The sequence below is a fragment of the Nyctereutes procyonoides genome, unplaced genomic scaffold, assembly GCF_905146905.1.
Source record: "Nyctereutes procyonoides isolate TBG_1078 unplaced genomic scaffold, NYPRO_anot_genome, whole genome shotgun sequence".
NCBI classification, from domain to species: Eukaryota; Metazoa; Chordata; class Mammalia; order Carnivora; family Canidae; genus Nyctereutes; species Nyctereutes procyonoides.
The window spans coordinates 11164078-11224349 of record NW_026575140.1 but is presented as its reverse complement, the minus strand read 5'-3'; the positions used below and the strand labels follow the sequence as shown (position 1 = coordinate 11224349).

At 44.8% G+C, this 60272-nt stretch overlaps 3 protein-coding genes and 1 pseudogene across 3 annotated transcripts; 2 read left to right on the top strand and 2 right to left on the bottom strand.

Moving 5' to 3' along the window:
* Positions 1–22593: 22593 nt before the first annotated feature.
* On the bottom strand, positions 22594–23185 carry LOC129496842 (60S ribosomal protein L13a-like; annotated as a pseudogene).
* Positions 23186–25533: 2348 nt separating this feature from the next.
* Positions 25534–30405, top strand: LOC129497498 (haptoglobin). The gene is made up of 5 exons (XM_055306410.1): positions 25534–25553; positions 27013–27102; positions 27458–27552; positions 28467–28541; positions 29497–30405. The coding sequence occupies exons 1-5, from the start codon at positions 25549–25551 to the stop codon at positions 30273–30275; spliced, it is 1044 nt and encodes a 347-aa protein (XP_055162385.1). The 5' UTR covers positions 25534–25548; the 3' UTR covers positions 30276–30405.
* A 1890-nt stretch (positions 30406–32295) lies between these two features.
* Positions 32296–41450, bottom strand: TXNL4B (thioredoxin like 4B). Its single transcript, XM_055306409.1, has 4 exons — positions 41181–41450; positions 37783–37951; positions 36047–36198; positions 32296–33871 (listed from the first exon to the last, which is right to left on the bottom strand). Exons 2-4 carry the CDS (start codon positions 37912–37914, stop codon positions 33706–33708), a joined length of 450 nt encoding a protein of 149 aa, XP_055162384.1. The 5' UTR covers positions 37915–37951; positions 41181–41450; the 3' UTR covers positions 32296–33705.
* A 109-nt stretch (positions 41451–41559) lies between these two features.
* Positions 41560–59768, top strand: DHX38 (DEAH-box helicase 38). Its single transcript, XM_055306651.1, has 27 exons — positions 41560–41839; positions 43900–44239; positions 44587–44774; positions 45428–45529; positions 46092–46239; positions 46398–46516; positions 46678–46754; positions 47232–47387; positions 47925–48086; positions 48282–48389; positions 48790–48902; positions 50576–50713; positions 51155–51341; positions 51469–51654; positions 51851–51991; positions 52324–52434; positions 52524–52640; positions 52826–52933; positions 53345–53457; positions 54005–54213; positions 54331–54485; positions 54924–55079; positions 55180–55314; positions 55477–55602; positions 56109–56204; positions 57830–57951; positions 59309–59768. Exons 2-27 carry the CDS (start codon positions 43917–43919, stop codon positions 59391–59393), a joined length of 3681 nt encoding a protein of 1226 aa, XP_055162626.1. The 5' UTR covers positions 41560–41839; positions 43900–43916; the 3' UTR covers positions 59394–59768.
* The last annotated feature ends 504 nt before the right edge of the window (positions 59769–60272 follow it).

Here is a 60272-nt window from a genome sequence, read left to right as displayed (position 1 = left end):
AAGGGGCTGAGCTTCCTTCCGTCAGTAGTTTCCTTCACAGGGGTAGGTACATCAAGTCACACACATGTAGTGTCTTGAAAAATAGCCATTTCTCTGCTGACCTTCTGATAGGCTGCTCTGGCTTAGGTTCTGTAGCCAATAGTTTTTGTCCAGTTATCCATGAGGATGGGAGCAGGAAAACATCCCATCAGAATGGTGTTCTCAAGGTCAAGCAGGAGACTAAGACATAGAGCTGAGATGATTTACTCACTTCCATCTCAGGGCCAACGGTGTGCCATGGATAGCTCAGGAAGTTATTGGTGGTGTTCAATCAGTGCCTCTGGGCAGGAAAATCGAGTGCGCAGGACACTGGGGCCCTTCATCTCTGCTCTCAGTGGTAGATGGGAGGGCACAGGCTCCATCTCACAAAAGACTGTATTCTTCTGCTCCAGGTGGCTTGTCCCCCCAGCAGGGCCAGCTGGCATCTCATTGATCAGAGAAGGCAGAAATCTGCAGGTTTTATGTGACAGCCCCATTGTTTAAAATTGGAGCTGATGTTGTATCAGTCCATTAAAACTGGTTTGTGGACCAGATGAATTAAGGTATCCAGTTTAGGTGTCTGGCCCATTCCATCCTGTGGCAGCAATTAGAAACTCCCCTGAGCCAGGAGTACCAGCAGGGGGACGGTGGGAAAAATACCAGGAGAATGACCACCCCAGCCAGGGTGGGGGCTGTGAGGGCACCAAAGAGTGCTGTTCACTCCATGACTCACTGTGGTTGGCAGGAAGAGTGCAGACCTTGGAGTTCCACCTTGGGAGACCCACTAATCCTTCTGATGCCCCATTTTTTTTTTCACCTGGAAAAACAATGGTTTGGAGGGTTCAACGTGGTCCTGAGTATCTTCTTCTGATGCAGGTAAAGTGCCTCACAGGATCTTTTGGGGCTCCTGGCTCGCTCAGCTGGTGCAACTACGACTCTTGATCTCAGGTTCCATGTTGGATATGGAGCCTACTTAAAAAAAAAAGGTCTCCTTTTTTAACAGACAGACTTCCTACTATGTACCATTAATTAAAAAAAAAAAAAGAGCCATCAGAGGTACCTGTCGTGGGCACTTGATTGGTCTGAAATATGCTGGTAGAATGGGGTATGGTGATCAAAGCTCAGAGGCTGGGAAAGGTGGGGAACCTTCTGCAGACATCTCAGGGCCAGCCAGGGCTGAGCCCAAGGCTCCAAAATGTAGCAGCTCGAAACAATGATCATCTATTATCCCACACAGCGTCTCTGGCTCAGGAATTCAGGAGCAGTTGAATTCGGGGTGGTTCTGGCTCATCATGTCTCATGAGATTGTAACCAAGACGTTGACAGGCATGGCAGTTGCCTGAGGCTTGACCGGGCCTGGAGGATCCACTTCCAGATGGTTCACTCATGTGGCTCGGGAGTGGGTGCTGGCTGTTGGCAGGATGTGCCGGTAGGTCTCTCCATAGAGCTGCCCAAGGACCCTCAAACCATGGTATCTGGCTTCTCCCAGAGTGAGTAATGCAAGAGGGAGCAAGGCAGAGGCTGCAGTGCCTTTTACGACCCAGTTTTGGAGTCAAGTACTATTACTTATGCCACTTCATTCTGTTCATTAGAATAGGGCTGCCAGTTCTACCAAAACTATCAAACAAAAGCAAAAGGATGCCCAGTTTAATTTGAATTTCAGATAAACAATGAATAATCTTTTATTGTTTATCTGAAATTCAAATTTAATTGGGTATCATGTATTTTATCTGGCAACCCTGTTAGGAGCAAGTCACTTAGTCCAGCCTACACTCAAGGGGAGGGAAATTAGGTTATATTTTTGAAGGGAGGAAAACCAAAGAATTTGTGGAGTTATTTACAAACCACTACAAGCAGGATTTTGAAAAATTTCATTTGGTCCTGGTATCTGTGGATAATTGCATGGGAGCCTCATAAGGTGAAGAAGTTCTGGACAAGCAAGTTCACCTTCCTAATAATCTTGTACATTTATAAGTTTACAGAAAATTACACACAATATCTTCTTTGGTCCTCAGCCCTGTGAGATTGGGGAAGCAGTGCTCATGATCCTCATTTTACAGATGAGGAAGCTGAAATGCTTCACAGATATAATGGGCAGAAACAGTGGAGGAAGAACAGATTCTTCTAGTTTCAAGTCTAGCATTTGTTTTACTCTACCCAGTACCATCCTGATATGATACACTACTAATGCCTTCACATTATGAGATGATTTTGTATAGTAGATCCATTTTCTACCTACTGCCACGTTGTTATCTCAAATGGGTGATGCCATTCATGGATTTGCTGCTGTGTTGTATCCTGGGTAATGGGGAAAGACCCTAGGAGAAGCTGAGGGCCAAGATGTAGTCCTCTCTCTCCACACCTGCAAGCTCTGGAATCCAACCCACTAGCAGACCCTCTGAACAGGGGGACTCAAAAGTTTCCCTAGGAACATCATTTCCTTTCACCAGGAGGCAGCCAACCGCATGTGAAAGACTGTGGGACAGCCAAACCAAATGCGGGATTGCTCTCACCTAATTTTTAGACATACAGAAAAGTTAGAAGAATAGTATAATAAATATCCATACCCCCCTCCACTTAGGCTCAGTAATTCTTACTATCTTTTCCATGTTTTCTCTATTGATATTTTTACCTATCGATATATTGTGTTTTGTTGGAAGTGGTAAACATCAGGACAGTTCATTCCTAAGCACTTTGTAGCATGCATTTCATACAATAAGGACATGCTCCTGTGAAACCATAATTCCATGGTCACACCTAAGGAAATTAGCCATGATTCTCAAATATCACCTAACATGCAGTCCATATTCCAGTTTTTCTTATTGTCTTAAAATATCTCCCAGAGTCAATCAAGCTCACCTTTATGTCTCTTTAGTCTTTTAAAATCTAGAACAGTAACCTCTGAAGAGATCAGGTCAGTTGTCTTGTGAACAGTTCTACATTCTACATTTATTCCCAAAATAAAGGTTATATTTCCTTTAGCCTTTGAGTTGCGTTGCATCTGGGTGTGGATATATGACCACATCCTAAGAAATATGAATGAAAAACTATTGTGTGCAACTTCTGGGAAGACTTCTGCTATCTGGAACATGAATATGATGGCTGGAGCTCTTGCAGCTGATACCTGAGAATCAGGGTCACCCCAGAGGCAAAAGCTGGAACGAGCTTCTTTGAACTACCAACACCAGCTTTGTATACTGTCCCACTTCTTTTGAGAGAGTAAACCCTGTGTGTTTAAGTCTCGGTTAATTGCGGTTTTCTTTCATATGTAGCCAAATTTAATCCCAGCTAAGGAAGAAGCCAGATTAAGGCCTACTGTAATCTTGTATCTGCTTGTCAGATATGTTATCTGCTTTCTACTTGGCTAAGACATTTCAAGATTTCTCTTTCCTTCAGGTGTAGATCGCTGGTGCCAATGCCCCATGAGAATGTGCTCGGACTCTCATGTTACCTAACATCTAGTGTTGAATGAATCCTGGCAGCAAAATTTTCTGCGAGAACCTTGTGGTGATAAATGTGGGAAATGAAGTGTGTGGCTTGTCACGTGTAAGAGAACACCAGGGAACAAGTGTGTGTGTGCAGGGACAGAGTGGGAATGACCTGCAATTGGTACACAGTAGTTTTGTGAAATACAAAACTGAGCAGCAACTCAGGGGCAAGGCTCCAAAGGGCAGGACCTTTAGGAGAGGAAATGTGGTAAGTAGTCCAACTCCACATTCTTGCCAACCCAGGAGAGGTTTCCTGGGGGTTGAAGACTCCATCTGGGAAGTGTCCCATGGGAAACAAAAAAGAGATACAGCATGTGAAGGTAATCTGGTTGTACTACTTGAGCCCCATTAATCACTAGGGTTGACTTGGGTCCAGGAACAAAGCTGTGCCCAGAAGGGTCAGCATGTTTCCGGGGTCATCAAGACCCCACACCCCCTGACCACTCTCTTGGAGGTTGAATTTAAAAGTCCTGTAATGAATGCAGTGACATCTTCCTACCTTGACAGAGCAAAAAGTATGGATCCCAAGTCTGGGGACCCAAAATAAATCATTCTGGTGAGGGAAGAATTTCAATTTTATTTGAGATTTTGATATAACCAATGAAACACACACACATGTGTATGTGTGTGTGTGTGCATGAGACACAGATACACACAGAATAAGGCTGACCCACATTCATTTGCTCTTTCACTCATTCATTCTTCCAACAATCATTTATTGAGATTCTGTTTCCTGTCAGTGGCTGGGCTGCCTGCTGGGGATGAAGGTAACTGAGTTTTCTAACATCTCTTCGTGGCTCAGAAGAGTCCAATACAAACAGGACTGACCAGAACCCAGGGGGACACACTCTACAACAGTGGAAGGATCCCAGTGCGCCCCTAGCAGAGAGGAGAGTCACTTGGGGGCACAGCCTCAGGCAGCTGCAGTGATTTCTCTGTGTGGCTAGGACCAATTTTTTACAATTTCCCAGGGGCCACAATTATGCAAATCCCTAATTTCTTGCACCTCAAAGCAGAGTTTTAACACCATTCCTTCTAGAGAGTTCTGGATGGCTCAACTCTTCCCAGAACCTGGCTGGCACTCTGGGGACATTGTTTCCAGGCAGTTTCCTAGGTGTATTTCCTAATGAGTTTTGTAGCCATGGCCCAGGCGGTCTTTGCCTGCTTCTGGGAGGTGATGCCCCCAGGGCCTGGCCCAATGGGATTGGGGTGTGGGGATGTAGGAAGGCACAAAGCTGGGGACTGCTCATGCTCAAAACTAGCTTCCACTTTGCAGCATCAGACTTCTCCTGCTTTGAGTGTCAGTGCTTTAGGGTCTTCCCTAAAAAACAGATGTTTCCAAGGGCTGTGATTTCCTCTCTGCTTGAGCTCTATTCTCTGCCTCAAGCTTCTGATCTAACTGGCTTTCCAAGATGGGGCAATCTAAACTTATCAGAGGCTCTAACCAAGTATCAGTCCTTAGCTCTTGCCTCAGGCTTGCAATTCCATACTGAAATCCGGTCTCCAGTTCTAGTCCAAAGTCCTGTTTCCTGGGGCTTGCTGGTGTAGTCCTTTCCCCAGTTCTGGTCTGCTGTCTCCATTAATGGAGTTTGCTGACTTAGTCCACGCTGGGAATTTCTGGAGGTGCACACAAGGGGATTATATTCATAATAATGTTAAAAAAGAAGAAACAACAAGCAACAGTTGGAGTCATCCCTCCCACCCCCCACAATAGCAAACCAAGACTTAATTATAGTTTCAACTTATTCCAGGAATGTGACCTTTAACAGTCAAACTGAAATTTCCAGATCAGCACTGGTGAGGTCATGTGCATGATGAAAACCCTGCCTGTCCCTCCACCCCCACCTCCAAAAGATGTACGGGCCAGAAACGATCCCTCTCTTCCCTCCTCCCTCCCTCTCTTCCTTCCTTGTCTTTCTTTTTGCTAATAACTTCCTTGCCCACCCTTCTTCCTATTAAAACTTTTTTTTCCCGTTTTGTACAACTCCTCAGAACACGCTCTCTACTTGCTAGACAAGATGCTGCCTGATTCATGAACCCCCTCATAAAGCTAATTAGATCCTCAAATTTACTTTGTTGAATTTTGTTCTTTTTTTAAACTTTTTAAACATTTTGTTTATTCATGAGAGACACCCAGAGAGAGAGAGGCAGAGACACAGGCAGAGGGAGAAGCAGGCTCCATGCAGGGAGCTCGATGTGGGACTTGATCCAGGATCTCCAGGATCACGCCCTGGGCTGAAGGCAGATGCTAAACCGCTGAGCCACCTGGGCTGCCCCAAATTTTGTTCTTTAACAATATCTGCACACCTTTGACCTCTGACCAACTTCCTACTGGCAGATTGTATTTGAAGGTTTGATGTACTGTGGGTTTACCAGCTCTGGTTGGCTGTCTTACTGATAGGAAGCTGGTTTGAGGGTAAAACTGGATTTAAAATCTTGGAAGTTGGGATCCCTGGGTGGCGCGGCGGTGCGGCGGTTTGGCGCCTGCCTTTGGCCCAGGGTGTGATCCTGGAGACCCGGGATCGAATCCCACGTCGGGCTCCCGGTGCATGGAGCCTGCTTCTCCCTCTGCCTGTGTCTCTGCCCCTCTCTCTCTCTCTGTGACTATCATAAATAATAAATAAAAATTTTAAAAAAATTAAAATCTTGGAAGTTAGCAGTTTCTCATTTATAAAGTGTCAAGACTGAGGCTTTTTTGGGGGGGCTGATGCTACATTTTTTAAAAAAGATTTCATTTATTTATTCATGAGAGACACAGAGAGAGAAGCAGAGACATAGGCAGAGGCAGAGGCAGGCTTTCCCCCAGGAGCCTAATGTGGGACTCGATGCCAGGACCCCGGGATCATGACCTGAGTCAAAGGCTCAACCACTGAGCCACCCAGGTGTCCCCTGATGCTACTTTCAAGAAGCTCTTTAAAAAGCTCAAAACAAAACATCAGTATGTATGCCTGCCAGTGATGCAATTTTCAAGACAATAATTGGTGGCACTAAGGAAGTACAGCTGGGAACCAATGTCCATGTTCCAGGCACAGCGGGATCTCGTAATTCCTGGTCTCTGGTGGCTGAGGGAAAGTGAGATAACCAAGATAACCTAGAAAGAGGAGAAATAGTGGAACATCTTTGTTTAATTTTCTTATCGATACAAACTGAAATTTTGAACAACATGTGCTGTTCTGAATTCAACACTCAATTATTCATTCTGTTCTAAGGTCATGGACACTCCTAGGAAAACTCAGGTGGTTCTCATTCCATGGCTTCTTATGCAAGTCTTACACATTCAAGTCTTTAATCCATTTTGAATTAATTGATGTATATGGTGTAAGAGAATAATCCAGTTTCATTCTTTTGCATGTAGCTGTCCAGTTTTCCCAAAACCATTTATTGAAGAGATTGTCTTTTCCTGGTTGTATATTCTTGTCTCTTTTGTTGTACATTATCTGATGATATATGCATGAGTTTATTTCTGGGCTATCTAATCTGTTCCATTGATCTATGAGTCTGTTTTTATGATCTATGAGTCATGCTGTTTTGATTACTACAGCTTTGTAGTACAGTTTTAAATCAGGGACCATGATACTTCCAGCTTTGTTCTTCTTAAGATTTTGTTTTTATGGGGTCAAATTTTAGAATTTTGTTGTAATTCTGTGAAAAATGCCTTTGGAATTCTGATAGGAATTGCATTCAATCTGTAGATCACTTTGGGTATTATGGACATTTTAATAATAGTAATTCTTCCAGTCCATGAATATGGAATATCTTTCCATTTATTTATGTCTTCTTCAATGTCTTTTAAGAAAAAAAAGGTTTTCCCATCCGTCCTCCCTCCTTCCCTCCCTTTCTCCTTCCTTCCTTTTCTTTTTTGACTATGGCACACAATGTTATATTAGTTTCAGGTGTACAACATAGTGATTTGACAAGTTTATACATTATGCTATATTCATCACGAATGTAGCTACCACCTATCATCATACATCACTACATAATATCATTGACTATATTCCTTATGTTGTGCCTTTTATTTCTGTGACATATTCATTCTATAACTGGAAGCCTATATCTCCCACTCCCCATTCACTCATTTGCCCATTTCCTCACACTCTGCTCTCTAGTAACCATCAGTTTGTTCTTTATGTTTACAGATCTAATTCTGCTTTTTGTATGTTTATTCCTTTTTTTTAGATCTACATGAGTGAAATCATATGGTATTTTTCTTTCTCAGTCTGACTTATTTCATTAGCATAATACCCTTTAGATCCTTCCATGTTGTCTCAAATAGCACGATCTTATTCTTTTATGGCTGCATAATACACCACATCTTCCTTATTCATTCGTCTGTCAATGGACACTTAGGCTGCTCCCATATCTTGACTATTGTAAACAGTGATGCATAGGGGTGCATATATCTTTTCAATTTCATGTTTTCATAGTGGAATTATTGGATCATATGTTATTTCTATTTTTAACATTCTATATTCTTTTCTACAGAGTCTGTACCAGTTTACATTTCCATCAACAGTGTACAAGTGTTCCTTTTTTCACATCTTCACCAACACATGTTATTTCTTGTCTTTTGAATTTTAGCCATTCTTACAGGTGTAACATGTCCTCTTTCATTTATTTTATTTATTTGAGCCCTCTTTTTTCTTTTCTTCTTCTTCTTCTTCTTCTTCTTCTTCTTCTTCTTCTTCTTCTTCTTCTTCTTCTTTCTTTTGTCTTGGTGAGTCTAGCTAAAGGTTTATTGATTTTATCTTTTTGAAGAACCAGCTCTTAGTTTCTTCGATATTTTCTTTTTAGTCTTTTTTGGTCTCTATTTCATTTATTTCTCTCTGGTTTATTATTTCCTTCCTTCTACTAACTTTGGGCATCATTTAATCTTTTTTTTTTTTAGTCCCCTTAGGTGTAAAGTTAAATTGTTTATTTGAGATTTCTCTTTTCTTTTTTTTTTTAAGATTTTATTTATTTATTCATGAGAGACACAGAGAGAGAGGCAGAGACATAGGAAGAGGATGGAGAAGCAGGCTCCATGCAGAGAGCAGGGACTCAATCCTGGGACTCCAGGATTAACCTCAACGTATTTGTAATTTTGCCAGTTTTCTTCTTGTCATTGATGTCTAGGTTTTTATACCATTGTAACCAGAAAAGATACTTCATATGATTTCAATCTTCTTGAATTTATTGAAACTTGCTTTGTGGCCTAAAAGATGAAATACCGAGGAGATTGTTCTGTGCGTGCTTGAGAAGAATGTGTATTCTGCTGTTTTTTTCTTTTAAAGTAATCTCTATGCTCAAAGTGGGGCTTGAACTCACAACCCCAAGAGCGAGAGTTACATGCTTTACTGACTGAGTCAGCCAGGCACCTCTATTCTGCTGCTTTGGGATGGAATGTTCTCTATATACCTGTTAAGTCCATCTAGTCTAATGTGTCATTTAAGGCTGATGTTTTCTTATTGATTTTCTATCTGGATGATAAACCCATTGATATCAGTGGGGTGTTAAAATCTCCTACTGTCACTACACTGCTATCAAGTTCCCCCTTTAGGTCTGTTAATATTGGCTTCATATATTTTGATGCTCCTATGTTGGGTGCACATATGTTTGTAAGTGTTATATTTTCTTACAGGATTGACCTCTCCATAATTATGTAGTGCTCCTTTGTTTTTTATTACAGTCTTTGTTTTAAAGTCTATTTTGTCTGATATAAGCATAGCTGCATTAGCTTTCCTTTTGTTTCCATTTACATGGAATATTTTTCCATCCTTTCAGTTTGTGTGTGTCTTTACTTCTGAAATGAGTCTCTTCTAGGTAGTAAATAGATATGTCTTGGCTTTTATAATCCCTTCATACACTCCACATCTTTTGATTGGAGAATTTAGTTCATTTACATTTAAAGTAATTATGGATAGGTATGTATTTATTGCCATTTTGTTAATTGTTCTCCAACTATTTTTGTATTCCTCTCTTCTCTTGTAGTTTGATGACTTTCTTTAGTGTTGTTTAGATTTCTTTCTCATTTTCTTTTGTGTATTTACTTTGTAGATACTATGAGGCTCATGTATTTTATCCCATGTTCATAACAGTCTTTTAAGTTAATAGCAACTTAAATTTGAACACATCCAAAAACCCTACATTTTTACTACCTCTGATGTCTTATGGTTTTGTGTGTGTGTGTGTGTGTGTGTGTGTGTGTGTGTTTTAATTGAAGGTCCCTTACTGGTCCTGTTTCCATGAGTGCAAAGACCAGGGGAAAAGGGGAGGGGAACCAGGCGGCACAAGGAAGGGTCATCTCCACAACATTCCATTTATACACAGAACTAAACAGATAAGCACAGAGTCACTATTGTGGTTAGAAGTTGGCAGTATGGGAAAAGGGAGGAATGGGTGGGGTACTGGGGTGTCGTTAAAAAAATACAGGCCCCCCCAAACTGGGGTGCCTGGGGGGAACTTGATCTGCTTCAACCCAAGAGCAATCAGAAGATCAAAAGCGGTTTGGGAAAGAACCATCAGGGATAGAGGGAGGAGGAAGGCCCAGGGGGTGAGGGGGCTGTTTGGCAACTGGGGTGAAAGGATTGCCCTCCCTCAGCTGGGATCCCCCCAGCCCCTCCGGTCTGGCAGGAAGGGGGCAGCCTGTAATCCCCATGGGCAGATCTAGGGCTGCCAGATGCTCCAGGCAGGCTGGGGGGCTCACAAAGGCTTGCCTTGCCCTCCAGGGAAATTATGGCACTGCCTCCCAGTTTCTCTGCCAGGGTGCAGTGGTCCCTGACTTCGTAGCAGTTTGCTTGTAATTCATGCTTGATCCCGGTCAGCTTTTTCTTTTTTTTTTTTTTAATTTTATGATAGTCACAGAGAGAGAGAGAGAGAGGCAGAGACACAGGCAGAGGGAGAAGCAGGCTCCATGCGCTGGGAGCCCGACGTGGGATTCGATCCCGGGTCTCCGGGATCGCGCCCTGGGCCAAAGGCAGGCGCCAAACCGCTGCGCCACCCAGGGATCCCCCGGTCAGCTTTTTCTTGATGGCATCCTTGGAGTTGGCATAAATCATTTTGCTCTTAAGGGGTGCAGACTCAGGTGCCCAGAAGATAAACACTAGGTCCTCCGTCTTGCTCTCCTTGGTCTCATAGTTTGCATCATAGAGGGCATAGCGGCAGTCCTTGTCTGGTAGCATTTTGACAAAGATGGTGTAGGGGTCGTCTACAGTCTGGCCCATATCACCTACCAGGATCTCCTTGCCCTCCTTGAGGATGATGTTCTTCTTGTCCTCACTCAGGCAGAAAAGTACTGCCTTCTTGCACTTCTTCACCTCCTCTGGTGTTGAGGACTTACGCACCTTCATGTCATTGAACACTTTGATGACACCGTCAGAAACCACCATACCAGAGGCCATGTTTCTGGAAGCGAAAGGGAGATAGCAAAAAGGGTCAGAAGAGATGAGACTGCTGCAGCTGCTGCCGGGATCCAACTGCTGTTTTATGTTTTTGATGTCACTTTTTATACCTTTTAATTTTATGTATCACTCAACTAATTACTGTTTTAGTTAATTTTACTATTTTTGTCTTTTAATCTTCTTAAAAGCTTTATAAGTAATTGATCCATTACCTTTACTATATATTTATTTTTTTCTAGTGAGATTTCTACTTTCACATGTTTTCTTATTATTAGTGCCATTTCTTTTCAGCTTAAAGACGTCCCTTTAATATGTTGTGTAAGGCTGGGTTAGTGGTAGCAAACCCCTGCAGCTTTTGCTTATCTGGAAAACAATACTTCAAATCTGAATGATAATTTTACTGGATAGAGTATTCTTGGTTGAAAGCTTATTTCTTTTAGCACTTTGAATATATCATGCCACTTTCTTTTGGCTTGAAAAATTTCTGCTGATAAATCTGCTGATAAATAGCCTATGGCATTTCCCTTGTATGCAATTTGTTTTCCCTTGCTGCTTTTAAGAGTTTCTCCTTAATTTTAACCTTTAACATTTTATTTTTTTTTTAAGATTTTATTTATTTGAGAGAGAGAGAGGGAGAGAGACAGAGACAGAGACAGAGAGCCAGAGCCAGAGCCTGAGCAGCCAGAGGGAGGGAGAGAGAGAAGCAGGCTTCCCACAGAGCAGGGAGCCTGACATGGGGCTTGATCCCAGGACCCTGAGATTATGACCTGAGCCAACTCTGAGCCACCCAGATGCCCCAACTTTTGACATTTTAATTTTTTTTTATGATAGTCACAGAGAGAGAGAGAGAGAGAGAGAGAGAGAGAGAGAGAGGCAGAGACACAGGAAGAGGGAGAAGCAGGCTCCATGCACCGGGATCCCAATATGGGATTCCATCCCGGGTCTCCAGGATCGCGCCCTGGGCCAAAGGCAGGCGCCAAACCGCTGCGCCACCCAGGGATCCCTTGACATTTTAATCTTAATATGTCCTAGTGTACCTCTCTTTGGGTTCATCATTTTTGGAACTCTCAGGATTCTTGGAACTAGATATCTCTCTCCCTAAATTAGGGAAGTTTTCAGCTATTATATATTCAAATAAGTTTTCTGACACTGTCACTCCTCTCCTTCTGGATCCCTTATAATGCAAATGCTATTGTGCTTGATGTTGCCCCAGTGGTCACTTAAGTTATATCTTTATTTTTTAAAGTTTTTTTTTCTTTTTGATACTCTTTCTGGTGAGTTTCATTGCTTTATCTTCCAGGTTGCTGATTCTTTCTTCTGCTTTATCAAATCTGCTGTTGTAATGTATTTTTCAGTTCAGTTTTTGTATTCTTCAGCTCTGAGAATTCTCTTTGGTACTCTCTTACGTTTTCCTTTTCTTCTTTCTTTGTGCTCTCTTATGTTTTCTATCTCTTTGTTGAAGTTCTCACTGTGTTTATTCATTTTTCTTCTGAGTTTGGTGAGCTTCTTTATGATCATTACTTTGAATTCCTTATCAGGTAGATTACATATGTGCATATCATTAAGGTCTTTTTCTGAGGTTTTATCTTATTCTTTTGTTTGGAATACATTTCTCTTCCTCTTCATTTTGCTTGATTCTCTGTGTTTATTTCTATGTATTAGGCAAAACATCTACCTCTCTCTCTTGAAGAAGTGGCCTTGCTTAAATCATTATCTTTCTCATTCAACCCTGCCCTAGCTCTTGGTTGTCTCTTGAAACTTTGTCTAAACTGCCTAATTTATTCTTGATATGACCTCATTGTAGAGGGTGTGCCAAGACTTGTCAGTGATCCAAGGGAGGAATTTCACTTAGAACATAGTTTCAGGTTGATTGGAAGCCAGACTCTGAGGGGGCGCTTTTAAATTATGCATATGTACATATGTACATAGCCATATGAGGTTGCACTTGTAATCTCTGCTGCTCTCTAGACCAGAAGATCTCTAGGTCCCCTGGGCGACAACTGCAAAAATCAGGTCTCCAGATAAGTGTATAAACTCCTTTCTTGGAAGTCTTGTTAAAGTGCAGCAAGGCCAAGGGGTATAGCCAGCAGGGCGTTTCCCTGCTTACATTCCTTGTGAATGCCTCCTTAGCCTCTAGATTCTTGGGAAACCTGAAGCCTGTCCCTCAGGCTGAAGCTCTAGGCTTTTTGAAACGGGCTTTTTCACAGAAGACTGGGATTATGCTGTAGTTTGCTGTCTAAGCAGTATGCTGGGGTGTGTGGCCTGTCAAGAACTGTTTTTCTGATTGTTACAGTCCCATTGAGATCTGGAACACAAGTCCTCTTGGCCACCAGGGCCAGGCAATCAGGGGTGTCCCTGTGTGGGCTGTGTGTCTGTTGGCTTTGGCAAGGCTGCTGAAGAATATTGGGGGTGGGGCACATTAGTAGTTCCAGAGAGGAAGCAGAAAAATGTCTTGACTGCTCACCCATGGGCTTTAACAATGCAGCAGAATCGTGCCTTGTCTTTGTGCAGATCTTGGCTTTAGGCTGAAAGTAGGAGAATGCCATGACCTCTTGCACTTGCCAGCCTAACCCGGAGGTGGAGGGGAGAGGAGTGTTGCAATCACCTATGTTTGCAGACTTTAGCTAGGAGTAGAACTCTGACCAGCCAGGGAATTGGGGAGTGCTTTCTGACCTCAGCAAATGCCATGACCGCATGGCCCTGCCAATCTCAGCAAGGTGGCAGGAGGGTGCTACCTCGGAGCTCAGCTCCCTGTGCTAGCAGGCCATGTGGAGAGAGTGCAAAATGGTGTCCTCCAGCACCTCCATCTCCAGAGTGTCTCAACTGTCCCCTGCCCCTGCAGGCAATGTCCTTGGATCCGCAAATAAATTCCCTTCACATACAGTCTAGGTGCTTTTCAAACTCCTGTTTTTGTTTCGTTTTGTTTTGTTTTTTTTTGTTCAGTCTTGGGGTGAGAGAGACTTCCAAGATGGAATCTCAGTTTCCTATAGCACTTTGGGACCTCCAGATGTCAGCCCCATGGATTTTCCCCATCAGACATTCTGGGGCTTGTTTTTCTGGTGTAGATACCAGAGGTTGGGGTGTCTGATATGGAGCAACAACCCCTCACTCCTCTGAGAGAAGTATTGGCCTGGTGAGGTCCCTCCCTCTTGTGTTTCTGGGCTGGGGGTGGGCTTTTTTGATAAGATTGTCTCTGCCTCTCTTACTCATCTTGATGTGGTCCTTTAATCACTTGTTTTACAGCGCAGTTCAATTAGTCTTCAGAGGGAAATTATCTATATGTAGCTGTAGATTTCGTGTGTCTGTGGGAGGATATGGGAGGATCTTCTGTGCCATGACCAGAGATCATCCCCTATTTGCCCCCTTCTAGTTTAAAATCTTTCAAATATGAGAACCATATAGGCCTATATGTCTTCATTGGAAAATTCCTCCATACAATTAAGAAAAATAACATCAATCTTACACAAACTCTTTCATGTAACAGAAAAAATAGAGAACATTCTTCATCGTGCATTAACAGATCAACATAAACTTAATATTAAACCCTGGTAAGGATATTACAAGAAAAGAAACTTATAGACCAATATTCCTTATGAAGTCAAATGGAAAAATCCTAAAAAATAATCAACAAATCAAACCCAGCAATATATAAAAATTATACTACATCATGAGAAATTGAAGTTTATTTCAGAAGTGCAAAGTTGGTTTAACATTCAAAAATTGAGCAATGAACTCACCACATTAACAAGACAGATAATCTTAATGAATAAAGAAAAAACATTTGACACCTCTACGTGCTAAAAAAGCTTAATGAACTAGGAATAGAAGAGAACTTCCTTAGAGGCACCTGGGTGCTCAGTCATTCAAACATCTGCCTTTGGCTCTGGTCATGATATCAGGGTCCTGGAATTGAGTCTTGCCTCAGGCTCCCCACTTAGTGGAGCTTTGTGCTCTCTCTCTCTCTCAAATAAATAAATAAAACCTTTTTTAAAAAAGATTTTATGTATTTATTCATGACAGACAGACACACACACACACACAGAGGCAGAGACACAGACAGAGGGAGAAGCAGGCTCCACGCAGAGAGCCCAATGTGGGACTCCATCCCAGGACCCCAGGATCAAGCCCTGAGCCGAAGGCAGACACTAAACTACTGAGCCATCCAGGGATCCCTAAATATTTTTTTTTTTAAAGAGAACTTCTTTAATCTGATAAAGAATATCTATAAAAACAACAAACAAAACAAAAAACCTACAACTAACATAATACTTAAGAGTGAAATTTTGAATGGTTTTTCCTTTCCTGAGTTTTGGAGTAGACCAGGATGCCTGCTCCCCACTTCTATTTGATATTTTTTTTTAGAGATTTTATTTATTTATTCATTCATGAGAGACACACAGAGAGAGGCAGAGACACAGGCAGAGCGAGAAACAGGCTCCTCACAGGGAACATGATGCGGGACTCGATCCCTGGATTGGGATCACGCCATGAGCCAAAGGCAGAAGCTCAAAGGCAGTCCCTCTATGTGACATTGTAACAAAAATCCTAGTTAGTGCAATAAGGTAAGAAAAAAAAAAGGTATAAAAATTAGAAACGATGAGGTAAAAGAGCCATTATTTGCAGATGAAATGATTATGTACCTAAAAAATCTAGATCAATGAAACTATTAGATTTAATTAGTGAATCTACCAAGTTGATGGACATAATGTCAATATACAAAGATCAAATTTAATTCTCTATATTCATTATAAGCAATTAGAAAAGTAAATGAAAATATCATTTGTAATAGCCATCAAATAGAACACTTAGTAATAAATCTAATAAAAGAGGTGCAAAGATCTATTCTAAAATATACAAGGCACTGGAATTAAAGACACCTTAAATAAATGAGGGCATATACCATGTTTACAGATTGGAAGACTCAATATTGTCAGTTCTCCTCAAGTTGATCTAGAGATTTAAAGTACTCTCAATCAAAATCCCAGCAGGACATCTGTGAAAATTGAAAGCTGATTTTCCAATTTATATGAAATGCAAAGGATGTAGAATATATTATAGTCCATCAAGACAATCTTGAGGAAGAAGAATAAAGTTAAAACACTTATAATACTGAATAGCAAGATTTACAATAAAGTTCCTTATGAAGACAGTTGCATTGACTCAGGACAAGACAGACTAATGGAACAGAATAAAAAATATAGAAAGAGACCAACTCATATATGGTTATAGAAAGAGACCAACTCATATATGGTCACCTAATTTCTTTCTTTTTTCTTTTCTTTTCTTTTCTTTTCTTTTCTTTTCTTTTCTTTTCTTTTCTTTTCTTTTCTTTTCTTTTCTTTCTGATTTTATTTATTCATTCATGAGACACACACACACACACACACACACACACAGAGAGAGAGAGAGAGAGAGAGAGAGAGAGGCAGAGGGAGAAGCAGACTCCCTCAGGGAGCCTGATGTGGAACTCGATCCCAGGACCATGGGATCATGACCTGAACCAAAGGCAGATAGTCAACCATTGAACCACCCAGGTACTCCTGGTCACCTAATTTCTAAAAAAGGTACCACTGCAACTTAGAGCCAAAGGATGATGCATATTTATATGGAAAAAATGAACTTGAACTTTTATCTCACATCATATGCAAACATTATTTCCACATGGATTATAGATCTAAATAAGAAATGTAAAACAATAGGGCAGCCCCGGTGGCGCAGCAGTTTAGCGCCGCCTGCGGCCCGGGGTGTGATCCTGGAGGCCCCGTATCGAGTCCCACATCGGGCTCCCTGCATGGAGCCTGCTTCTCTCTCTGCCTGTGTCTCTGCCTCTCTTTCGCTCTCTCTGAACAAATAAATAAATAAATCTTTAAAAAAAAAAAAGAAATGTAAAACAATAAACTTCTAGAATAAAATTTGGGAGAAGTTTTAGGCAAAAAATTCTTAATCAGGACACAAAAATTACTGACCATAAAATTTTTAAAAACTATAGGGCATAGGGATCCCTGGGTGGCGCAGCAGTTTGGCGCCTGCCTTTGGCCCAGGGCACGATCCTGGAGACCCTGGATCGAATCCCACATCGGGCTCCCGGTGCATGGAGCCTGCTTCTCCCTCTGCCTGTGTCTCTGCCTCTCTCTCTCTGTGACTATCATAAATAAATAAAAATTAAAAAAAAAACTATAGGGCATATTAAAAATAAGAACTTCTACACTTTTGTTCATTTAAAATACATGATTAAAAGAAAGAAAAGATAAACCATAGAATATAATAAACAGAAGATGTTTATTATACATATATCTAACAATAGTGTTCAGAGAAAAAAATACCAATTCCTGCAAATCAATAAGTAAAAGACAGTTCATAAAGTGGTTCTCTAAATGAACTAATAATATAAAAAGTGCTCTATATGTCATTCAATATCTGGGAAATGCAAATTAAAGCCATCATTATATTTTGCTGCGTATACACCAGAATGGCTAAAATTGAAATATATTGACAAGTATATGGAGCAACTGGAACTTTGATATATTGCTGGTGGGAGTGTACACTGGAGAATTGTTTGGAAGCATCTATTAAACCTAAACATTGGGGCACCTGGGTGGCTCAGTTGGTTAAGTATCTGCCTTCAGCTCAGGGATCCTGGGATCAAGCCTCATGTTGGGCTCCCTGCTTTGCAGGGAGCCTGGTTCTCCCTCTCCTGCTCCCCTTGCTTGTGCTCTCTTTGTCTCTCTGTCAAATAAATAAATAAAATATTTTCTTAAAAAAGCTAAACACTGCCTACTCCATGGCACAGCAAGATATTTAAAGATTTATTTATTTTATTTATTTATTTGAGAGAGAGAGAGAGAGAGAGAGAGAGAACATGCATGTGCAAAAAAGAGTGTGGTAGGGGGCAGAGAGAGAGAATCTTAAGCAGACTCCCACTGAGAGGGGAGCCTAATGCAGGGCTCAGTCTCACAACCCTGAAATCATGACCTGAACCCAAATCAAGAGTTGGATGTCTGAATGAACCAGCCATGTGCCCTGGCATAGCAAGATATTTATTCAAGAGAAATGAATGCATGTATCCATCAAAAGACATGTGCAAGAAAGTTCATAGCAGCTTTATTTATAATAGCCCCAAACTGGAATCAGTTCAAACATCCATAAACAGGAGAATGGATTAATCAATTGTGGTTTATTCATACAAGGGAATACTTCTCAGAAACAAAAAAGAAAGCAAACTACTGTGACAATATGGTTGATTCTCACAGACATAATGATGAGCAAAAGAAGCCAAAAATGAGTGACTACTATTTGATTCTATTCACATGAAGTTTAAGAACAGGGGAAACTATTCTATCAAGACAGAAGTCAGAATAGTGGTTACTTTCTTAGGGTGGGGTATTAACTACAAGGAACCGAAAATAGTTGTCTAGAGTGCTAGAAATATTCTATATCTTTTTTTTTTTTTTTGTAAGACAGAGAGAATGCATGTGCCTGAGCAGGGCTGGGGGTGGGTGCAGAGGGAGGAGAGAGAATTTCAAGCAGGCTCCACACCCAGCATGGAACCTGATGCAGGGCTTGATCTCTCAATCCTGACTGAGATCATGACCTGATCCAAAATCCAGAGTCGGATGCTTAACTAAGCCATCCAAATATACCTTGATCTGTTTATTACACAGTTGTTTTACATATATATTTATTGAGATGAACTCCTGAGATTTGATATTTTTAGTAAATGATGCAGGGATCAGTCGTCTATCCATACAGTATAAAATCAGCCTGGCTTTCTACCTTACTTCCCTGAAACTATGGAAGATATTTATAACAAATCAGAATCATCTTAAAGTCCCAACAACAAGGGAATATTTAAAGTATACAGAGGGTTACCTGACTGGCTCAGTTGGTTAAACACAGACTCTTGATTTAAGCTCAGGTCATGATCTCAGGATTCTGAGATCAAGCCCTACATCAGGCTCTGCTGGGCATGGAACCTGCTTAAGATTCTCTCTCTCCCTCTTTCTTCCCTGCCTCTCTCTCTCACTCTCAAAAAAATAAAATACATATGACACATCCTTAAAAAGTTAGGAATATGATGTGGCATTAAAAGTGTTTTAAAGTGTTTACTACAATGTGGAAAACACCTATAACATGGGTAAAAAAAGGCAGACCATAAAAATCCTGTATAAAGAGTTATCAAAACTATGTAAAGATATATACAGAGAAAAGTCTGGAAGGAAGTCACACTGGTGTTTTTTTTAAATTATTTTTTTATTGGAGTTCAATTACACTTAAGTGTTAATAGTGGTTATTTGTTGTCTTTGGATGGCAATAATGGGAAGACTTTTTTCTTATTTTTTATTTTTCTGTAGCTTGCAAAATTTCAAGACTGACACTGACGATAATGACAGAACAATCTTTTTAAAAATATCCTTTTTCCTTCCAAAATCAAAACTTTGGGGACACCTGGATGGCTCAGTGGTTGGGTGGCTGCTTTCGGCTCAGGTTGTGATCCCCAGATCTGAGATCGAGTCCCACATCGGGCTTCTGTGAGAAGCCTGCTTCTCCTTCTGCCTGCATCTCTGCCTCTCTCTCTCTCCCTCTCCCTCTCCTCTCTCATGAATAAATAAATTAAAAAAAAAAAACCCAAATCAAAATTCTGCCTTCAAGTTTCTCTGTCAGCTGCTGTCCTGCTTTATCAGTCTTTCAAGGTTTTCTGCTTTCTGTTCTCATCACAAAATGTGTTCACTACTTCCTGTGGCTGGCTACACTAAGGCTTCTCAGCTGCCACCTGCTTATCTTGTCCCACTCTAATTCCCAGTTAAGACAGAAGGGCTTTGGGCTGGATACTCTATTGTCAAGTTAATAACGGATGCCCAGGGATCCCTGGGTGGCGCAGCGGTTTGGTGCTTGCCTTTGGCCCAGGGCGCGATCCTGGAGACCCGGGATCGAATCCCACGTCGGGCTCCCGGTGCGTGGAGCCTGCTTCTCCCTCTGCCTATGTCTCTGCCTCTCTCTCTCTCACTGTGTGACTATCATAAATAAATAAAAATTAAAAAAAAATTTAAAAAAAATAACGGATGCCCAAGGAAGAGAGGCTGTGAACTCTCCCTTGTTGCCCTACAAAATGTGTAGGTAGAGTTTAAAGTTTTAGTTCCCAGGCAAATACAAATTTTCATGCACCTTGTAGGTAAGCATTTGTTCTACAGTGGTAGTGAGAAATGTTTTATTTCTAGAAGGGGCACTTGCAGCCCAAAGGGAAAACCTCTCCCTCCACTTCATAGGACCACAGTGCTGCAGAGTCATCTTGCAGCATGTATTCAGGGATGGGAGAAGTTATGGCCACTTAAACTGTAGATTCTCAGACTCTGCTCAGACTTACTGGAGCAAATCTCTGGGAGGAGGGTCCTGGGCTTTGCCTCTTAATGTCTGTGAGGTGATTCCCCACACCCTCCTTCATTTTTAAAACATTATTTGATACTTACATATATATATATATGTATATATATAATATTTACACATATCTTTTAATAAATAAGGTACAATAATAAAATACATATATGAACCTATCACCCAGCCTAAAGCTGGATCATTAACAATAATTTATTTATATTAACCTATGTGATTCTCTTATGCCTTCCTCCTGCCTCCCTATGAGAAGTAACATTTTACCTTTTGTGTTTTCCATTCTGCTAAAATATAAAAAAAATTAGTTTTTGTTTCTTTGGCATCTATGCCTATAAAATACATTATTTAGTTTTGCTTGCTTTAAAAATTTTTTTTTGGCCTCAGGAGAAAGAAATCCATTTTTTATGAGCTTTTTTATTGTGATAGAGTATATATAACAATTTTTCTCTTTTTAACAATTCTAAAGTGTAAAATTCCAGGGCATTAATTACATTTGCAATGTTGTGTAACCATCACCATCATTTCCAAAACTTTTTCATCATTCCAAACAGAAACTCTGTACCTATTAAGCAATAATACCCCTCCCTCCCCTCCCCCAGTCCCTAGTAACCTGTAATTTACTTTGTGTCTATGAATTTGCCTCTCCTAGATATTTCGCAAAAATAGAATCATACAATATTTGTCTTCTAGTGTCTGGTTTCTTTCAGTTAGCATAATATTTTCCAAGTTTATTCATGTTGTAGCAGGTGGCACATTTATAGATGAATAATAGTCCATTGTATATATATGCCACATTTTGTTTATTCATCTGTTGAAGGATACTTGGGTTGTTTCTACCTTTTGGCTATTGTGAATAATGCTGCACTGGACATGGGTGTACAAGTATCTGTTAGAGTCCCTATTTTCAATTAGTTTGGGTATATACCTAGAAGTGGAATTGCTGGGTCATATAACAATTCTATATTTAGCTTTTTAAAAATAAAGATTATTTATTTATTATTCATGAAAGACAGAGAGAGAGAGACAAAGACAGAGGCAGAGGGAGAAGCAGGCTCCATGCAGGGAGCCTAATGTGGGACTCGATCCCAGGACTGAGGTATCATGCCCTGAGCCAAAGGCAGACACTCAACCACTGAGCCACCCAGGCGTCCTTATATTTAGCTTTTTGAGGAACCATCATACTGTCTTCAATAGAGACTATTCCATTTTACATGGTACTATGGGAGTTCCAACTTCTTCATACTCTTGCCAACATCTATTTTATATATGTTTTATTTTAATTTTTAAAAGCAATCTCTATACCCAACATGGGGCTTGAACCCAGAACTCTGAGATCAAGAGCCACATGGTCTACAGACTGAGCCAGCCAGTGCCCCTTATATATATATTTTAAATTATCTATCTATCTATCTATCTATCTATCTATCTATCTATCTATCTATCTATCTATTTTTTTTAGTTGTAGGCTCCTAGTAGGTGTGAGGTGGCATCCTGTGGTTTTTGACTTTGAGCACATCTTCATGTGCTTATTGGCCATTTATATTGTCTTTGGAAAAATGTCTATTCAGATCATTTGCTTGTGTTTTAATTGGATTGTTTGTTGTTTTAGGAGTTCTTTATATATTCTGGATGTTAAGTTGTTATCAGAGATGATTTATAGATATTTTATCCCCTTCATAGATTGTCTTTCACTTTCTTGATATTGTCTTTTGATGTACATTAGTTTTTAATTTTGATGGATCCCAATTTATCTATTTTTTTAAATTTTTATTTATTTATGATAGTCACAGAGAGAGAGAGAGAGAGAGAGAGAGAGGCAGAGACACAGGCAGAAGGAGAAGCAGACTCCATGCAGGGAGCCTGATGTGGGACTCGATCCCGGGTCTCCAGGATCACACCCTGGGCTGAAGGCAGCGCTAAACCGCTGAGCCACCTGGGCTGCCCGTCCTTTTTTTTTTTTTTTTAAAATAATTTATTAGTTTTGGATCACAAAGTACAGGGAAGGCACAAAGGCAGTTCCTGTGACTCCTTGGCGGTTACTTCCCGGACAGTGCATCTGGAACTACCTCTATACACCAGGCTTGGCGCCCATAATCTAACACCATAACAGCTGCAGAGTATAGCACCTGACTGTGGGTGGCAAAGTTTAAATACACCCCATTCACAATGCAGGGCTCCCCTCCATTTTCCAGATCTCTCTTGCAAACTGTGAAATGCCACTAGAACTCTCAGGAATGAACTCTTAGAGTTTTTTTTTTTTTTTTTTAACTTTTTAGAAGAGCTTTTTTAACAGTAGTGACTAAGGCCCTGTGTTCTCAGTGTTATAAGCCCCAGGCTGCCTGGGGCATGGGGACAGCAGTCCCTGGGAGTCCTCCATATCCTAGGCGGCGATGGAGGAAGGGCAGGCCAGGCCAAGCATGAGGAATAAACAATTTTATTGGCCTCAGATCAGGAATCTGTGGGTCTTTTTTTTTTTTTTTTTTTAGGAGTCCATGGGTCTTGAGGACTTCCATGTATTTGTTGATTTTCTTCTCCACCTTCTTTTTGACCCATTTCTGTAGCCTCATGAACTGCTTCTTCTCCGGTAATGGATCTTGGCCTTCTCTGTCCTCTTCTTCTCCAGGGTGGCTGTTACTGCCTGGTACTTCCAGGTACCTTGTGAGCCAGGCACCCCAGGTAAGCAAACTTTCACGTAGGCTTCAGGCGTACCACCTTGGGGGCAGCAGGAACCATCGTCCACTTTTTCTTGTCATAGGGTGGCGGGATCCCACCAAACACCTTGAGGCAGTCCAGGGCAGCCAGGCCTCGCTTGGTCTTGTGGGGCAGCACGCCTCGCACTGTTCCCCAAAAGATGCAGCTGGGTGCTTGGGAGTGGTAGGGGCCACAGGATGGGTTGGTGTTCATCTGTTTGCGGAGGAAGGGGCAGGTCCTGGTGCTCAATGGCCGAGGCATTTCCTGGCCACCTGGTGGCCCCTGTGGCCAAACAGGTGCTTCTGGGCAGGAGGGTTGTAGTTGTGTGCTGTGAGGGCATCAACATTTCTGGCAATTTCTACAGAAACAAGTTGAAGGACCTTCCTTCCTCATTTTCAGCTGTATAATACAGATGGTCCCGGACTGATGATACTTTGACTTAAAAGTCCCCCCCACCCCTTTTTAAAGTGTAGTTGACATACATTATATTAGTTTCAGGTATATAACATAATGATTCCACATTTATATGCAGTATGAAATGCTCATCATAATTGTAGTTACCATCTGTCACCATACAAAGTTATTCCAGTATTATTGAGCATATTCTCTATGCTGTCCATTACGTCCTCATGACTTATTAATTTTATAACTGGAAGTTTGTACCTCTCAATCCCATCACCTATTTCACTCATCTCCTCACTGCTGACTTATGACTTTTTTGACTTTATAATGGTGGGAAGCAATATGCATTCAGTAGAAACTATACTTTGAATTTTGTTTTTTTCCCACACTAGTGATTATGCAGGATTTTCTCTTGTGATGATGGCAGCTGCAGCAAGCCACAGCTCCCAGGCAGCTACGTGATCATGATGGTAAACAATCAACACACTTAATCATTCTTTACCCACATAAGCATTTTGTTTTTTTATTTTCAGTATAGTATTCAATAAATTACATGAGATATTCAGCACATTATAAAATAGACTTCGTGTGAGATAATTTTACCCAACTATAGGCTGATGTAATTGTTCTGAGCACATTTAAGGTAGGCCAGGGTAAACTATGATGTTTGGTAAGTTAGGTGTATTAAATGAATTTTTGACTTACAATATTTTCAACTTAAGCTCATTTATTAGGATGCAGCCCCGTTACAAGCTGAGGAAGATCTGTATTCCATCATACAAAGATATCACATTATTTAGCCATTCCCCTATTAAAAGTTTTTTTTTGAGTGTTGTTGACACATAATGTTAATTTCAGGTGGACAACATAGTGATTCAACATCTCTATACAATATGCAGTGCTCACCACAAGCAGCTACCATGTTACCATATAACATTAGTACATTATCATTGACTATATTCTTTATGCTGTACCTTATATTCCCATGACTTATTCTTTCCATACTGGAAGTTGTATCTCATTCTCCCCCTCACTCATTTTGCCCATCTTCTCCCTCCCCAGCCATAAGTTTGTTCTCAGTATTTATAGGTCTGATTCTGCTTTTGGCTTGTCTGTAGTCTATTGATGGACATCAGCTCCACCATGAATATCCCAAAGTGATTCTTTTGTACATTCTAACTTAAGAACCACTGACCTTTTGTTTAATGAACAAAGCAGGATTTTATTGAGTTGCTATTAAATATCATTTGAATAGTACTTGAGATACAGAAGTGGAGACATTCGACTTAAGTGTACTGATTTTTCCCACCTGCTATTTGGATTAATTACTGGAATATATTTGGGGCACCTGGGTGGTGCAGCTGGTTGAGTGTTCAACTCTTGGTCTTGGTTCAGGTCACGATCTCAGGGTTGTGAGATTGAGCTCCATGATGGGCTCTGCAAACAGTGAAGAGTTTGCTTGAGACTTTCTCTCCCTCTGCCCCACACCCCTTAAATAAATAAATCTTAAAAAAATAATTACTGGATTATAATACCATGAGAACCACTGCCATGGAGTATGGTTTGTGTCAGCCTACATGATAGTTTTAACCATTTTGTGTGATTTCTTGCAAAGAGCTATCACAGAAGATGCAATAAATACATTTTACTGATTTCACGTTGTAGAACTTTTAAGCAATAAGGAGATGTCAACATTGGGTGGGGAAAATGATTGTGAAAAGGAAATGATTTCTTTAGAGAGCCCTGTCTCAGCCAGGTTGTAGAAGCATCTATAATAACGCAAAGGGCAGCTTTGTTTTCAGCACTGAAAACTCTCCAGAACAAAGAGACAGATTGATGCTTCTCCCCCTCCTACACCCCCCCCCCCCGCTGCGTCCTGTACAGTGGCTGATTTCTGGAAACACTTTGGCAGCTACGTGGGGTTATAGCGTGGCCAGGCTTCTTTGGGGTTTGTAAAGAAATACTAGGGGAAACTCAAGTGTGAAGCAAGAGCTCAACACTTAACAGGGATGTTGTTTGTGGCTCTGTTACTGGAAAATGCTATGACCTTATTAACAAGGTCAAAGTTGTGTAGACACAGGAATTACAAAATCAAGAAGGGGGTGGAGTGAGATATTGGAGGCATAAAAGCATCTACAGGTGTCTCCCACAGCACTGCTCTTCCAGAGGCAGACAAACCAAAGATGCGGTGAGTTTTGCTGCTTGTTCATAGATTACTTCTTCCTTCTCTGTCTACATCGTTTACCTACAGGACAGTGCAGGTAGAGGGGAAACCAAAGAAGAGATGCAGAACAAAAACTGAGAAATAGGGCAAATGAGTTAAATCATAATGAATTAAGGGGTTTCATGTGTTAAATCTTCTGCTTTTCTGCATCCATAGAATGTGACTTACTCTAAGAGGTATCTTTTTCCTCAAGGTTACAAATTTTTCATCTTTGCAGGAGATGCCTGCCAGCAGCTCTTATAGTAGGCTTTTTGGCAATCTAAATATGTTTATTAGTAGATTAAAAAAATGTGTACCAGGGATCCCTGGGTGGCGCAGCGGTTTGGCGCCTGCCTTTGGCCCAGGGCACGATCCTGGAGACCCGGGATCGAATCCCACGTCGGGCTCCCGGTGTATGGAGCCTGCTTCTCCCTCTGCCTGTGTCTCTGCCTCTCTCTCTCTCTCTCACTGTGTGCCTATCATAAATAAATAAAACAAACAAACAAAAAAAAAATGTGTACCAATAGTAACACATTTGAGTGACCCAACTAAGGCACTGAGATTTTATCAAAAGAACAATTTTTTTTTTTGAAATGTTGAAGTCACAAGACTACCAACTTAACATAACCAAGTAATCTCTGTATAGCTGGTCTCTGGTGAGTGTGGCCTGAGCATTGATGCCTGTGTCCACAGTCATGCGTCCAGGAGGCTAGTTATATTCCTGGTAAACTTTTTGGCATTTTGGGGTCTCCTGAAGGCAAAATATCGTAGAATAGTAAGAAAACCATGGTAAGTGTTTTACATTCTGTATGTTTAGAACATCTTATCATGGAAAAATTTAAAAAGTACAGAGAATAGCATAAGAAATCCCTATTTTCCATCTTCAAGCTATCCGCATTTTATTAGCAAGGGTGCATGAGGGAGGCTTCTTTTTGCAGGAGAGCTCACATATTATTAGCAATCTTTTAAAAAATATTTTGACAGAGAGAAAAGAGAGAGAGCACATGTAGGCAGAGCGGCAATCAGAGAGGGAGAAGCAGGCCCTCCACTGAGCAGAGAGCCCAGTATGGTGCTCAATCCCAGGTCCCAGGGATCATGATCCGAGCCAAAGGCAGATGCTCGACCAACTGAGGCACCCAGGAGCCCCTATTATTAGCAATTTAATGTTTCCTAAACGCCACCAGAAATTGAGGGCCATGTATCTATTGTGTGCCTTCCTATATTGGTGGTTCCTCTCTGAAGCTAATGTAGCATTCCCAGCAGCACAGAGCATGCTGGAATTTGGGTGTACTGGGAAGCTATACAAGGGTGTATGTGGGTGGTGGTGGTGGGCAACTTTTTGTCCTAACACTTTCATATAGCTTCTTCTCTGGCTGCCTAATGGGAGGGTGTGTGTGTGTGAAGTAGGGAGACCAATTGTGCACTCCTTGTCTTCTCTCTGCAGAGCCCTGGGAGCTGTCATTGCCCTCCTGCTCTGGGGGCAGCTTTTCGCAGAGGACACTGGCAGTGAGGCCACTGGCAGTGAGGCCATGCAGTGAGGCCACTGGCAGTGAGGCCACAGATAATACAGGTCAGTCTTCGGGTTTGGGTGGGAGCCTCACATCCCAGCACTGCTGCGTCTCATTTGGACCCTATCAGATCTACATCCTCTCTTTGGGAAGAGCCAGTACCTCCTTCTTGTCATAATCTCTGGTATTTCAGGCCAGTGAAGAACACTGGGGAGCCAGGCAGGAAAAAGGGGAGATGGCCTTCCCTTTGGCTTCCATTTGAGGTGGAGGAGGGGTAGTGGTTCAGAGCAGCTTCTTCTCCACTGACTTTTCATGGGTCTCTGGGATCAGTTTTTGAATGTCAACCACCTCTTCCTGTGACTTTTTCTTTGCAGAGGTCAGCCTCCCAAAGCCCCCAGTGATTGAAAATGGCTATGTAGAGCACATGGTTCGCTACCAGTGTAAGACTTTCTACAAACTGCACACTGAAGGAGATGGTAAGCCCTGGCCAAGTGTCCCTGCACCCTCCCCCACCCCGGCCTTTCCATGATGAGTGTGGCCAGGGGTGATGGGCCATGAAGATTACATGTTCTTCTTGGAACCAGGAGTAGTAGATTCTAGTAAGGGTTTTGGCACCAGTAATTGTGGCCTTTTGGGTAAATTCACTTAGCCTAGACAAACAAAGGGTTGTGGAAGGGGAGGTGGGTTGGGGGATGGGGTAACTGGGTGATGGGCAATGAGGAGGACACTTGAGATGACACTGGGTGTTATACTATATGTTGGCAAACTGAATTTAAATAACAAAAAACTATAATGTTAGCACAGTCCTTGGAACACAGTAAATGTCTAATAAAATATATTAATCCAATGGAAAAAAACTTGCTTAGCCTCAGTTTTTGTCCTTTGTTAAGGGGGAGGTGATGCCAAGTGAGATCTACATTTCCAAAGGCAGATGTGGTAAAGGAACTGAGGGTGGTGCCAGTGATGATGACCGGTGGCTCCGATCTAGTACTATGTTCCCTGCACTGTTCTAAGTGCTTTACATTTATTTGCTCACTTTGTTCTCACAACGCCCCTCTGAGGAGATACTGTTGTTATTCTCATTTTGCCAATGAGGAAGGCGAGGCACGGAGAGGCTGAATGACATGTTCAAGTTCAGGGGGCTTGTAGAGGGAGAGCGAGAATCTGAACCCTGATTCTTACTCAGTACTGTGTCACCAAAGCCCCAGATCCATCCTGCTGGGCTTCACTGGCACCCCCAGCACTTGGCTTCTAGAGCAGAGCTCGTTCCTCCCTCCTCTTCTCTGCCCCTTCCTTCTGTCTCTCTTTAATTCTCTTTCAACACCTTCTTTCCTCATGCTAGGTCCAGATTCAATTTCTCTTTTGACTCATTTCTTTCCTTTTGTTTCAGGAGTGTACACCTTGAACAGTGAGAAGCATTGGACAAACAAGGCCGTTGGAGAGAAACTTCCTGAATGTGAAGCAGGTAGGAAGAAGCCAGGGGCCCTGGGGAGCCAACCAAAGGTGGGTGTTGAGAGTCTACTGCGTGTGCAGGCATCTTGATCGAAACATCCTGGAGGCACATCTTTACTGACTGAGCACCCAGATGGAGGGCCAGGGAGAACCATAAATGGTCAGCCAGGCTGTTGAGTGCACATCTAGGTGATGAGTCCCCAGTAAAGTTCACTAAGGGTCTTGCTCCTTTGGGCCTTCGGGGTATTGGCGGAATCCGCTGTCTATGAGCCCTCCAGGGCCAGGAGGCCCTATATGTACACATAAGCCGTCCAGGGAGCCCAGAGTCAAGTAAAGCACGCTCCAGGAAGAATGCGTTGTGGGAGGACAGCGCAAAACCCAATCCACAGAAGTGTGATGCAAGCTGGAGAGGGGCTAGAACTTCTGTTTCTTGTTATTAGGAAGAGACCTTCTTTCCCTTTCCCTCCTGGACAAGAGGATTTTGCCTGCCCTCTTGTGCCATTAGTGGTGCAGAACTATTCACCTGCTTTATATTAACTGCAACATCTGAAATCGGAGTTCCAGCCAATGCTGCAACAGATCACTCCTTATTCAGAGAGAATGAATTACTATAGTTTCTCATCCTTACAATGAATTTCCAGGAGCTGTGGACATGTCTATTTGTGATAACTTATTTAAACACACATACGGTTCTTTAGCCAGCATTTGAAAATATCAGCATTAGTTGTTTTTTTTTTTCATGAGTTAGAGAAGCAAGAAATAAAACTGTGTCTTAGTGATGTATGCAACTTTATAAAAAAGAACCATTTTAAACCGTGGAAATGACAGGAGCAGGTGATAAAGGCATGTCAATACTTCTAGCTGTTCAGAAATTACGACAGTTTAGACAGTAGCAACTGCTAACCCTGTCCCTCTCTTTCCCACACTGGAGACTCACATTTCTGCTCTTGACTTTCTTTTCTTGACAGTATGTGGAAAGCCCAAGAACCCAGTGGATCAGGTGCAGCGGATCATGGGTGGATCAGTGGATGCCAAAGGCAGCTTTCCCTGGCAGGCTAAGATGGTCTCCCACCATAATCTCACCTCAGGGGCCACACTGATCAATGAACAATGGCTGCTGACTACAGCTAAAAATCTCTTCCTGGGCCATAAGGATGATGCAAAAGCAAAGGACATTGCCCCTACTTTAAAACTCTATGTGGGGAAAAATCAGCTTGTGGAGGTTGAAAAGGTAGTCCTACACCCTAACCAGTCCAAGGTAGATATCGGGCTCATCAAACTCAAACAGAAGGTGCCCATTGATGAGAGAGTAATGCCCATCTGTCTACCTTCAAAAGATTATGCAGAAGTGGGGCGTATAGGCTACGTGTCTGGCTGGGGACGAAATTCCAACTTCAATTTTACTGAGCTACTGAAGTATGTCATGCTGCCTGTGGCTGATCAAGACAAGTGTGTACAGCACTACGAAGGCAGCACGGTGCCTGAAAAGAAGTCACCGAAGAGCCCTGTCGGGGTACAGCCCATTCTGAATGAGCACACCTTCTGTGCCGGCATGTCCAAGTTTCAGGAAGACACTTGTTACGGTGACGCTGGCAGTGCCTTTGCTGTTCACGACCAGGACGAAGACACCTGGTATGCGGCCGGGATCCTGAGCTTTGATAAGAGCTGTACTGTGGCCGAGTACGGGGTGTACGTGAAGGTGCCCTCCGTTCTGGCCTGGGTGCAGGAAACCATCGCTGGCAACTAATGCTGACAGGCTGGCAGCCTCTGCCTAAGAGCAAGAATTCACTCTGGGAGGAAAAACTGCATGGGAGTGGAGGGGGTAGAACACGGTGTGAAGCATGCTGAGTCGATCAATAAAGGGCTTTCTTGAGTCATTTCTGTGCTGTTTTTAGCCTCCGGCCGTGTTTACTGTCTCATGTGTGGTACAGCAACACCCTAGTGGGATAGCGGTGTATACTGGGAGTGTGGCAGAAAGCAGCCCACGCTAACTGGAAATCCCTGAGGGGACATGAAACCGTCCCATGCTGGGGTCGTACTCGGTGACCGAGTTCTACCAAATGGCAGGCCTCAGAAAGGTCACCGTTTCACTTGCTTCAGACAAGGAAACAGACTTGGAGAAGTTAAGTGATTTGCTTGAGGCCACAGCGCCATGAGGCAGCGTGACTGGGTTGACTGCGAGCCCGGGCCTGTCCGATCGTGACCCCCAGCTCTCTGTACGGCCTCCCCTTGCTCTCTGCAGTGAGTGAGGGGGCATGCGGACGGAGGGGGAAGATGCCAGCTCAGCACGGGACAAAAACAGGGGTTCTGACGTGGGCAGCACTCAGAAGACAGATGAGATAGGGTAAAGGCAGTATTCTGGACTTGCTGGGCCAGACTGTAGCATCTGCCAAGCGCCTTCAGTTCCCTGCCATTAGTGTCCAGTTTCCTTCCCGAGGGGCTTGAGCCGGATCATCTCCAACATCCCTACCAACATTCTGGATCCTGGTGAAGAGTTACAGGTCCCTTCCTCAATAGGGTGTGCTTTCCCCAGGTGGAAGAAACCTGTCCCTTACCGGGAGCCAAATGCAAACCATCTGAGTCTTCCCCTTCACAAAGACAGGGTCTTGCTCTTAAGGGTCTCCCAGAACAGTTTCAGAACCCTTGTCAACAGGAAGCTCTTCTTCTAACTTCTTCCACTCTTTCCGGCTATTCAAGCCTTTAGAACACTGACGTTTCATCAAGGTACCTTTTTGTCAGATGCAAAGATGGCCTCTCCAGCTCACTGGTACAAAATGCCCCGATGTCTGTGTTCTTGCACCCGGGTCTGCCCTGCACGGTGAGGCTGTCCTTGTACCCACTCTCCAGAGCCATCCATGCTTTTCAACAGGTCAGAGCTAGCGGGCCAATGGAGATCTTACACCTATGCTCTAACACCTGGGAAAGAGCGAATAGCCAGAAACTGACATATACTAGACACGTACATGGATGCCTCTCAGAATACAGTTAGGACCTTTTCTTCTGGTACAGTCTTTAGCACTCAATTTTCTTTTTTAAAAGATATTATTTACTTATTAATGAGAGACACAGAGAGAGTCAGAGACAGAGGCAGAGGGAGAAGCAGGCTCCATGCAAGAAACCCGATGCGGGACTTGATCCCGTGACTCCAGGATCATGCCCTGGGCCGAAGGCAAGCGCTAAACCACTGAGCCACCCAGGGATCTCCTCACTGTGCTTTTCTTGAAGAATTATCTGCTTGCATTAAGTGGCTTCTGGCCACTGTTCAGGAGGAAAGTACTAAGAGGAAGCCTTTGGCATTTCTTCCATTCACTCTTCTCTGGCTTCCTCCACAGCAGCACCTCCTGGCCTCCTGGTCTTCAGGGACATGGAACTGCACATAACTCTCAGGGCGGTTCTGCGGTCTCCCCTCTTGGTGCCCTCCCCTGACATGCACATAGAAACCTCCTACTGTCCTCCCAGGTGCAGGCACTGTGTCCTCTACGAAGCCCTTTCCCGCTTAGGAACCATCTGTGTTTATGGAGCACCTAGCCCAGGGCAGGGCATTCAGTACGCACTCAGTCGGCACTTGTGGAATGGAAAGCAACCGAGAGAGGAACAAAAACACAAATCAGGACTTCAGAGAAACACTCCCCAGAGACCTCAGGGGGAGTGGAGATAGGAGAATTTTATGCACACCAGTCCTGAGTTTTTGCTAGGATCTGCACACTTAGCCCATATCTGATGCTGTGTGATTTAGGATCTGACAGAAAGTCCAACACACAGTGACATGACAGGCCATGAAAGTGTTTTATTCTTTCACAGGGGTCTGGGGGGAAAACAGGTCTGGAGTTCACTCAGTAGCTCAATTATGTCATCAGGGATCCAGGTTCTTACTGTTGTTCTCACACAGACTTTTCATCCCAGTGCTGGTCCTCCTGGTCCTAGGATGGCTGTTGTAGTCCCATCAATCAGGATAACCAGAGCAGCAACAGGTGGTGGAGGAAGGGTTTGATTCTGCCCTCTTCCTGGAGTGGCTCTCTCCTTTCATCGGTGAAGAACACAAAGGCCCCCAGCAGCCTTCCTTCTGGTCACCTTTTCCTGCAGACCAGGCTTGCAAAGGAAGCCACCTGGTCAAGGGGGAATGCACTTGCAGTGACAGTGCTGGCCTTCATGGAACTGGGCTTCTGTTGGCTCTGAGGCCAGCAGCTGCCAAGCAGGTGGATGCTGCCTGGGGCCCACTGCCCTCCGGCTCTAAATCTATTCTCTTGTTCTAGAAGACCAGGATTCATAGGCTCTGTGGGGTTTTGAGAGAAGCAATGACTTGCCCGAGTGGTGGCAGGTTATGCCAGGGATGCTGGAAGAACAATTCTTCATAAAGTTATTAAAAGAGGCAAATACCATAGAGATAATATTTCTTTCTAACAACTCTGACATCTCTTTCCAGTATTGAGTCCTTGGAGTAAAATTCTCTGCCTCAGAGAGAGGCAGAACTCTGACTTCTGGGAGAAACCTGCTTCTACTTACGACAGGTAGTTAATTTTTTGTTTAGCTCAAATTGGGTGCTGGATGATAAAGGTTCCAGGTCTTATTTCTTGGGTAATTTAATAACATAAAAACTAGTAAAATGAGCAAAGCAGGATACAGTTATAAAAGTCTAAGCCAGAAAGCTTCCAAAATAAAACAAATTTGCCCACTCTCAGTAGAGAATCATTTTTCCAAAAGAACCTGAGCTACCAGGGACTGGAGATGGGAGAGTATGAGATAAATCTGAGTGGGTGAGGGTAAGGGTGTGCGCGTACATCTAGGGTATAAAATAAGTATTTCTGTTCTTATGGGAACTGATTTTCTATTTTACTTATGTATCAAATAAACACAGTTAAACTGTACTAGCCAATGGTTAGAGGGATTATGTTATTATCTTAAGGAATAAAGAGAAGAACGATATAAATCATGCTGGGAAAATTGACCACAGCTGTCTTGACTGCTCTGTCTGCAAGGAGTAGACACTTAAGCATCCCTGCTCATCACGGCATCAGCAAGGTCTTCTACTTGGGGGTGGAGTTTTTTCTATCCAAGTCGGACCTCTTCTCTGCTGGGACGCTGAACACACTTCGGAAGGACTCCAGGAAAACAGCAGAGCTAGATTCAGGTACTGCTTCAAGATGTGCCTTTTTCTTCAATTTTGAGTAGTCAATGTGCTAAATGTCTTGATAGAGAAGGTCATATTTGGGAATATTCTTGGGATCAATAGGACTTTGGACAATAAGTTTTCCCCTCATTGCTCCTCGATAGATTACTTCAATCAAATCTATGAAGTCCTGCTTGGTTTTGAAACTTCCCACAAACTTAGTGTGATCTGGAGACCTAGAGAGCACAGAAGAAAACAAGGCTGCTCAGAACTTTTGGTGATTACTCACTGCAGACCTCCGGGATAAACAAAATGAATTGCAGCTCTGTTACTTTCTTCTTGTTGGGGAGACTTAAGACATAAAGCCTGATGCTGATTTCTCTGTTTGCAATTACTGGGCCCATCTGATACAGGACTAACACTAGTGCTGTCGGCCACTGGGGTGGCACGTAAGCCCCATCATGTGAAGAGCCTCCACTTCACAATCTATTTTAATCACTTCTTAGCTCCTTATCCAGTAGAATTCCCCGGATGCTTGCGTGGGCATAGTCTGTGGCTGCTGCTGTTGGTTATACCATGTAAAGCCCATTAACTGGTTGTCCTCTTGGTAGTTCCCCTCACTTAAATTTTTGAGTGGTGGGTATGAAATATTTATTTTTAACTTTTTTTATTATTTCAAACTTTAAGTATGTTAATTGTAGAAATTTTTCAGAAAAAAAAAATTACCAGTGAGGTCAGAGACTGCATTTTGGTACATGTCCTTCCAATCTGTGTGTGTCTCTGTATGCAGATGCATTTCTTTTTTCAAAATCAGGGGAATTATATCATGCAAACCATTTTGTAATATGCTTTTCCAACTAACATACAACCTATTTCTTTCAAAGTCATTAAACTTGCATCTACAACATTATATGAAATTGATATCTAGTATTCCTCTGTGGACATCTATGTTCTTTCTATGTATTTGTTAAATAATGGTGGGATGAATATTCATACAGCCAATTTTGCCCACTTTCATGATTATTTTCCTTCAGAGAAATTCCTGGAAATGCAATTACAGGGTTAAAAATTTTAATTTTTTAAAAATGATTTTACTTATTTATTCGTGAAAGACACAGAGAGAGAGAGGCAGAGACACAGAGACCAGGCAGATGGAGAAGCAAGCTCCACGCAGGGAGCCTGATGCAGGACTCGATCCCGGGTCTCCAAGATAATGCCCTGGGCCAAAGATGGCGCTAAACTGCTGAGCCACCTGGGCTGCCCTAATTTTTTTTTTAAGACAGTACAAGAGTGGGGGAGGGACTGAGGGAAAGGGTCAACCAGACTTGGTGCTGAGCATGGAGCCTGACACAGGGCTCAATCCCACAACCCTGAGACCATGACCTGAGCCAAAATCAAAGGTCGGATGCCTCAATCAAAAGAGCCACCCTCCCCCCAAAAAAAGAGCCACCCAGGTGCCCCCCAAATTTTACTTATTTTTCAGGTGGTATAGTGTCATAAATCACCTTTTAAAAAGACTGCACCAAAATAATACCTATATCAACTATATCCTAGGAAAATAAATATCTTTAAAATACTTAAAACAGGTAATATTTAATTTTCAAAAAGATAGTAACAAAACATGTACACAGATCTAGACAATTGAACCTCACCCACAGTAAGAAACGGTAAGGGGATCCCTGGGTGGCTCAGCGGTTTAGCGTCTGCCTTTGGCCCAGGGCGCAGTCCTGGAGTCCCGGGATCGAGTCCCACGCTGGGCTCCCGGCATGGGCCTGCTTCTCCCTCCTCCTGTGTCTCTGTCTCTCTCTCTCTCTATGTCTATCATAAATAAATAAATCTTTTAAAAAAAAAAAAAAGAAACGGTAAGAACTATGGACACACTGAAAATACATGTTAAGTATTAGGATGCTGACTGGATGCAGTGGAGAGTGTTACAGATTTCACAGTGCTTATTCTTGACAGAATTGTCTGAAGAATGACTTTAAAACTTTCTGAGTGGCAGAAGACGGGATAGTTGGCCAGAAAGAAGCATGTCTTCGTTTCCTGGAACACTTCTTTTACAAATGCAGTCAAACAGTCCCAAAAGTACAATGACATATCCGATTTTAAATGAAATTCCTGGGAAACTTTTTAAAAAGCTGTTCTGTATTTTCTACACTGAAGGATGGTTAGTGCTCTGCAAACTGCACAGTTCTTTCATCCTTTAGTAGGAAGTTAACACTGGCCATTCCTACTAGAAATACTCTTTTTTGCACCAAAGTTTCACATAACAAATGAGTAGGTCAGTGGAGGAAACAGAACCAATATAAAGCTCACGAAGCCACCATCCCAGGCAGGGAGGAGAGTTACTGGAACTACTTGGGTAAAAGAAACTCCCACTGTTATAATAACTTCAAGTCAATCTAACTTACCCATAATCCACTTTCATATGCTGCCCATTGAAGAAAAACACAGTAGATGGAATATAACTGATGTCAAAATAGTGTGTGTAAACAGGAGTTTGGTCCACATCTACCAGATATATAGCAGCCATTTTACTCAGGTCAGGAGAAGTTTTAGAAAGCTGCAAATAGAGAGAGATACGTAGGTCACAATACAAGAGGCAGCTAAGGTTTCTTCTGTGAAACGTTTTGCTGGAATATTGTTTGAAAACAATTTCTGGGGTAAGAATCTCTCCTGACTTTCATGTTAGACACAGTATAACCTTACCATTCAGAGTCTGAGTCTCTGTTGGTAAATTTGTGAGAGGGCCCTGGGTAAACTGTGTAAATACATTTCTTCCTTTTCAAGAAAATTCTGGTTTGGGTTGTAAAAAGTTTTTATAAGTATTTTGTGGATTTATAAAATCCATTTTTTTTTTTTTAAAGATTTTATTTATTTATTCATGAGAGACACACATAGAGAGAGAGGCAGAGACACAGGTAGAGGTAGAAGCAGGCTCCATGCAGGGATCCTGATGTGGGACTCGATCCCAGGTCTCCAGGATCACACCCTGGGCTGAAGGCGGCGCTAAACCGCTGAGCCACCCAGGCTGCCCATAAAATCAAAGTTCACTTAAACAAAAACAACTCAGAAGTATGTACCGTACACTGAAATTCCCTCAAATCTCTTTCTTTCCAATCCCCCATAAATAATAATTATAATAAAAATAGTGAAGACTTGCATGGCAGTTATTATGTGCTAAGCGTCCTAAGTGCTTTGCACGTGTTAACTCATTTAATCGTTACAACATTCCTATGCGGTTATTATAGTCCCCATTTCTTAGATGAAGAAACTGAGGTAATCTGCCTCCAGTCACAGACCTAGTAAGCAGTACAGCTAGGACTTGAACTTGGTAGCCTGCCTTCAGTCTATACTCTCGGCTCTGTGATATTCCCTCCCCTCTACAGCTGAGGGCATAAACCTCTGGCCCTTTCCCCCTCAGGTTAACACAATGCATACTCATTTTTAATCACAGTAATTAAGATTATTATTTTCAAAATTGAAAAAAATTAAATAGTAATAAAGATTCTTATACTGGATACACATTGCGGGTGGTGGCAATAGAAATGGTGGGAAGAGGTCTTAGTTCTGGAGTAAGTCCCTAATAAACAGATGAGAATATACCCATTCTGTCTGAGGCCCCCCTCTCTACGCATTAGAGTAGGAAAATGTGTTAGAAGTCAGAGATTATCATCAGGCACACACTGGATGCAATACACTAGGAAAGCTTATCTGCAGGCAGAGAAAACGAAGTTCACACCCCAGCTCTGCAGGTTAGTTGTTCTGTCCTGTGGGTAGGCACCTGACCTCCCTGGCATTCATCCACCTACTGTGGGAACAGTAATTATCCCACTATTGTGAGCAGCGAGCAAGATAAGGTTCACAGATGCTTATTAATAGCGTTTCTGGTCCTCCACTGCCTTGTTGGTGAAACTGAACTTGGATGGCTGCTGGTGGGGAAGGACATCTCGGACAGACTTAGCACAGTTGCAGATTTGGGGGCTCAGCTCAGGGCAGGCACACGATTCACTCCTGGTGAAAGTGTGCCAACTAATGAAAAGCTGTATCCTTGGGCCCGGCCACTCCCTTCCATGCACTCTGTTGATGGTGAAGTAAGAATATATGGATTTTTAATAAAAAACATTCACTGAAAAAATTCACTTACTATATCATCTAGGTGCAGACAGACAGGATCCTCATCTCTCCCAAACCTGAGGACCAACACCTTCTCTGCCGTACTTTTTATTGCTTGGTCTACTTCTTTTTTGCTATTTAGCTTGGGCAACAGGAAGCTCATCTTGAAATAATCCAAATATTAATCCTCGCTGTCAGTCCTGAAATAGTCGCAATATTTAAAGACAGATTAAGCGCATGAGTTCTAATTTTAAGAAAATTTAATTTTTGCAATGGGTAATATACGTACATTCTATCCCCAGAGGAACAAGTGGTTTCATACACAGTATCAAAAAAGGAAAAGGAAAACACTAAATGTGCAAACTGGTGGCAAGTCCACCTGCTTAAAAAGAAACAAGATAGGTAGACGGTGAAAAATCGCCCTTCCCTGTCTGCCCTCAACTAGCCCCATTTGCACTGTATCTTCCAGTTTTGTTATGCATCTACAGGAAAGTACAAATATGCATTCCTACGTTTTTTCCCTCTTTTACTCCAAAAATAGCCTATTCTGCCAGTGTTCCAGCAGGAAAAAGGTGACATTCTCAAATTTGGTAATTTGAAGAGACCTTCATTAGGCAGGGTGCAGTGGTGTACTCCGCTAGCAAGAGCAGGGTACTGTTCCGACCCCTAAGCCTGAAAGAGCCATGGGAGAGAGTAGTCTGCAGGAGTGTGTGGTAGGGGCTGCTGGGTGCAGAAGGCTATTGTACGGTAGGTCAGCCTGCAGTGAAGGGGTGCAGCCCCTCCTCTCTCCCGCTCATCTCCTGCGAATGCCTCCACTGGCTGACTCAAACTGGAACCAGAGGGCAGGGGACATGCAGAGGCAGCCCAGTCTCCTGGTCCCAGAGTAGTCTAGAGGAGGAGGAAGAGGGGATCTGGAAAGGCAAATGATGGATGTCCAGCACACATACTTTACCCAGTCTTCTGCACTTTGTAGTTTTTTTACCTAACATGTAAAGATCTTCCCATATCCCTACTTACACTGTCACAGCAACACACTATTTCATGCATGTGTCAAAGTATTTATTTATTTATTTATTTATTTATTTATTTATTTATTTATTTTTGAATTTTTTTATTTAGTTATGATAGTCACAGAGAGAGAGAGAGAGAGGTAGAGACACAGGCAGAGGGAGAAGCAGGCTCCATGCACCGAAAGCCCGACGTGGGATTCGATCCCGGGTCTCCAGGATCACGCCCTGGGCCAAAGGCAGGCGCCAAACCGCTGCACCACCGAGGGATCCCCTCAAAGTTTTATTTAAAAACAAATCTTTTTAAAAAAATTTCATTTATTTATTTGAGAGTAAGAGAGCATGAGCAAGGGGAGGGGCAGAGGGAGAGGGAGGAGATTTCCCCTCTGAGCAGGGAACACAACACGGGGTTTGATCCCAGGACCCTGGGGTCATGACCTGAGCGGCAGGCAGACGCTTAATTGACTGAGCCACCCAGGCTCCCCATTATGCATGTACCATACTTTTTATTTTTTTTAAAGATTTATTTATTCATGATAGACAGAGAGAGAGAGAGAAGCAGAGACACAGGCAGAGGGAGAAGCAGGCTCCAGGCCGGGAGCCCGACGCGGGACTCGATCCCGGGACTCCAGGATCGCGCCCTGGGCCAAAGGCAGGCGCCAAACCGCTGAGCCACCCAGGGATCCCTTGTACCATACTTTTTAAACAGTCTTTTAGTGATGGAGTATTATCATGAGTCCTGGCTTAAAGATTGTTGGTGTATACCTTACGAGATGCACCTCACCACATGGCAAACAGATCAATTAAGGGTGTGACAGCCACACACACAAAATAAGTCATAAGATACTGAGATAGGAAGGACCTAATCCAATGCCCTCATAACTTTCTTTTTAAAATTTAATTGAATATTTATTCTTTGACTTTTAATCCTTTTTAAAGTTTATATTCAATTTGCTAACATATAGAATAACACCCAGTGCTCATCACACCACATGCCCTCCTTAATGCCCATCATCCAGTTACCCCATCCCCCCATCCACCTCCCCAACCCCTTCATTTTAGACTTGTTTGCTTGTATTACAGTTTTGGTTCTAGCTACAACAAGGACTAGAATCCAAGTCACCAGATTTCTAGTACAGTGTTCCTTCTGCTATAATAGTTTCCTATTTTTATGGCTGAGAAACTCTTTGATCAAGGACCTTTATTTTTGAGTCCGTCCACAAGAAACTCCATTGAGATCCTTGATATTTTACATTGGGTCCCAAAGTTGCCTAATGCTATGAAAAGGGAGGATTTCTTTATTTGTGTGTGTGTGTGTGTGTGTGTGATAAGTCACATTTCAAGATGTTAATGAATAACAATTCATACAGGGAATGAAATTGTTCCCATAGTGTCATACTTTAACTACGCAAGCTGACCACCAGAAGGGCCTTTATCAGATGTCTGTAGCAGAACAAATTACTGATGAAAGGGAAAGTCAAAGAAAGGATGGATCTATCCTACAAGAATTCAAACAGCACCTTCAGTACATTACTTACAGGAGGAGGTAGGGCGGGGGGCAAAGCTGTCTACCAGGGTGAGAGGACTGGATAAATGTTGGAATGAAGACAGGAAAACTGATGCCACCCCTAAGAAAATGCTCATAGCAAAGGATACCAACAGAGACTTCACAAAAGATGTACAAACGGACAAAGGTATTTGGAAAGTTACACTTTACTGGTAAACAAAGAACAGCAGCTTGGAAGATTACTTGACAAAGCCATTAAGCTGGTAAAGACGAAAACAGTAATGCAAGAGTGCGAATGGACACGCATTTCATAGTCCCCGCTGGAATGCAGAGAAGCAGAACTTTTCTAGGAAGGAAACACCCTGAGCAACGATACTTCTTCTGAGAACTAATTCGACACGTCCACAAAAGATTTACGTAGAAAACATCACTATTCTTGATGGTAAAACAAAACAAAACAAAACAAAACTGAAAATAACCCGCATGGCCCAAAGTAGGGGGACTGGAAAAATATAAACAAACAAACTGGAAAAATAAAGGCTAGTACAGTCCTGCCAGCCACCGTCATTACACAGCCACAGAATATCGTGCTACGAATGAACTTCTCAGATCCCGAAACGTTCTCACCGTGAAGAAGTCATAAAACAGACTACAGAGCGTGACCCCGTTGTGGTGCAACACAATACTGCGCACGCATTCTACGTGTGCGTGGAAAACTAACTGGGGGTCCATATCCCCCAACACCATCAGCGGTCATCTCTGCGACCGAACAGACGGCAGGGGATTCTTAGTTACATCGGAGTGAGCATCTTTCTTCCTCCAAAATCTTCGAGAAACACAGACCTATACATACATCAGCAATGCCTCTGGGTGGGCTGCTCCTGGCCGCCAACCGCTAGGGCGGACGATACTCACCTCATTTGTCCAGGTCACCTCTCGCTCTTCCGCTTCAGCCGCGTCCGCCACCTTGGCCTCCAGTCCAAAAAAGTCAGGACGTGGGCGGCCCCTCCCACGTCAACGCAGCCGCCTTAACGTACCGCAACCCAGGCGCTCCGGCCCAGCGGCTCCCAGAGCCCCGCTTAAGAAGGCGGAAGCGGAAGAAGGAAACGCACAGGCGCAGTAGATGAACTCGCGGTCCTCAACAGTCCAACAGGGGGTTATCCGAGTCATTGCCCACTTTGCCGGGCTTTGACCGGAAGCTGTGGAGTCACTTCCGCCCTCATTAAACATGACCGACCTTCTGCCCTCACCTTCCGTCTTGTGTAGCCTTTCAGGCTGTGATTGGTCGTGACGAGACTCGGAAGTGTCTCCGAATCAGAGTCCCAGAGGAGGACACTCTAGCCTTGAGCGCTTGGTCGCTTTCTGTCCCACACTTGGAGCGGGGAACCGGCGTTTTCCGGTCTTCCGTCGATGGTATCTTCGGATGGATAGAGGGGACCGCGCAATGTATTATGGGACAGTGATGGCCGCGTTCGCGGTTTGGGTTTGGGTCTGTGAGGCTGTCTGAGTGAGGGGTGGTGGTGCCGGCGCCCCAGAATCTGGGACGGAAGGTTCTGAGAGGCGGGCTTGGTGAGGTGAGTGCCCCTTCTTCCTTCCTGGCCTGCCCTTCGCCAATCATGGCAGCTCCAAGCGGCGGATATGGGTCCTTCCTTCGGGTTCCAGCCCGGGTTTGCGAAGTCCCGTCCCTGTCACCCAGCTTGCCTTTCTCACCGTAGGGATGCTGCGCCGGTGCGGCTGGCCCCATCCTTCCCCCTCGATCCGGTCAGATCCCGCTTCCTGGCCGGAGGTGCAGGGATGCTGCCCGGGGGCTCCCCCGCACGCTGCTCAGGCCCCTGCATTAGCCCCCTCCCCGGCCGACGCCGCCACACGCCGGGCGGCTGTGTCTTCCCGCCTCTGTCACAGTGTCTTCACTAGGCGATCTCCTCTACCACAGTGTCGACCCCAAGACGCGAGGAGTTCGGTCTGTTTTGTTCTCTGTTCTTTTCCTCTTGCCCAGAAGAGCGACTGGCTCACAGAAGGCAGTCAGGGAAAAATTGTTGAATGAGTAAATCTAGTTTTTCTGAATTGTTTTTTTTTTTTTTTTGTATTCTCTGTGGCTTCTTTGTCATTAATCATTCCCCAGAACCCAGCCCCTTAACTCCTGCTTGTTCTCAGCAGCTAATCAGGTCTCCTCAGATGCCTTGTCCTGGGCTGTTGATACGTTCCTTTGCTGTCTCTAGAAACGTGGGGCTTCCTGTTCTCCACGAATCAGTTTAAATTCATTCACCCATTTATTCATCAAATGTTTAATTTTGCCAGGCACTGGGTACAGCAACAGCAAGACAGACAAGGTTCTCTTTTTCACAGTATAGGACTTATTTTCGAGTTCAGACTACTAGTGAGCAGAATATACACGTGTTTACCTTCCTACTTAGATTTCCTCAGCTGCACACAGACGTCATCAATAGGCAGCTCTCTCCCTCCTCTTCTACCTGATGGCATTTTCCAAGATGCAGCCCTCGTGTCTTTGTTCGTATCATGCGTCCAGTCTGTTTGGCGATATTTCCCTGTTAGAGCGGCGCCTGTTAATTAGAGCTGGGCAAAAACATTCTGGATTCTGGTGGTACCGTACACCTTAACAGTTCCTTTGCCTCACTGACTTGCTGAAAGGAGAATTATCCAGGCATGTGTGTTTATAAGTTGTTGGTGTGTAATGGGAGGTAAAGAGGAGTTTGTTACAAGTTGTGTGGGAAAATCTTACAATCGCCTTAATACTTTTCAGGAACACCATTTCATTATCTAGTGTTTCTCATCAATATTTTTGGTGAACGTGGATTGTCTTTAAACAGATTTCAACTGCTGTGAGGTAATTCTTTTCTCCAAAACACAACTGGTCCCCAAAAAGTCTTTCATGTATGGATCACATGGTTGGTAGCCTTATACCCCAATGTGACTACTCTGCTGTATCTGTAGTTTAAAGGGAGAGAGAGGCAAAAGAACTCTGGTAGAAAAATGTTGAGCCCCAGCAGTTTATAGGAGCACAGCAAATAAAATAATGTAACACTTACCTTTATGTAACACTTTATGGTTACAGAGAGCTTTCACACACTTTTGTATTTGATTCTTAGGATACTTCCATGGAATAGATAAAGGAAAAAGTATTTCTTTTTTTTCAAATATAGAAATTATGCCTAACCAAATACCAACTTATCTGCTTACAATCACAGAAGTAGAAAATGTCAAAAGCTTGCTCTCTGAGGATTCTGACTTAAAATCTAGTGGTGTTTCCCCCTAGAGTCCTATTCTATATGCTATCATGTTCTCATAAGTGCCCTTTAGTGAGGTCTGTTTTTGCCTGGATGATACCCTCTTGGATCCTGATATTTTGTGGATGAGAGAGAGAGAGTCTGTGTGTGTGTGTGTGTGTGTGTGTGTGTGTATTTCTGATGTGTGTAGGAGTGGGGATCAGGATCTTTTGAGATTGTCATTGACTTAATGGAAAGGTCTTGGCAAGAGGTAGCTAAACAAAGCCTGGTCTTGATGGAGAGGTCACCCCCCTGAATATACTTATAACTGTAGTTATCTTGGGATACAGTGGAGTCAAACCTTTTCTCCTTTTACATCCAGTACAAAATGGGTTGACTTCCTTCCACAGATATCCCAGAGCCTGTCATGGAGGACACCAGCGAGGATGCCTCGATCCATCGATTAGAAGGCACTGATCTGGACTCTCAGGTTGGCGGTCTTATTTGCAAGACCAAAAGTGCAGCCAGTGAGCAGCATGTCTTCAAGGCTCCTGCCCCCCGCCCTTCATTGCTGGGACTGGACTTGTTAGCTTCCCTGAAACGAAGGGAGCGAGAGGAGAAGGATGAAGGGGAGGACAAGAAGAAGTCCAGAATTTCTTCCTACAAGGACTGGGAAGAGAGCAAGGATGACCAGAGAGATGCTGAGGAGGAGGGTAGTGACCAAGCTGGCCGACATAGCCGAAAAGACAGGTGAAGGCTTTTAGATGGGTTGACCCAAAGGGAATGAGAGTGGAGGCCAGAAAATAACATCTCATATTTATTTCTTTTTTCTTGTTGGACATGTAGATCTTTATGATATTATTATGATTCCATCATATTGAAGGTAGATAGGAATTGGTGTTTTCTTCAGGTTTGTCGGGGAACATTCAAAGGTGACTAAATAATAGAGAATGGGGGTTAGAAATGCTTTGGGTTGTTGCCATAAGTAAGCCTGCAGGGAGATAAAGTGGAAAAGGACAGGTCAGCCCACTGGAGGCCTGGGGGCAAGGTATTTCTCCTAAGGAAGGGTCTTTTACCAGCTGCCCTCCCTGTTTCAGACATTATCGATCTGCTCGGGTAGAAACTCCATCCCATCCTGGTGGTGTGAGTGAAGAGTTTTGGGAACGCAGTCGGCAGAGAGAGCGGGAGCGGCGGGAACATGGTGTCTATGCCTCGTCCAAAGAAGAAAAGGATCGGAAGAAAGAGAGATCACGGGATCGAGACTCTGACCGCAAGAGAGAGAGAGGTAACTGAGCAGAATAGTTTCTATAGCCCGTTAAGCATTTGAATTAACATGTCAGCCTCTTTTCCTGTTGCAGGAGTTTTTCCAATGCCCAATTATTAGGGAGCCCTATTGGTTTTGATTGTGTCAGGATTGGGAAAGCAGGCAGTTTAAGAGCTATTACTTGCAAAATAGCTGCTTTGCTTGAGTGCGTGATCCTTGTTTTATTATGAAAATTGGTGGTAAAGAGGATATTGCGTAATATGTATAAAAAAACCAAAATTTACAGCAGTGTTGGTGATAGAGAAAGGACAGTGCTGTGGAGCAAAGCTAGACATAAAATCCAGTGCTGGCTTTGCTCAGTATTGTTTTAAGTTTTATAGTTTATAGGCTTGTAACTACTAAAAAGCTATTCACTGTAGACTTATAACTATTGTTTTTTGAATTCTTGCAGGAAAATAACTGTTACTGTGAGTTTGAAACTTTCTAGCCAGTAACTATTTTTTCCCATTGAAAGAATGGGGATATGTGAGTTTCAGGAGCCCATGGATCGCATTAGAGCAGTGCAGGTTGCACCTGTGAGTGAGTGGGAAGGCCTGTCCTTTCTCTAGGGTGAAGATGGGTGGAAGTTAGGTGGGGACACATATATCCTAAGCTCTGTGTGTGGCTCTTGACAGATGAGAGGGACAGAAGCAGACACAGCAGCAGATCAGAGCGGGATGGAGGGTCAGAGCGCAGCAGAAGAAATGAACCGGAGAGCCCGAGACACCGACCTAAAGGTAGACTGAGCCATTGCTTGTGATTTGTGAGGGGTCGAGTATGTAAAAGGCAGGGTGAGCGACTCCCGTCCATAGTTGATTTGCTGTGAATAGAGTCAGAATTGTTGATTCCACTATGAATTTCTGGAATACTTGGTTCTCAATCAGGTAGGAAGGCCCTGGACCCTTTGAGATGGATATGTTCCTCTAAACTGTTGGGCAGGTTGTTTGGCCAGTTTTCCAAATGGCAGGAAAGAATAAGGAGCTGGGGAAGAGGATTTGTTAAAATTAATTACTTATATTCAAGAGGACTATGTTTGCTGAGAGAAATTGCCTATTTCTTAAAATGGTATAAACACACATTAAAACAAAAAAGAAAAATGTTATGAACACATGGAAACTGGACCATTAAAATCCAGGTATCTTTAAAAATTGTCCAAACCATCTTACTTGTTACAAATAGATACAAAGTTTATAAGTGGTGAAAGAAAGAAATTTGGGGAATTGACTTTTGGCTGATAGCTCCACAGCCCTGTCCTGGTTAAGTTAGATGTTTCCTTGTGGATGTGTTTTCTGGCCCCAGATGCAGCTACCCCTTCAAGGTCTACGTGGGAGGAAGAGGACAGTGGCTATGGCTTCTCAAGACGCTCGCAGTGGGAATCGCCCTCACCAACTCCTTCTTATCGGGATTCTGACCGGAGCCATCGACAGTCCAGTCGAGATCGGGATAGGTGATGTTCTGGGCAGAGCACCTCAGTTTCTCTGGGTGATGACAAAGGGTGGATGTGTAGAGGGCAAAGGGATCTGGGCTGGGAGAGCAGATGGCAGCTGGGGAACATGTCTCCACTTTAGTGACTGCTTAAGTGATGCTGGTTAAACTGTTTCCCAGGTCTGTGAGGAGCAGGTACTCAGATGATACACCTCTGCCAACACCATCCTACAAATACAATGAGTGGGCCGATGACAGAAAACACCTGGGGTCCACGCCCCGTCTGTCTAGGGGCCGAGGTAAGGCAGGGTGGGAGGAGGAAGCAGGAAAGCAGGATGCCTTATCCTGGTGAGGCTGAGCAAAGCTGCACTTCTGGAGCTGTGCAACTTTGCAGGGCTGTTGATGGCCATAGGGGTAAGCTGGGGTCATTTGGACTGACCTGCTGTGTGTTCTCCTTCAGGAAGACGTGAGGATGGCGAAGAAGGAATTTCATTTGACACAGAAGAGGAACGGCAACAATGGGAGGATGACCAAAGGGTAAAAACTTTACATCTTTGAGGGATTGAATGAAGGGTGGTGGCGTGGCACTCCATAGGTGAGTGGGTCATGAGTGACACTCCAGTGGAATTGGATTTTGACAACAGAGGTTAACACTGGACAGTGTTGGGAGGTGAGCCCTATTCAGTCCTGAAGCTCTGGAATCTCTTTACAGAGGCACAGGCTCTATGGTGAAACTTCTCACAGGATGCAGGGCCCACCTAACTTTTTTAGTTAAGTGCTGGTGCCACCACGTGGTACATGTAAGAAGTGCTGTCAGGAGGGGCTGCCATATAGTCAGTCTCCATCGTTCTCCTTTAGATGGCTCATCTGGGAGCAGGGTGGCCTTTTGCCAGCCTGTCTCACATGGATGGCCTCACCACACCAGTGACTTCTTACCAAACATCTCTCTGGCCTTGTCTTTCACATAAACTCCATGTGTCCCTTGCTCTTGTTGCTTTGTCCCATGTGCTGCAGCAAGCCGACCGGGACTGGTACATGATGGATGAGGGATACGATGAGTTCCACAATCCCCTCGCCTACTCCTCTGAGGATTACGTGAGAAGGAGGGAGCAGCACCTGCATAAACAGAAACAAAAACGCATTTCGGCTCAGCGGAGGCAGATCAATGAGGTGGGCTGCCCACAGTAGTTGGAGCTGACTCAGTTGGAGTCGGGAGCACGTGGGAGAGACGCAGGCCTCATGCACCTGGTGGCGGCACAGCTCGCCTCCCCGTCGCTGAAGTACTAGGTGTCGCTGTCCCTCTAGAGGCAGAGGAGGGGTGGCCATGGAACCATTCAGCAGCTTAAGATAAAACTCCTGACTCATAACTTCTTTCATGTGCAATCCTTCCTCGAGGGGTGCTGTGGATGGGAACTGGTAGGGTGGGACCTGGCTCTGTGTTCTTTGTGCTTCTGAGTGGGGCTGGAGACACCACTTGTCCATGTGGAGGTTCTGACTCATGTAAAGGGCTGCTTCTTGGAAAAAATACTGCTGGTAACTGGGAAAGCGACTCTTCTTTCTAAGGAGCCGCAGGGCACAGAAGCCTGGGACATCTCCGTGGCGCCCCATGGCCCTTCTGTCAGGCCTTGATGTGTGGACTTGCCTGGTGACCTTCCAGGATGCCTTTTGGTGGCAGTCTGAACGTGGCCTCCTGTTGTGTCCTCACAGGATAACGAGCGCTGGGAGACCAACCGCATGCTCACCAGCGGCGTGGTCCATCGGCTCGAGGTGGACGAGGACTTTGAGGAGGACAGCGCAGCCAAGGTGCATCTGATGGTGCATAACCTGGTTCCTCCCTTTCTGGATGGGCGTATCGTCTTCACCAAGCAGGTGAGGCTCCTGTGGCCTGAGAGAAGAAAGCTCAGGTGGAACTGAGGTGAGAAAAGAAGAATGAGAGGAGAAAAAAAGGCTGCCGGGCTGATAGGATAGCAGTCGGTTCCGTTTACTGGGGCTGCTGTGAAGTGGACCTTCCTGTGGCATTTAATGATTAGAAGGGATTTTCTCTTTTTCCTCAACCTCCTGCAGCCAGAGCCTGTGATTCCAGTCAAGGATGCCACTTCTGACCTGGCCATTATTGCTCGAAAAGGCAGCCAGACCGTGCGGAAGCACAGGGAGCAGAAGGAACGCAAAAAGGTTGGTTTCTTGTCATTTGGGGCTGAGGAGTCTCTCTCTCTCTCTTCCCCCCTCTCTCTTTCTTTCTTTTTTTTTTTTTTTTTTTGTCTTTGTTTTTAGAAATTATATTAGATCTCACAGGTAGGTTCCTATTGGAAGTGAGGGGACACTTACAGAGCAAGAAACAGCTGTTGGAGGAGGGCACGGTGTATCTCCGCCAGGGCCTTAGTGGAGATAACCACAAGGCCTAATGCTTGGGGAGCTTGAGATGGAGGATGAGGAGCAGGCTCAGCGCCACTGCTGCCTTGTGGGAATTTGCCACCTGCTCCATGAAGCACCTTGTCAAGCGGGATTGATTTTCCATTGACTATAGTCGTGTTACACGATGGAGCCGCCTTAACTTTTTGTTATTTTTTTTCAGGCTCAACACAAACACTGGGAGTTGGCTGGAACCAAACTGGGAGATATAATGGGTGTCAAGAAAGAGGAAGAGCCAGATAAAGCCCTGACAGAAGACGGTAAAGTGGACTATAGGTAGGATCTTGGTCAGCAGTGGGCTGGCTCCAAAGCCTGGGGGCCTCCAGGACACTTGCTGGGGAACTGATAGGACTTGTGGCTCGCGACTAGGAAAATCATGTCGCTTTGGGTTTTCTGGTCCCTTCTGGTCCCTTCCTCCTGGTCTTTCTCTCCTCCCACCATCAGCTTTTCCTGGATACTGTTCCTCCCACCACCACTGCCTCTGCCACAGGACTGACCCCTGCCTGCTGGCATTAAACGCCTCACAGATGCTTCCCCCTGAAGTCTCCTGATAGTCCCAGCGGGACAGGTGCTCTCCTTCCCGTTTTCCATGTGCAGAGGATGAGGCCGGGGAGGTGACGTAACTTGTTTGCAGTCACCCAGCTAATAAATGGTGGAGTGATGATGATGAGACCCAGACATCGTAGCTTTGGGGTCCAGTATCTTAGCCACGCTGCTGGAGTGCATTTCAGAGGTTCAGCATTGGGAGGTGGCCTTTGCCCCCTTAGATTTTAGTTTAAAGGAATGGCTTCTTTTAACAGTGGTTTGAAAACAGATCTTCCCTGTTCATTGAGGTATGTAAGCAGATGGTAGAGAACTGCTTATTGGGGTTCCCACATTGGGTAGCTGACTGGACTCAAATGTCCCTTGTGAGTCTCATCTTTGAACATTCTAAAGTCTCAGTGAACCGGCAACTGAGTGAATAATCCTCTGTACCCTGTGAGTAGTGACCCCTGTGAGAAGTTGGTACCACTGATTAGCCCTTGTTAGCTTATAGTTAACTTATCCCATTAGGCATTGATCATTAGCTAACCAGGAGTGATGGTAAAATTAGAAGTAGGACACCTGGCAGAGGGTGGGGTAGGTCTGACAGGGAGCGGGTCTCTTGGGGGAGAAGTGGGTGGCAGTGGTGTGGACCTTGGCTGCAGTGAACCGCTCTCTGCTCTGTGGGCTTAGGGAAATTACATGGTACTTTTGTGTTCATGTCCTTGCAGTAGAGGCTGTTGGTCAGTACTCAGTGGGAAGGTTTGTTCTCACAGTCCTTTGAAAATGAAGCTATACAGACTCTGCCCTCCTACCAGGAGGAAAGAGTAGAGGTCTGAGCCTGGTCAAGACTCTGCAGCCTCAACGGCTCCTTTTAGCCCTTCACACTTTGTGCTGAAATTGCTCAGCGGTGTTCTGTACAAGATAATGACCTGGTGATTTCAGTTCCTCTCTGGTCAAGCTCTTTAGGGCCGAGAATTGGCCCATTTCCTAATCTGAACTTCTCTGAGTCATACTTGGCTGTGGATGATGGATTCTCCGACAGGATGTCTGGTCCCTTAGGCCAGAGGAGATGAGCATCTCAGATTACCTGGCTGCTCTGATGTCTCAAAGATTTCTTTTCTTGCATCTTATTAAGGTAGTTCTCATTCTTTTTTTTTTTTGTTTTTAAGATTTTATTTATTTATTCATGAGAGACACAGAGAGAGAGGCAGAGACACAGGCAGAGGGAGAAGCAGTCCCCATGCAGGGAGCCCGATGTGGGACTTGATCCCAGGTCTCCAGGATCACGCCCTGGGCTGAAGGCAGCGCCAAACCTCTGAGCTGCTGAGCCACCTGGGGTGCCCTGTAGTTCTTATTCTTGGGTGTGGGAAGAGCAATGTGGGAAATTGTGCATGGTGCTTACTTAGGCTGCTGTGTGTTCTCAGGACAGAGCAGAAGTTTGCAGATCACATGAAGAAAAAGAGTGAAGCCAGCAGCGAATTTGCCAAAAAGAAGTCAATTCTGGAGCAGAGACAGTACCTGCCCATCTTTGCTGTGCAGCAAGAACTACTCACTATTATCAGGTAATTCCTTCCAGGGCCTGGGAGTTCCACTATTGAATCAGTGTCCCCTTTGTCCCTTGTGTTTACTCAGTAGCTCTTTTTCTTTGGGACATTGCATCTGATGGAGAAAGCAAATAATTTTTTCTTAACTAATATGGGTTGCATGTGATGGAGAAAGGAAAAAAAAAATTTTCTTATCTGATACGGGTACCCTGGGCTACTTTGCATGAAGCAGGCAAGGCAGCCTTGCTTTATTCTAGTTCACTTGTTTAACCCCCACCATCTTCTAGACTTTGTAGGAGGTGTCTCAGTTCTGGGCTGTTTTCCCAGGGAAACCCACCTTTCTAAGCAGGCGTGCTCCTCAGAGAGCCAGATGTGGGCGTATGAAGTGGCCCCATCTTCCCAGAGGCTTCCAGGTGACTCACTCAGCCCAATTTGCGCTTCATCTTCTCTCCTTTGTAGAGATAACAGCATTGTGATCGTAGTTGGAGAGACAGGAAGTGGGAAGACCACTCAGCTGACGCAGTACTTGCATGAAGATGGTTACACAGACTATGGGATGATTGGGTGCACCCAGCCTCGGCGTGTGGCTGCCATGTCTGTGGCCAAGAGAGTCAGTGAAGAGATGGGCGGAAACCTTGGTGAGGAGGTGCGTGGCCATGAGGGCCAAGCCTGTGGCTTCCATCCATCTGAGGTGGTCTACTAAGGCCCGGAACTGGGTGTGGTAGCAGTGAGCTGGGTTCGGGGCTGCTGAGCCATTTCTCTCTGACCTTCAGGTCGGTTATGCGATCCGCTTCGAAGACTGCACTTCAGAAAACACCTTGATCAAATACATGACTGATGGGATCTTGCTCCGGGAGTCCCTCCGGGAAGCAGACCTGGATCACTACAGCGCCGTCATCATGGATGAGGCCCATGAGCGCTCCCTCAACACTGATGTGCTCTTTGGGCTGCTCCGGGAGGTGAGGGCCGGGGTACGGTCCATCTGTGCCCGTGGGGCTTTGACTGGTGCCCTGTTGCTGTTTAGTGACTGAGGTGGTCTAGGTGGGCTGGGTTCCAGGCTGGGGAAGCCGAGGGGGTCTCCGACAGGCCGGAGTGTGCCTGGCCGCCAAGGGTTCCAAATCTATGGAGAAGCCTTGGACTGACCTCTTCCCTTAGGTGGTGGCTCGGCGCTCAGACCTGAAGCTCATTGTCACGTCAGCCACTATGGATGCAGAGAAATTTGCTGCCTTTTTTGGGAATGTTCCCATCTTCCACATCCCTGGTCGTACCTTCCCTGTGGACATTCTTTTCAGCAAGGTACCGAGGCCTCCTTTTTTGAATCAGTTCTGATCTCTGATGAGAAGCCAGCTGGAAGGAAAGCTGGGAAAAGTTTTGTGGGTACCATGGGGCAGATGGGGCAACCTGCAGCTCTAGGGCTCAGATAAAGAGCTGTACTCTGGGGGGAGGTTTTATTGGAGCAGAGGCGCAGGGTCCAGGGAGGGCAGGCAGGCCGGCCCATCTATAGCTCTGAACTATAGGGCTGACCTCCTTTAGCCCCACACCAGTGACTGGCCACCGGTCCCAAAGGGGTGCTGGCCCACATTTCCCTTGATACTTGCCTCTGACCGTGTCCCTGGCTGGTGTTGCAGACTCCGCAGGAGGATTACGTGGAGGCCGCAGTGAAACAGTCCTTACAGGTGCACCTTTCAGGGGCCCCCGGGGACATCCTTATCTTCATGCCTGGCCAAGAGGACATTGAGGTGCGTGCCTCAGTCATGACTGTGATGAATGGGTAGTATCCTGCATATGAGGGGCTCTGGTGTCTCATGGCTTCTCTCTGTGCCCTCAGGTAACCTCAGACCAGATTGTGGAACACCTGGAGGAACTGGAGAATGCACCTGCCTTGGCAGTGCTGCCCATCTACTCCCAGCTGCCATCTGACCTCCAGGCTAAAATCTTCCAGAAGGTATGACAACAAGAGTGTCTGTTTTGGGTCCCCACGTTTGGGTCTCTCTGGATTCTCCCAAGGGAGGATGAGAGAAACAAGGTGTTACTTTTCTGGCAAGGGGTGTGTGTGGTCTTTCCCCTGTGGAGTCTTTCCTACCTGAGAGCCTACAGCCTGCCCTCCTTGTACATCCTGCCTGGCTCTAGGCTCCAGATGGTGTTCGGAAGTGCATCGTTGCCACCAACATTGCTGAGACATCTCTGACTGTTGACGGCATCATGTTTGTTATTGACTCTGGATATTGCAAATTAAAGGTAAAAGAAGACCCAGGCACTAGGGCTGTGGGCCTTCACCCAAAGCCAACTCAGTAGGTGGGAAGGCGGGCCCCAGGTCCTCAGCCTTTAAATGAGGGATGGACTCAGAAGTGGAGGTGGTATTTAAGAGGCTAACATTTGAGTGCTGATTTTGCCATGCACTTGATTGGTTTAATCCTCGTGATAATGCTATGAAGTAGATGCTTTAATAACTCAATAGAGATCACAGAGCTCATATTTGTGGGGGAGATTTCTTAAGATTCCTGGCTTCAAAAGGGGGTGGCTGCCTGCATTCCTAAAACACTATGCTCTGTGATGTGTAGCAACCACGGCTTGTCTGTTTTTGTCTCAAGGCTGCCTCCCCCTTTAGCCCTTTCTCTCCATGACCAGCTCTGTACTGTCCCCTCACAGGTCTTCAACCCCAGGATTGGCATGGATGCTCTACAGATCTACCCCATCAGCCAGGCCAATGCCAACCAGAGGTCGGGGCGAGCTGGCAGGACGGGCCCAGGTCAGTGTTTCAGGTAGGAGCCCTGTGCTAGCCTGCTTTCTGGGGCAGTACTGGGATTGCGGAGTGTGGAGCTGGGGCGGCGGGGACTGGACGGTGGTCCAGCAGAGGGAAGCTGGCCCTAGGGTCCCTGAGGCCAGGCACTGATGGCGGGCGGGACTGCCGCTCCTTGGTCTTTTCATCATAGGCTGCTGAGTGGAAGAAGTAGCCTTTCCAGGCAGCTCTGAGGTCTGGGGGGCAGTGGGTTTTAGGCAGACCTGTGTTGCACGTACGTGCCCTGGAACACAGCACACTTCCCTTCAGAGGATAGATCTGAACAAATTACATCGTTGGTTCTTTTACACTTCTGCAGTTTTCTCTTTGTTTCTGATTGTGAGAAATATTGATTACAGAAGTCACAAAAACACAGAAAAATAGAAAACAAAACCAAGCCATAATTCTAGCCGCAGGCTCATTGGTTCCAGAAATGAAACAAATGTGTAGGAGATTCCAGCAGAAGGGTGAATGAACTGGCAGGACTGAATTTTGAGTAGGTGGAAATTCAGGGTTCTTCTTCCTGGCAGGCTCTACACCCAGAGTGCCTACAAGAACGAGCTCCTGACTACCACAGTGCCTGAGATCCAGAGGACCAACCTGGCCAATGTGGTGCTGCTGCTCAAGTCCCTGGGCGTGCAGGACCTGCTGCAGTTCCACTTCATGGACCCGCCCCCTGAGGATAACATGCTCAACTCCATGTATCAGCTCTGGATCCTCGGGGCCCTGGACAACACAGGTGCTGAGGCCCTGGGAGCCGGGCAGGGCCTCAGGGCCTCTGGGCCTCTGGTGATGGGGTTTTCTCTTTCTTGACTTCACTGTGTCCACTCAGCATTTCAACTGGCTCCTCTCCCAGGTGGTCTGACCTCGACTGGGCGGCTGATGGTGGAGTTCCCGCTGGACCCAGCCCTGTCCAAGATGCTCATCGTGTCCTGTGACATGGGCTGCAGCTCTGAGATCCTGCTCATTGTTTCCATGCTGTCCGTGCCAGCCATCTTCTACAGGCCCAAGGTAGGGACAGGGTGTCCTGTGCTTCTGTCTTCCCAGAAGCCACAGGTCAATTTATGGGCCTGAGGCAGGATTAGAGGGGACTAGTACCTTTCTTTAAAATGGGATAGAGGGACAAGAGTCCAAGTTTCCAGAGAATAATACTGCTGATTTCTGTTGAGCAGGTTGGGGTAAGGGAAAGCATGGGCTAGATCAGTGGTTCTCAGAGACCGATTGGAAAATTTTATCTTTTTTTATCTTCTAGTATGTTGTGCCTGAGCTCTGCTGTTTTAGAGTAAATACTTCATTATAGGCTGTATTATTTTCCCTATATTGTCAGGGCCACATATCAACATGTTTGAAGTCGTGTGTGCAGATAGCTGACAGTGGGAGAGCCTCCAGGGTCTTCTCGGTGGGCCTGGACTCCCTGTGCAGAGAGTAAAGGTCCTTTTTCCTTCCCAGGGCCGAGAAGAGGAAAGTGATCAAATCCGGGAGAAGTTTGCTGTCCCCGAGAGTGATCATTTGACCTACCTGAACGTCTACCTGCAGTGGAAAAATAATAATTACTCCACCATCTGGTGTAACGATCATTTCATCCATGCCAAGGCCATGCGGAAGGTGGGGGCAGGAGCTCAGATAAGCAGGATATTGGGGGGTGAGGGGGTGGTAGGGAGGAGGAGGAGGGCTCCATCCTTTCCTGCCCTGTGTCCTGCTCTAGGTCCGGGAGGTGCGAGCTCAGCTCAAGGACATCATGGTGCAGCAGCGGATGAGCCTGGCCTCGTGTGGCACGGACTGGGACATCGTCAGGAAGTGTATCTGTGCTGCCTATTTCCACCAGGCAGCCAAGCTCAAGGTGAGCCAGAGAAGCCTGATAACTGTACGAGAACAAGGTTCTTTCTCATTGCACAGTCCTGCAGATCTGGGTTCCCCACCGAGGTCTGTGTCAACAAGGGGAGTGGCTGCCCAGATGAGCAGCATTTTCTTGGTGTGGCTACCTGTTCTGTCTCTTCCCTAGGGAATTGGGGAATATGTGAATATCCGGACAGGGATGCCCTGCCACTTGCACCCCACCAGCTCACTCTTTGGAATGGGCTACACCCCAGACTACATAGTATATCATGAGCTGGTCATGACCACCAAGGTGAGTCTTTTCTGACACAGTTGTGTGATGTAGGCGTCCCTGGCTGGGCCAGGCCTTTGGAACCTTTCGTTGCCTTCCAGTATGAGTTTTAAGCTTGGGAGATGAGGCTGCATGTGTTGCTTTGAGGGGAATTGAGAGATTGGTTTTCATTTGGGTTTGGGGGAAGCTTATACAGAGTTAACCTTTAGATGATAGTAGCCATGGCTGTGCCAGCAGGATTGTTTCCTACTTTCTGCCTGGGATAAGCAACCCCTCTTGGTGTCATTAGAAGGGCTTTCTGAAGGGCTAGGCCTTTTCTCTTGGATACTAGGGGCATGTTTTTAAGTGTGGAGGAATTTGGGAGAAAGGATTAGAATTCCAGTGTCTGGGGCTTGTGTTTGCCTTTTTCAAAGGGCTGGGGGTCAGGTCCTTCTCACATAGGTCCTAATTGTGGAACTGCTATGGGAAGGACGGCCCAAGGCATGGCCACCACTGTGACCACCACTTTGTGACCCTTCTGCCTGCAGGAGTACATGCAGTGTGTGACCGCAGTGGATGGAGAGTGGCTAGCAGAGCTGGGCCCCATGTTCTACAGTGTAAAACAGGCAGGAAAGTCTCGCCAGGTAAGGATCCTTCACTTTCCATGGAGGTTCTGCTTCCTGTGGGAGCCATTTTCCCTTCAACCTGGTATTGAAGACATGTCCTCATCTGATTCCTACCCTCCTTACTTCTCTCTCAAATACAAAAGCTGTGATTGAGCCAGATTGGTCTGTTAGAGTTCTCCCAACTACTCCAGTTGCTTGGCCTGCTGAGAGTTCGTGGTTTTTTTTTTTTTTTTTTTTTTTTTTTAAGATTTTATTTACTTATTTAGAGTAAATAATTAGAGTAATTTCAAGCAGGCTTCACACTGAGCATGGAGCCCAGTGTGGGAGTGACCCAACAAGCCTGAGATCATGACCTGAGCTGAAATCAAGAGTCAGATGCTCAACCAACTAGCCACACAGGCCTTTAAAAAAAAAAAAAAAAAGCCTCATTGAAAAGTCCAAATATTCATAAAAGTGTAAAAAACAGTATAGGAAGCCATCATGAATTCATCACCTGATCTCCATAATAATCAACATTTGGTCAGTCTTGTTGGGCTTATTCCAACCCCTCCACACACTCATTTTTTTTCCTGGAAAGATTTTAAAGCATATTTCAGACATGTTATTTCACCAATAAATACTTGAGTAAGCATCTCTAAGAGAACTTAATTTGTTTTTAAAATGTAACCTTTATGCCATTATCACTTAACATATTTAATTCTTAATGTTATCTGAGTTTCTAGTCCTTATTCAGATTTCTTCTTTCATCCCAAAGATAATTTTTTATGATTTGCTTGGATTAGGATCTAAACATTATAATTAGTTATAGGCAGTAAGTGTTTTATTCTAGAACATGCTCTGCCTCCATTTTTTTATTACAGCATTGATTAATTGGAGAAACCAGGTCACTTGTAGAATGCTTCATCTTCTGTATTTGACCAGTTGCTTTTTCATGATGGTTTTTAACTTGTGCCTCTCCCCTGTGCTATTTCTCTAAACTAGTAATTAAACGCCTGATAGGATTCAGATTTAGCTGTTTTGGGCAAAGATGCATATAAATGCATGTGGTGTTGTGAACTTCCTTTTAGATCTTGTTAGGAAGCATGTCAGGTCTGGTGGTCCCACTTGGGAGGATGCTGAGATTGATTGGTGGTTCTGCGATCCCTCCAGTAGGAGTTCTCTAGCTGCTACTCCATCTCCTCACAGTCTGACTGTCCGTGGATGCCCAGAGCTATTTAGGGTTGCAGAATGTTGCTGGGCTTTTGCTTCTCCTCTTGTCCATACTCTCCACACTGGGCCCACACCCATCTCCCCTGGGTGTGTTCCTCCCAGCTCGGTGGTAATGTCTTCCTAATTTCCTGTCCTTCCCGGCATCATGGTGAACTTGGTAAGAGAGTGAAAGTACTCACTGAATTGAGTGGAGTGCTGGGACCACAGGGTTAGGACTGAATCTTGCAGTGTCTGTCTTGAATCAATGAGGAAAATAGGCTTCAGCCTCAAAAGAAAAGGCAGCCTTGGTTTAGGGGCAGGGAGCCATGTGGCCCTGGCTCTGGGAGCTGGCACAGTGAATACGTCACCCAGCTTACAGCAGGGGCATGGGTGCGGACAAGGCCTCCTCATTGGCCAGTCTCCAGTGGTCCCCAGTACCTCTATCTCTTTTCTAGGAGAACCGCCGACGGGCCAAAGAGGAAGCTTCTGCCATGGAGGAGGAGATGGCACTTGCTGAAGAGCAGCTGCGAGCCCGACGGCAGGAGCAGGAAAAGCGCAGCCCCCTGGGCAGTGTCAGGTGAGCTTCGGCCTCAGGACCCTGGCTGGGACGGAGCCTGTCCATGGGAGGCTCTGGGAACCAGCCCGAAAGACCGAGCAGGCCCTGATGCAGGGTTGTGACCCAAGAGAAGTAGAGTCTGTAGGGCCGAATTGGTGATGGAAGTTGACTGGTCCCACATGGAGGCTTGGGAGAAGTTCCAGACACACTCTCAAGGCTGGTGATACATCTGCAACTCTTGGTCATTGTCATGTACTGAGGCCTGTGGTGGGCCGGAGAAGTTACAGCTTTCCTGACAAACGAGGACTTGGAACTCATGGTGGAGCCTTGGAGCCTTGGACTTGTGTGTGTCTGCTGGAGTTCTGAGTTAGAGCCACCTTCAGGTGAAGGGCACGGTTCTCCACAAGACTGTGTGCACTTCAGACACCAGCTCAAAGTGTGTGTGTGTGTGGGGGGGTGTCAAAGGTCACTCTCACTTCTGACCAATTTGCTACAAGTTTGGGGATCCCCATAATAGACTCCCCTACATTCGATATTTTGCTATAATAACTCACAGAACTCGGGAAGGAACTATATTTATGATTATAGTTTTATTATAGCAAAAGGATACAAATCAGAACCAGTCCAAGGAAGAGATGCAGAGATAGAGGTCTGGGACAGTCCCAGATGTGAAGCTTCCATTGTCCTTAGGGCCACATTAGTCTCCTGGCATACTGTGTGATGTGTGATGATGTGTGATGTATGGACAGGGCATTGCCAACCAGGGAAGTGTCCGTGTCCAGAATTTTGTTGGGGTTTCATTCATGGGCATGAATGGTTGGGTAAGCATCCATGTGATTGACCCGGTCTCCAGCCTCCTCCTTTCCACAGAGGGTGAGCTGGTATCATAGGGCTCAGAGTATAGCCCTCATCCTGGATCATCTCATTAGGAGAAATGATCAGATGTGGTCTGAGGGCCCCCCATGAGTAACAGAGACATTTAGTCCCTTGGGAAATCCCAGGGGTGTAGAGATTACCTCTCAGGACCTCGAGACAAAGGTCAGCTAGATTCTTTATTACATAGATAGAGTGGCAGCCTGGGGAGGTGGCTGGAAGGCTACCTCTGTAGCTCACCTAGGAGGTATGGAAGGAATTGTTAAAAAAATCTACCTTCCAGCAGTCCTTGCTGGATATCACAATGAGGTAATATTTTATTCTGTTCCCCATCACAAATGAGGAAGGCAGTGGGGGTGGAAATGTGCTGGAGAAGACCCTTCAGGCCCGAAGCCTGCTCCTACACCAGTTAGAAGCCTCAGGGCCTCGGGCTCCTTATCTTATTGTGCATCCTGGTTGGAGTGAGCAGCAGCATGATTCTTCATCCCTCTTTTCGTGTCTCCAGGTCTACAAAGATCTACACTCCAGGCCGGAAGGAGCAAGGGGAACCCATGACACCTCGCCGCACACCAGCCCGCTTTGGGCTCTGAGCTGAGGCTTTTCCTGCAGAGAAAGTCCTGAGCCTTGTGGCTAGAGCGCCCCGGGCCTGCACAAAACCCTTTCATCTGTGTGCTTTCATCCGTGTACATCCTGGCCCCTGGGGGAAGCCCCTGCAGGGGCCAGCTCTGCCGCGGAGGGAGGAGGAGTTCCTCAGTGTCTGCCTGGGCTGCAGAGCAGCTGAACTGCCGGGGCAGCAGGAGGGGGCCGGACCCATTGTATCCAAATAAACCATTCCTCGGACGCTTGGTGTACAAATGACTTGGCTGTGACTATGGTTTTTTAAATTCTGTGTAAAGCAGCAAAATAGATCTAGAGGGAATTGTAATTTGGTTATAATCCAGGATTTGGAAATAAATTTATTGTTTGTAAAATGTTATTGCATTTCAGACTGTTCCTTTTTCCCTCACTGCCCTAAATCACATAATAAACAAGAAGATGGGCAGGACTTCGACTTTCTTTGGGATGATCTAAAACCTCAGCTCTCCTTATTTCTATTCTCCAGGTAGTGGCTCTCCCAGGGGGGCTGGCGGGTGGGACAGCTGACGGAAGGATGATGTCCTGGGGCACTGGGCAGGCCAAACTCCTAGGGTGCTTTGCTGTTCCAAGGCTGGTGGGTGGGGGAGGCTGGCGATGGCCAAGTGGCAGGAAAGTGAGCACCCATGCACCCTCTGCCATTCCCCAGGGGTGGGTTGGGTGCTCTACTGCTCAGAATAGCAGAAGTTTCCACTTGGCATGTGCGTTGGCACATAAACAGTATAAAATACTGCTCGCTGATTTTCACATAAAAAATGATCCTTGGGGGATCCCTGGGTGGCTCAGTGGTTTGGTGCCTGCCTTTGGCCCAGGGCGCGATCCTGGAGTCCCGGGAT

Coding starts and splice junctions, on each gene's coding strand:
- TXNL4B (XM_055306409.1), bottom strand. CDS start 37,914: ATGAGCTTCCTGTTGCCCAAGCTAAATAGCAAAAAAGAAGTAGACCAA. Junction 36,199..37,782: donor GTCTGCACCTAGATGATATA/GTAAGTGAATTT, acceptor CTCTATTTGCAG/CTTTCTAAAACTTCTCCTGA. Junction 33,872..36,046: donor CATATGAAAGTGGATTATGG/GTAAGTTAGATT, acceptor TGTGCTCTCTAG/GTCTCCAGATCACACTAAGT.
- LOC129497498 (XM_055306410.1), top strand. Junction 27,553..28,466: donor ACTGCACACTGAAGGAGATG/GTAAGCCCTGGC, acceptor CTTTTGTTTCAG/GAGTGTACACCTTGAACAGT. Junction 28,542..29,496: donor ACTTCCTGAATGTGAAGCAG/GTAGGAAGAAGC, acceptor TTTTCTTGACAG/TATGTGGAAAGCCCAAGAAC.
- DHX38 (XM_055306651.1), top strand. CDS start 43,917: ATGGAGGACACCAGCGAGGATGCCTCGATCCATCGATTAGAAGGCACT. Junction 44,240..44,586: donor CGACATAGCCGAAAAGACAG/GTGAAGGCTTTT, acceptor TCCCTGTTTCAG/ACATTATCGATCTGCTCGGG. Junction 52,641..52,825: donor AGGCTAAAATCTTCCAGAAG/GTATGACAACAA, acceptor GCCTGGCTCTAG/GCTCCAGATGGTGTTCGGAA.